This window comes from Triturus cristatus, chromosome 8, assembly GCF_964204655.1.
Source record: "Triturus cristatus chromosome 8, aTriCri1.1, whole genome shotgun sequence".
NCBI lineage: Eukaryota > Metazoa > Chordata > Amphibia > Caudata > Salamandridae > Triturus > Triturus cristatus.
This window is the reverse complement of record NC_140591.1, coordinates 858690168-858762256: the sequence shown is the minus strand read 5'-3', so window position 1 is coordinate 858762256 and position 72089 is coordinate 858690168.

Genomic DNA, 72089 nt, shown 5'->3' with positions numbered 1-72089 from the left:
AAATGCCTGCTAGAGCTGTTCATAATAATCTAGAGTTGGTTGCTATTCCACCAGAGCTGATAGATTTAAATACGTATGAGTCTATTCTCATACAATGTGTTCACCCGTTTCAGGCTATTGTTCGTATGGAGCCCAAAACAGGTAAATTACCTCCATTAGAGTTGCAAAGAGGATTGAAAGGAAGAGTTGTGTATTTACCGTTAGATTTAAGGAAAAATATTGAAACTATTGGTGTAGACCATGCAGAAATGAGCCACTAGTCATTCTAGTTAATGGTGTTCCTACTAAGAATAAGAAAATTTGGCAAGAGTTAGTGGATGTTAGAAAAGTACAAAAGGCATCATTGTATCTGTTAAAAAATAATGAGTAACATAGAAATGTGTTTGTAGGAGAAGAAGAAATAGATTTAGCAGAAGATACTGAAACATTAAGTGGACAAATGGAAAAAGTGGACATGTCCAGATGTGAAGAAATCTATGAACATTACAGTGTACATCCACTTCATTCCAAAGAGGTGATGGGGAATACAATTGAGTTGTTTCAAATGAAAAAAGCAACAGGAAGTCCCATGAGTGTATGGGAAGAGAGCTTGGAAGCTCGTTGTTTCCCACAGGAAAAGGTGGATGATATGATGAACGTCCTGTGCAGATTCCTGCATCTGAATATCGGACAACAAGATTATATGCAGAAGATCCAAGATTTCGACAGTGTATCCCTTATATGTTTCATCTTCTGTTTGAAAGTGACTTGTCTGGACTTTCATATGCAGTAAATCACCTTTTAAAAACTGGAATGCATCTTCAAAACGTAACTGCAAAGGATTTTATGGATAAAGTGCATCAGAGAGATGATCATTTAGAATCTCAGTTGATTAATCTGATGGCATGTCAGCGTGGGACTAATGAATATTGGTACCGTCGACATGGTGAACTGAAATGTATGCTACGGAACTTGGGAACTCCTACATGGTTTGTTACACTAAGCTGTGCTGAGTATGCTTGGGATGATTTACTTGAATTTCTTCAAGAGGCAAATTCCAATATAAAAAATATTGAATACAAGACATCTGGAGAATTGTGCTCTTTGGATCCTGTCAATGTATGCAGATATTTCAATCATAGATTTGAAGCTATGATGTCTTTCATCTGCAATAAAAAGAATCCTCCTCTTGGAGAAGTTGTGGATTTCTTTTGGAGAAAGGAGTATCAAGCAAGAGGTGCTCCTCACATACATATTTTGTTATGGATCAAGGATGCCCCCAAATTTGGAACAGATTAAGATGAAACTGTTTTTTCTTTCATTGAAGATGATGCTACATGTGCTCTTCCCAATAGCAGAGAAGATAAAAACTTAAAACAACAAGTCTTACGATTTCAAAGGCACAGGTGTGGAAGATACTGTCGACGAAAGTACAAGTCAAAGGATAAGTTCTATACCAAATGTCGTTTTGGATTTCCACGTCCTGTATTATCCAAAGGAAGAGTGAACAGTTTTATGTCAGCTATGCGACATACCATCACAAGAAAGTCTCCAAAAAACACCTACAACTTAAGAAGAAGCGAAGGATCGAAATACAGAAATTACTACAATCCAGTTATTTTATCCATGTGGATAACATGGATATTCAGTATGTTGTGGACAATTCCATTGCTGTTGCTCGATATGTAACGTCTTACATTACTAAATCAGAAAAGACTGAATTGAAAGAAATGTGGGAAGAGATTTCTCACGAGAAGACTCTAAGTAAGAAATTATACAGTTTCAGTTTGAAGATGTTATTGCATCGTGAAATTGGAGCATATGAATGTTCAGATCGGTTATCATCTGCAAGTCTATATTCCAAAAGTAGAAGAATCATTTGGGTGAGTCTAGGTCTTGCAGCAATGCGAAATCGGGTACTGAAATCTGTTCAAGAAATTGAATATTTAGCAGAAAATAAACCAGAAAGTACAGATATTTTGAAAACAAATATGTTGGACACATACTACCCAAATAGAAGTCATCATCTTGAGAACATGTGTCTCTATGAAGTGCTGCAAAACTACACTTTTAAACGGAATACTACAGAGAACATCAACGATGGAAAATATGCAGTTATTGGTTCCGAAGGATGTCTGGTGAAACAAAGGAAAGGAAATTTAATTAATCGGAGGAAACTTAGTTGCGACACTGCTGACAAAAGGGAATTTTACTATTTAGCCCTTTTGCAAATGTTCAAACCATGGCGTTCAGAATTGGAATTACTTGGAGATTTTCCCAGCTATGAAGATTCATTTAATGCTTCTAAAGATAGCATACAATGCAGTGCTTTCGCAAATTATGTCAAAATGTTGAATGATAAAATTGATCAAGAAGCTACAAATGCAGCTGAGATTGCTAGAGACAGTTCTCAACACAGTCAAAGTTCTGCTGCACTGAGTCAGGATCCACTAGGACAACCAATTGTTGAAAATGAAGCAGCGATTGCAATGAATGAGGTGGAAACAGCAATGTATCAAGCTCAAGAAGATGCAATACAGTTAGGAAACTTGGAAGAACAACTAAATGTTGAACAGAAACAAATATATCAGCAAGTGAAAGAGCAGATTGACCATGGATTACTTCATGAAAAGAAAGGGTGCTCATGTACATCATTTCAACCTATCCGAATGTATGGGAGTAGTCAAGCTGGAACAGGAAAAAGTTTCTTAATTAAAGTAATTACAAGTTATCTGCAAAAAACAACTGAGTCGCATTTGTCTTGTGTTGTCACTGCTCCAACTGGGTTGGCAGCACATAACATTAAAGGAATTACTTTACATCGTTTACTAATGCTGCCAGTAGAGCATGAGAACAAATTGGAATACCACAAGCTATCTGGAGAAGCTTGTTGTGAAGTTTCAAGAGTCCTGAAGAAAATGAAACTTCTCATTATTGATGAGGCGAGCATGGTCTCAAACTTGATGCTTGCCTTTGTGCATTTAAGAATGCAGTAAATTCTTAAAACAGAGTATGACGTGTTATTTGGAGGAAAACACGTCATCGTTTTTGGAGATCTACTGCAACTGACTCCGGTAAAAGGCCAACCGGTATTTAAAACACTAGCCCACGAAGATAGCAGAAAGTCTCTTGGCAGTGTTGGTAATGTGAACATTTGGACTCATTTTGAATACAAAGAACTGACAAGAAATATGCGACAGGCAAATGATGCTGAATATGGAAGTATTCTTCAAGATATAAGAATTGGAATTCTTTCAAAACAAGGCAAACAAGCTTTGGAGAGTAGATTACTTTGCAATGTCTTTCCAAATGAAAATGCAGTTCCTGCAAAAGTGTACGTGGAAATTGTTAAAAATAAATCAGTGATTTGCTTAATGCCAACACTGCGCGAGTGTTCCATATTCAACGAAGAACTATTGAAACTGGAAAATGAAGAAATTGTAAAAATGGAAGCCATCGATAAAATACAGCATGAAGGAATCACTATTATTTTGACGGGAAAGTTGAGATCAAAACTGGATTGTTTAGAAAAGACACTATATGCGTGTGTAAACTGTCGGGTAATTTTGAGGCGTAATTTGGATGTAGAGAAAGGTTTAGTTAATGGTGCAATGGGTAAAGTGGTGGATTTTGTGAATTATCAGAAAAAAGAAGGAATTGAATTTTTAAAAATTAAATTTGATCAGATTAATGAAGTTAAAGAAATTGGTCGTTGTTCAGTTAGTTTTTTGCTTGTTAAAGATTTATATCTCCGTAGGAAACAATTTCCATTTTCTCTGGCATACGCAGTGACTATTCATAAATCTCAAGGATTAAGTGTAGACAGTGCATTGGTGAACATTGGATCTACCGTATTAAAAGAGGGTATGGCATGTGTAGCTTTGTCACAAGTCAGAACATTATCTGGTTTGTTTTTGATTGATTTTGATGAGACAAAGGTTACTGCAGATGCAAACTGTGTAAAAGAGTGTAATAGGTTAAGAAGGGTGTATGCTCCCAATTTAGGTCAATATCCTGTATTTGAAAAGCGTGTGGTTGGTCGAAAAAGAAGGTTAGAGAATATCTGTTCTGAAGGTGTCAAGAAGGGAAAAGAACAAGATAATGTTGTGATTGCAGGTAAAAAGAAATTGGACACTGTTGAAGAGATTGTTGGTTATCAGTTTGAAAATAGTTCAGCTGTCAACTGCTATGCTAATGTAGTTGTCAATGTTGTTTTTTATCTGGAAGGTTTGCGAGAACAAATTATGCAGAATCGGCAAAAAAGATTTTGTTCTCTGTTGCATTCTGTTTATGAAAAATTGACAACAGATATAAGTAAAATACACAAATGGGAACATGATTGTGAAAATTGTATGTATACATGTAGCACCAATGTAGACACTGAGAGATTTCTGTATTTAACATTACCAGACTGTAAAGCAGTGTCTTTAAATAAATTAGTTAAAGGTGCAAATCAAAGGCAATGTAAATCAGAAATGTTATCCACATTATTCTTAACAAAATATGGAAAATACATAATTTTAATGATGCAACGTTGTACAGCTGACGGAAAAAAATTGGATACTTTAATAAAGCAATTTGTAGCAGCACAAATATCAATTTCAGGAAGGACTTTTGTAGCAATTGCTATAATTGTCCATGATTTTCCTTCCACCACATCTGGACATTACACTGCCTATCTAAAATGTGACAAAGGCTGGTCACTTTGTAATGATTCTCAGTTGGTTTTTAAACAACGTTTGCCTAGGGAATTACAAAATTCCTACCTAATATTTTTAAAGTCAAAGTTTTAGGAAGATAATTCATTCTCTGAGGAATTTATTATTATAATTTAATAGGACTACCATTGGACAATTTACATAAAGGAGTGCAAAAATAACATTTGGCCGCAAGGAAAGGTATATTTTTGAATTATGGACTTTTTGGTGGTCATTAATTCAGTGAATATTTTAAAGCGGCAATATTTACAGTTTTTATAAGTTAAAATTTTGTTAGCCGTAAGCATTTCATATATGTGTGATTTGTATTTTCTGGTACTTTACTGAGAATAGCACGTTGTTTTTTTTTTAACAATCTTTCTGATTGGTTTTTTTTGCCCGCTGTTAAGTGATGAGTACGATTGAAATCACTATTTCTAGTGAAATTCAATATATTCTGAGAACAGCAAAAAAGGCAAACAAATTACGGAAATTATGCTGTGTTGTAAACAATGTATTATTGCATGTTATAATTTTTTTTTCTTTTCTTTCACAGATCCAAATTTTAAAATAAGCAATTTATATCAATTTAGATTGCAATGAAAATCTGAAAAATATGTAGACCATTTTTTATTCCTATTACTGTGAAGGTAAGTTTAACTAAGTCTCAATATGCAGAATGAGGAGGTCTGCAAGAAGCTACAAAGTTGAAACACGTTTCTAAAAACAGTCTGTTTATACCTATGTAGTTTTGAAATCTGACCATAATCAGATATCATGTGACCTGCAAAAAAAGAGATTTGAGGGGTTAATAATATTTCCCATTGTACCTATTGAAGGACCGCAATCATTTCAATCATTCTTCTTTGAACATCTTTGCAGACAAAACTCTGTGCTTACCTTCTATCATTCGCAAGGAATTTTAAAACCGGAAATATGTCACTTTTTGTAACATAGTTATTGCGCAAGACACTCTTTCATATTTACAAAGAGAGGAAAAGGCACGGGGGTCAGACAGGGTTGTGTGCTCGCACCGACCCTGTTCTGCCTCTTCGTGGATGGGGTCATAGATTTTCTGACAGGGCTAAGTAGCACCGATGCTCCGAAGATGAATGGCAGCAGGGTGCCCGCAATTATGTTTGCGGATGACACCCTGCTGCTTTCTAAATCCCCTATGGGCCTTCAACGGGTGTTGGACGGGTTCACGAAATTTTGTGAGCAACGTGGACTGGAAATCAATGCGACTAAAACTAAGTTCATGGTTTTCAACCCACCTCTCTCATCCCGTTTAAACCCTACGATAGGGCCCGTCAGACTAGACCGGGTTTCTACTTTTGAATATCTGGGGGTGACCCTAAATCAATCTATGACCTGGGACTCGCACATAACCAAGGCGAACCTGAAACTTGCCCAGCTAACTGGCGGTATATGCCGGATGATTTCTGGGTCCTCTTATAAACCCTTTGGCCCACCACTTCACATCTATAAAACTCAGGCTAGAGGGGCAGTAACATATGGGGCGGAGATATGGGGACATGTAACGAGCCAGAAATTACAGATAACTGAGAATAACTTAATCAGACAATTGGCTGTATTACCATCTAGTACCCCTCTTCTCCCGCTAAGATTTGATCTTAGCCTAAGACCAATCACCGAGGAGTTGGGTCTCAAGCCTCTGACTTTTTGGTGCAGAATATGGAGCTCGCTGGAGTTATCTAGCTATAGAGCCGAACTGGCAGAACTCTTGCGTCTTCCCAAAGTGCTACAAATACCTTGGTTTAAATACATCAAGCACACTTTTGAAACGTTGGGGAGACCGGACCTGTGGTTTAACCCGGAAAATGCTTGCACTAGAATTTCTCGTAGATCCCTAGCAAAGGTATACTACAAGTACAAGCTACGGGTAACAACTGAGTCTCTACGCCAGGAATCCCTATCTAAACGCTTCCTTGATATCAAAGATCATTACCACTTGGAACTAGTCTTTGATGATGTAGGTCCACCATTAACAAGAAAGTTGTATATGCAGTGGCGTTATGGAACTCTTCCCTTGAGGGCATATACCAAACACTGGTCTAAAACACACTGTACAGTGAATTGTCAAGTATGCCCACTTGTGCGAGAAAACGAATTACATGTTATTTTCTTTTGCCCCGCATATAATACACCCCGGAAATTTTGGCTTGTCCCACTACTCAGAAATTTAGGTTTTAGGCGATTTCACCATGCATATAGAATTTTAAAGTCAGACTTATCTGCCCCTACTGTTTTTGCAGTCTCTAAGTTCTTAACAGCAATGTGGTATATTCGTAACAGACTTATTTTGTCCATCAACACCACGTGTTAAATGAAAAATGTCTTTTATATGACTGTTTTATGGCTTACTTGTCACTTTCTATTTTACTCTTTTATGTGGGAATTATAATTGTATTCATGTTGCATTCTTTTATGGTCCATAGTGACCGAAATAAAGATTTTGATGATGATTGTTTTTGTGCAGGAAGGTGTGTCTTCCTGCACAAAAACAAACACTACATGACACAGATATCCTTGCACTATGGTGCAAGGGTGCCTGTGTCACCACATGGCTGCAATTTAAGCAGCCGTGCAGAGAGAAGCATAGATGTGCAACATATTTATGTACATATGTCGCATCCCTGTGCTTCGAAAGTACTACAGCTCACTGTAGTTAAAGAGGTTACTGTGTGATGCTGCAGCACTTCCTCATAGTTCTGCACTCCTACATTCACCATACACTACTAATGCATTCGTTCAGTCAATTACGTACTACACAAACATTCATCTAAACTTTCACAGACAAACAAACAAATATAGCTCTTTTTTTAAACCAGGAAAGTTAATTCTTAGAAGAACTTTTTTTTTTCTTTTTTTTTTTTGAATTTTTTTGTACTTTTTGGAACAATTTTGTTATTTTTAGTTTTTTTCAAAAGGAAAAAAAGACAACAGGAGGAACAAAACAGTCAACTTCTGCAAAAAATAAAAATAAACACAAGTTTAGCACTTGTGGTTTTGCTGCGCTCGGCAGATTAGTTCAATTCACTGCTCGCCGTAACATAGCAGTTTGTTGCATTTAATGTAACTAATTTTTAGTTTTCTAAATTCTGGACGTATGTCCGGGTGAGTGCTCGATGGTGATGCTGCAGAAGTGCTTGCCACTGCTGGCTGAGGCTGCTGTCGGAGTCTTCTGCATTCCTGCTTGGCCAGGTTCACGGGATGCAGAGTCTTCAGGTGTTTTAACATACTCGCAGTCCCACAAGAGTATTTTTTTGATGGATCTCCTCTGGAAAGCACTCTTTGACATATTTTACATGTCACTTTTGTAGAATTCGTTTTATTTTGTCCTTCTGGGAAGGTAAAAAATTTCCACACCACAGAGGTGTATCTTTCTGTGTGTGGAGGTTCCACAACAAATTCCTCATCGGACGAATGGTCTGATTCTGATGGTGGCTGCTGTGCAGAAGCCATTGTCTTCAGAAAAATTGCAGCTGTGGAAATCTTCCCCAAAAAGTTTCTTATAGTTCTAAGGTGTGAGATGTTCCTCCAAAGAAGCTCAAAGAAGAATGATTGAAATGGGTGGGGTCTTTCAATAGTTAGAATAGGAAGTGTAATGAACCAATCAAATCTCTTTTTTTGCAGGTCACATGGGATCTGCGCACCGTGCGCTTACGCAGCACGCACCCAGCGCGCATCCGCGAAATTGAATTTAAAAGGAATATAGGATTAGATGTCAAAATATATTACTTTCATGAATAGTTTACAGTTTGTGTTCAATTAATATTCACATGAAATACATATATATATGTTTTTTTAAATGTTAAATATTTCACCGGATCCGCGCACCGATCGCGTCATACACGCATATGACGCATCGCGGAAGCACACACGCGTTGCGTTACGTACATCGTACGTGTCGCGTATAGGCTTGGAGTCGCGTACCGGTCGCATTGCAAACACGTACCCAACGCATACCGTGCGTGGATGCTTTCGTGTAGGGATCGAGAACGGTGCGCATAGGGTGCGCAAATCCCAAAAAATGGGGAAAAATATAAAACATAAAGTTTTGAAAATATAGTTTAAAAAATATAAAAGAATATAGATAATGCTGGAACTACTGAGAATTCTTCAACTAAGAAAAAAGTTCAAAATAAGAGGAAAAGTAAAAAAGCAAATGGTCAGTCAAAGGAGATAAAGTATTGTAAAAGAAGGCAAAATCAGTATAAGGAATTACGCAAAAAAATATTTTACAAGAGAGTAGTGCATAATTTGCTGAAAGATGTGAAGAAATATAAAAAGAGAGCTTTATCTTATAAAAAGAAGAAGCATATTGAAAACATTGTGGAAAAGGCTTTTGAAGTAAAAAGGAAACTGTTTATTTTAGTATTAAACAGAATTCGATCACTAGATAAACCAATCCATGTATTGAAGGCCAAAAGTAGGAGGAAAAGAGTTATTAATAAAAAAAAATGTTGTGATGTTTTTTTGGGAGAATGGAAACACAGTTCCAGTTCAGAGGCTTTTTTAACGAAGAGAGTTATTCACTGAGCGAAAAATTATTGTATGCAGTTGACACCAATGGTAGAGGTTATGAGGTTAGCGACGGTTGTCCAATTGAGAAAGAGAAAATGGTTGAAAGAAATGCAGAAGAAGTGATAGCTGATGAAGTTTTAGGGAGACGTGCTAAAAACCCTGTGTACACTTGGGATTGCAGTAGTGTTTGCAGTGTACGACAGGAATCTATTAAAAAATTATGTCGTTTTTTACGAGCCTATACTAAAAAAAGTGTAAAACAAAAGATTAAGCTGTTGCAAGGACTAGACCCTTGCAGAGTGAGAAAACATACTGGTTTGCAAGGTCATTCTCTGGCTTATCTTTCTAGGAAAGTTTGTCAAAGTGTTTTTTACCATTTCAGATTGCTGGCAGGACATCATACTCAAATGCGGAAGTTAGTGAGAAGGTTGTATTATGCAAAAAGTCCAGCACTAAAGTTAAGTGAGTTGAACAGTGCTCTTTTGCGTGGGTCAGTATCAGATGTGAAGCAGGTCTGTGATGATATTGAGTTTTGTTACTTTGGTCCTCAGCAAGAGAGTGAAGAAACTGACACATTAGTAGAACAAAATGTTGAAGACAATGTACAACCCGTAATTACAAAAAAATTTGCGGATGAAATCACAAAGTTTAAGGTCATTTCAGGTGAAAGACCAAATGTTTCTTGTATTTGTTGTCGGCAAAGTCACTATAAAAATCAGACTAGGGGTGTCAATCTGTATTTAAAACGCGAAATAGAAGATAATGATAAGTGGATTGAATTTGAAACTTATTTGTTGGCAGAGGATTGTTTTGATTTGTGATCTGAGCAGCGTATTTGCAAATATTGTTATAACAAATTAGATGAGAATAAAATGCCAGCTAGAGCTGTTCATAATAATCTAGAGTTGGTTGCTATTCCACCAGAGCTGATAGATTTAAATACGTATGAGTCTATTCTCATACAATGTGTTCACCCGCTTCAGGCTATTGTTCGTATGGAGCCCAAAACAGGTAAATTACCTCCATTAGAGTTGCAAAGAGGATTGAAAGGAAGAGTTGTGTATTTACCGTTAGATTTAAGGAAAAATATTGAAACTATTGGTGTAGACCATGCAGAAAATGAGCCACTAGTCATTCTAGTTAATGGTGTTCCTACTAAGAATAAGAAAATTTGGCAAGAGTTAGTGGATGTTAGAAAAGTACAAAAGGCATCATTGTATCTGTTAAAAAATAATGAGTACCATAGAAATGTGTTTGTAGGAGAAGAAGAAATAGATTTAGCAGAAGATACTGAAACATTAAGTGGACAAATGGAAAAAGTGGACATGTCCAGATGTGAAGAAATCTATGAACATTACAGTGTACATCCACTTCATTCCAAAGAGGTGATGGGGAATACAATTGAGTTGTTTCAAATGAAAAAAGCAACAGGAAGTCCCATGAGTGTATGGGAAGAGAGCTTGGAAGCTCGTTGTTTCCCACAGGAAAAGGTGGATGATATGATGAACGTCCTGTGCAGATTCCTGCATCTGAATATCGGACAACAAGATTATATGCAGAAGATCCAAGATTTCGACAGTGTATCCCGTATATGTTTCATCTTCTGTTTGAAAGTGACTTGTCTGGACTTTCATATGCAGTAAATCACCTTTTAAAAACTGGAATGCATCTTCAAAACTTAACTGCAAAGGATTTTATGGATAAAGTGCATCAGAGAGATGATCATTTAGAATCTCAGTTGATTAATCTGATGGCATGTCAGCGTGGGACTAATGAATATTGGTACCGTCAACATGGTGAACTGAAATGTATGCTACGGAACTTGGGAACTCCTACATGGTTTGTTACACTAAGCTGTGCTGAGTATGCTTGGGATGATTTACTTGAATTTCTTCGAGAGGCAAATTCCAATATAAAAAATTGAATACAAGACATCTGGAGAATTGTGCTCTTTGGATCCTGTCAATGTATGCAGATATTTCAATCATAGATTTGAAGCTATGATGTCTTTCATCTGCAATAAAAAGAATCCTCCTCTTGGAGAAGTTGTGGATTTCTTTTGGAGAAAGGAGTATCAAGCAAGAGGTGCTCCTCACATACATATTTTGTTATGAATCAAGGATGCCCCCAAATTTGGAACAGATTAAGATGAAACTGTTTTTTCTTTCATTGAAGATGATGCTACATGTGCTCTTCCCAATAGCAGAGAAGATAAAAACTTAAAACAACAAGTCTTACGATTTCAAAGGCACAGGTGTGGAAGATACTGTCGACGAAAGTACAAGTCAAAGGATAAGTTCTATACCAAATGTCGTTTTGGATTTCCACGTCCTGTATTATCCAAAGGAAGAGTGAACAGTTTTATGTCAGCTATGCGACATACCATGACAAGAAAGTCTCCAAAAAACACCTACAACTTAAGAAGAAGCGAAGGATCGAAATACAGAAATTACTACAATCCAGTTATTTTATCCATGTGGATAACATGGATATTCAGTATGTTGTGGACAATTCCATTGCTGTTGCTCGATATGTAACGTCTTACATTACTAAATCAGAAAAGACTGAATTGAAAGAAATGTGGGAAGAGATTTCTCACGAGAAGACTCTAAGTAAGAAATTATACAGTTTCAGTTTGAAGATGTTATTGCATCGTGAAATTGGAGCATATGAATGTTCAGATCGGTTATCATCTGCAAGTCTATATTCCAAAAGTAGAAGAATCATTTGGGTGAGTCTAGGTCTTGCAGCAATGCGAAATCGGGTACTGAAATCTGTTCAAGAAATTGAATATTTAGCAGAAAATAAACCAGAAAGTACAGATATTTTGAAAACAAATATGTTGGACACATACTACCCAAATAGAAGTCATCATCTTGAGAACATGTGTCTCTATGAAGTGCTGCAAAACTACACTTTTAAACGGAATACTACAGAGAACATCAACGATGGAAAATATGCAGTTATTGGTTCCGAAGGATGTCTGGTGAAACAAAGGAAAGGAAATTTAATTAATCGGAGGAAACTTAGTTGCGACACTGCTGACAAAAGGGAATTTTACTATTTAGCCCTTTTGCAAATGTTCAAACCATGGCGTTCAGAATTGGAATTACTTGGAGATTTTCTCAGCTATGAAGATTCATTTAATGCTTCTAAAGATAGCATACAATGCAGTGCTTTTGCAAATTATGTCAAAATGTTGAATGATAAAATTGATCAAGAAGCTACAATTGCAGCTGAGATTGCTAGAGACAGTTCTCAACACAGTCAAAGTTCTGCTGCACTGAGTCAGGATCCACTAGGACAACCAATTGTTGAAAATGAAGCAGCGATTGCAATGAATGAGGTGGAAACAGCAATGTATCAAGCTCAAGAAGATGCAATACAGTTAGGAAACTTGGAAGAACAACTAAATGTTGAACAGAAACAAATATATCAGCAAGTGAAAGAGCAGATTGACCATGGATTACTTCATGAAAAGAAAGGGTGCTCATGTACATCATTTCAACCTATCCGAATGTATGTGAGTAGTCAAGCTGGAACAGGAAAAAGTTTCTTAATTAAAGTAATTACAAGTTATCTGCAAAAAACAACTGAGTCGCATTTGTCTTGTATTGTCACTGCTCCAACTGGGTTGGCAGCACATAACATTAAAGGAATTACTTTACATCGTTTACTAATGCTGCCAGTAGAGCATGAGAACAAATTGGAATACCACAAGCTATCTGGAGAAGCTTGTTGTGAAGTTTCAAGAGTCCTGAAGAAAATGAAACTTCTCATTATTGATGAGGCGAGCATGGTCTCAAACTTGATGCTTGCCTTTGTGCATTTAAGAATGCAGTAAATTCTTAAAACAGAGTATGACGTGTTATTTGGAGGAAAACACGTCATCGTTTTTGGAGATCTACTGCAACTGACTCCGGTAAAAGGCCAACCGGTATTTAAAACACTAGCCCACGAAGATAGCAGAAAGTCTCTTGGCAGTGTTGGTAATGTGAACATTTGGACTCATTTTGAATACAAAGAACTGACAAGAAATATGCGACAGGCAAATGATGCTGAATATGGAAGTATTCTTCAAGATATAAGAATTGGAATTCTTTCAAAACAAGGCAAACAAGCTTTAGAGAGTAGATTACTTTGCAATGTCTTTCCAAATGAAAATGCAGTTCCTGCAAAAGTGTACGTGGAAATTGCTAAAAATAAATCAGTGATTTGCTTAATGCCAACACTGCGCGAGTGTTCCATATTCAACGAAGAACTATTGAAACTGGAAAATGAAGAAATTGTAAAAATGGAAGCCATCGATAAAATACAGCATGAAGGAATCACTATTATTTTGACGGGAAAGTTGAGATCAAAACTGGATTGTTTAGAAAAGACACTATATGCGTGTGTAAACTGTCGGGTAATTTTGAGGCGTAATTTGGATGTAGAGAAAGGTTTAGTTAATGGTGCAATGGGTAAAGTGGTGGATTTTGTGAATTATCAGAAAAAAGAAGGAATTGAATTTTTAAAAATTAAATTTGATCAGATTGATGAAGTTAAAGAAATTGGTCGTTGTTCAGTTAGTTTTTTGCTTGTTAAAGATTTATATCTCCGTAGGAAACAATTTCCATTTTCTCTGGCATACGCAGTGACTATTCATAAATCTCAAGGATTAAGTGTAGACAGTGCATTGGTGAACATTGGATCTACCGTATTAAAAGAGGGTATGGCATGTGTAGCTTTGTCACAAGTCAGAACATTATCTGGTTTGTTTTTGATTGATTTTGATGAGACAAAGGTTACTGCAGATGCAAACTGTGTAAAAGAGTGTAATAGGTTAAGAAGGGTGTATGCTCCCAATTTAGGTCAATATCCTGTATTTGAAAAGCGTGTGGTTGGTCGAAAAAGAAGGTTAGAGAATATCTGTTCTGAAGGTGTCAAGAAGGGAAAAGAACAAGATAATGTTGTGATTGCAGGTAAAAAGAAATTGGACACTGTTGAAGAGATTGTTGGTTATCAGTTTGAAAATAGTTCAGCTGTCAACTGCTATGCTAATGTAGTGGTCAATGTTGTTTTTTATCTGGAAGGTTTGCGAGAACAAATTATGCAGAATCGGCAAAAAAGATTTTGTTCTCTGTTGCATTCTGTTTATGAAAAATTGACAACAGATATAAGTAAAATACACAAATGGGAACATGATTGTGAAAATTGTATGTATACATGTAGCACCAATGTAGACACTGAGAGATTTCTGTATTTAACATTACCAGACTGTAAAGCAGTGTCTTTAAATAAATTAGTTAAAGGTGCAAATCAAAGGCAATGTAAATCAGAAATGTTATCCACATTATTCTTAACAAAATATGGAAAATACATAATTTTAATGATGCAACGTTGTACAGCTGACGGGAAAAAAGTGGATACTTTAATAAAGCAATTTGTAGCAGCACAACTATCAATTTCAGGAAGGACTTTTGTAGCAATTGCTATAATTGTCCATGATTTTCCTTCCACCACATCTGGACATTACACTGCCTATCTAAAATGTGACAAAGGCTGGTCACTTTGTAATGATTCTCAGTTGGTTTTTAAACAACGTTTGCCTAGGGAATTACAAAATTCCTACCTAATATTTTTAAAGTCAAAGTTTTAGGAAGATAATTCATTCTCTGAGGAATTTATTATTATAATTTAATAGGACTACCATTGGACAATTTACATAAAGGAGTGCAAAAATAACATTTGGCCGCAAGGAAAGGTATATTTTTGAATTATGGACTTTTTGGTGGTCATTAATTCAGTGAATATTTTAAAGCGGCAATATTTACAGTTTTTATAAGTTAAAGTTATAAAATTTTGTTAGCCGTAAGCATTTCATATATGTGTGATTTGTATTTTCTGGTACTTTACTGAGAATAGCACGTTGTTTTTTTTTTAACAATCTTTCTGATTGGTTTTTTTTGCCCGCTGTTAAGTGATGAGTACGATTGAAATCACTATTTCTAGTGAAATTCAATATATTCTGAGAACAGCAAAAAAGGCAAACAAATTACGGAAATTATGCTGTGTTGTAAACAATGTATTATTGCAGGTTATAATTTTTTTTTCTTTTCTTTCACAGATCCAAATTTTTAAATAAGCAATTTATATCAATTTAGATTGCAATGAAAATCTGAAAAATATGTAGACCATTTTTTATTCCTATTACTGTGAAGGTAAGTTTAACTAAGTCTCAATATGCAGAATGAGGAGGTCTGCAAGAAGCTACAAAGTTGAAACACGTTTCTAAAAACAGTCTGTTTATACCTATGTAGTTTTGAAATCTGACCATAATCAGATATCATGTGACCTGCAAAAAAAGAGATTTGAGGGGTTAATAATATTTCCCATTGTACCTATTGAAGGACCGCAATCATTTCAATCATTCTTCTTTGAACATCTTTGCAGACAAAACTCTGTGCTTACCTTCTATCATTCGCAAGGAATTTTAAAACCGGAAATATGTCACTTTTTGTAACATAGTTATTGCGCAAGACACTCTTTCATATTTACAAAGAGAGGAAAAGGCACGGGGGTCAGACAGGGTCGTGTGCTCGCACCGACCCTGTTCTGCCTCTTCGTGGATGGGGTCATAGATTTTCTGACAGGGCTAAGTAACACCGATGTCCGAAGATGAATGGCAGCAGGGTGCCCGCAATTATGTTTGCGGATGACACCCTGCTGCTTTCTAAATCCCCTATGGGCCTTCAACGGGTGTTGGACGGGTTCACGAAATTTTGTGAGCAACGTGGACTGGAAATCAATGCGACTAAAACTAAGTTCATGGTTTTCAACCCACCTCTCTCATCCCGTCCAAACCCTACGATCGGGCCCGTCAGACTAGACCGGGTTTCTACTTTTGAATATCTGGGGGTGACCCTAAATCAATCTATGACCTGGGACTCGCACATAACCAAGGCGAACCTGAAACTTGCCCAGCTAACTGGCGGTATATGCCGGATGATTTCTGGGTCCTCTTATAAACCCTTTGGCCCACCACTTCACATCTATAAAACTCAGGCTAGAGGGGCAGTAACATATGGGGCGGAGATATGGGGACATGTAACGAGCCAGAAATTACAGATAACTGAGAATAACTTCATCAGACAATTGGCTGTATTACCATCTAGTACCCCTCTTCTCCCGCTAAGATTTGATCTTAGCCTAAGACCAATCACCGAGGAGTTGGGTCTCAAGCCTCTGACTTTTTGGCGCAGAATATGGAGCTCGCTGGAGTTATCTAGCTATAGAGCCGAACTGGCAGAACTCTTGCGTCTTCCCAAAGTGCTACAAATACCTTGGTTTAAATACATCAAGCACACTTTTGAAACGTTGGGGAGACCGGACCTGTGGTTTAACCCGGAAAATGCTTGCACTAGAATTTCTCGTAGATCCCTAGCAAAGGTATACTACAAGTACAAGCTACGGGTAACAACTGAGTCTCTACGCCAGGAATCCCTATCTAAACGCTTCCTTGATATCAAAGATCATTACCACTTGGAACTAGTCTTTGATGATGTAGGTCCACCATTAACAAGAAAGTTGTATATGCAGTGGCGTTATGGAACTCTTCCCTTGAGGGCATATACCAAACACTGGTCTAAAACACACTGTACAGTGAATTGTCAAGTATGCCCACTTGTGCGAGAAAACGAATTACATGTTATTTTCTTTTGCCCCGCATATAATACACCCCGGAAATTTTGGCTTGTCCCACTACTCAGAAATTTAGGTTTTAGGCGATTTCACCATGCATATAGATTTTTAAAGTCAGACTTATCTGCCCCTACTTTTTTTGCAGTCTCTAAGTTCTTAACAGCAATGTGGTATATTCGTAACCGACTTATTTTGTCCATCAACACCACGTGTTAAATGAAAAATGTCTTTTATATGACTGTTTTATGGCTTACTTGTCACTTTCTATTTTACTCTTTTATGTGGGAATTATAATTGTATTCATGTCGCATTCTTTTATGGTCCATAGTGACCGAAATAAAGATTTTGATGATGATTGTTTTTGTGCAGGAAGGTGTGTCTTCCTGCACAAAAACAAACACTACATGACACAGATATCCTTGCACTATGGTGCAAGGGTGCCTGTGTCACCACATGGCTGCAATTTAAGCAGCCGTGCAGAGAGAAGCATAGATGTGCAACATATTTATGTACATATGTCGCATCCCTGTGCTTCGAAAGTACTACAGCTCACAGTAGTTAAAGAGGTTACTGTGTGATGCTGCAGCACTTCCTCATAGTTCTGCACTCCTACATTCACCATACACTACTAATGCATCCGTTCAGTCAATTACGTACTACACAAACATTCATCTAAACTTTCACAGACAAACAAACAAATATAGCTCTTTTTTTAAACCAGGAAAGTTAATTCTTAGAAGAACTTTTTTTTTCTTTTTTGTTTTTTAATTTTTTTGTACTTTTTGGAACAATTTTGTTATTTTTTGTTTTTTTCAAAAGGAAAAAAAGACAACAGGAGGAACAAAACAGTCAACTTCTGCAAAAAATAAAAATAAACACAAGTTTAGCACTTGTGGTTTTGCTGCGCTCGGCAGATTAGTTCAATTGACTGCTCGCCGTAACATAGCAGTTTGTTGCATTTAATGTAACTAATTTTTAGTTTTCTAAATTCTGGACGTATGTCCGGGTGAGTGCTCGATGGTGATGCTGCAGAAGTGCTTGCCACTGCTGGCTGAGGCTGCTGTCGGAGTCTTCTGCATTCCTGCTTGGCCAGGTTCACGGGATGCAGAGTCTTCAGGTGTTTTAACATACTCGCAGTCCCACAAGAGTATTTTTTTGATGGATCTCCTCTGGAAAGCACTCTTTGACATATTTTACATGTCACTTTTGTAGAATTAGTTTTATTTTGTCCTTCTGGGAAGGTAAAAAATTTCAACACCACAGAGGTGTATCTTTCTGTGTGTGGAGGTTCCACAACAAATTCCTCATCGGACGAACGGTCTGATTCTGATGGTGGCTGCTGTGCCGAAGCCATTGTCTTCAGAAAAATTGCAGCTGTGGAAATCTTCCCCAAAAAGTTTCTTCTAGTTCTAAGGTGTGAGATGTTCCTCCAAAGAAGCTCAAAGAAGAATGATTGAAATGGGTGGGGTCTTTCAATAGTTAGAATAGGAAGTGTAATGAACCAATCAAATCTCTTTTTTTGCAGGTCACATGGGATCCGCGCACCGTGCGCTTACGCAGCACGCACCCAGCGCGCATCCGCGAAATTGAATTTAAAAGGAATATAGGATTAGATGTCAAAATATATTACTTTCATGAATAGTTTACAGTTTGTGTTCAATTAATATTCACATGAAATACATATATATATGTTTTTTTAAATGTTAAATATTTCACCGGATCCGCGCACCCATCGCGTCATACACGCATATGACGCATCGCGGAAGCGCACACGTGTCGCGTTACGTACATCGTACGTGTCGCGTATAGGCTTGGAGTCGCGTACCGGTCGCATTGCAAACACGTACCCAACGCATACCGTGCGCGGATGCTTTCGTGTAGGGATCGAGAACGGTGCGCATAGGGTGCGCAAATCCCAAAAAATGGGGAAAAATATAAAACATAAAGTTTTGAAAATATAGTTTAAAAAATATAAAAAAATATTTTTAAAAAACCCAATAAAAACAAATATTTTTTAATTTTTAAAAGAATTAATTGAAAAAATAAGTTAAAAAAATTGTGATAAAATAGTATTTCAAAAAAACATAATTAATGAAATTGACACACTAAAATTGAAAAATATAGAAATCCAATGAAAATCATTAAACATGATATCTTTAGAGATAAGTTATAGATAGGAATTAGCATTTACAAAACCTTTTAAATTCACTGAAAAAACTATAGGTTTCATGCACGTTGTAGTTAGGAATTGACATTTAAAAGAACCTTTGAAATTCACTGAAAAAACCATAGGTTTCAGGGGCGTTATAGTTAGGTATTGGCATTTAAAAAACCTTAGAAATTCTTGGAAAAAACTATAGGTTTCAGGGGCGTTATAGTTAGCTGGACATTTCCCTCGTACAAAACCCTAGAAATTCCCCTGTTCTAGTTAGTTCAGCTAACTATAACTCGCACCCCCGCAATGCACTGCTGATGACGTCACATATTACATCACTCATGACATGGTCAGTGAAATCACTGATGACATCTCAAATGACATCACTGATGACATCACTGATGACGTCATCCAGTGAGTGTGTGTTTCTGTAAATTTTAAATATGTTTAATATATATATAGGGAAAAACCTATGGAAGAATGAGTGGGTGTATAAGTGTGTGAATGGATGATTTAGTAGGTGCGTGACTGACTCTATAAGTGAGTCATTAAATGTATCTTACTGCAGACTAGTGACTAAACTGTGTGAATGTCTGTATCTGTCTGTCTGTTGGTGTATAAGCGGCTGCATGGTTTTGTGAATAGCTATATGAGTGTATCTATGGGTTATTGATTGGTTGTCTGAGTATCTGTATGGGTGCCTGAGTGTTTGTGTGGGTGGGGTGTGTGTGACTCTGTGCATACATGTGTGAGTGGGTGATTCTTTGGGTGCATGGTTTTAAGAGTGCATCTGTGATGGACTGTATGGTTGGGTGAGTGTATGTATGGGTGTGTTAGTGATTGAATGTATATCTCAGTGGTACATGTGTGACTAACTACATATGTGAAAGGCAGTATATATGTGTGTAAGAGTATATAAGTGGGTATATGTGAGAGTGTGTGATTGTGAGAGTGGCTGTATGGATGAGTGTGTGCTTGTATCAGTGATTGTATAAGAGCGTAAGAATGTGGTACTATTTTTATGAGTAAGTGAACTTGTGTGTGTATAATTGCATAGGTGAGTAAATGGGAGTGTGATTAATTATTTGCATGACTGACTAGGTGTGAGAGTACCTCTATGGATGATTGGTGGTGTGTGAGTGTCTATGTAGGTGTATAAATGTATATGATAGTCCTGTACTGAGTGACTGTAAGTATGAGTGACTGTACAGGTGAGTGAGTGGATGTGTGTAGATCTAAGAGTCAATGAGTGGGTATGTAGTTATTGGTATTGGAGTATCTATGGTTTTGAGAATGGACGTCTGAAATTTTGATTGAGTATATCAAAGGGTGTGAGAAGATGCACTAATTTATCACACGGATGATGTCATCAGTGAGTCATCAGTGATGTCATTTCAGATGTCATCAATGATGTCATCAGTGATGTCACTGACCATGTCATGAGTGATGTAATATGTGACGTCATCAGCAGGGCATTGCGGGGGCGCGAGTTATAGTTAGCTGAACTAACTATAACGGGGGAATTTCTAGGGTTTTATACGAGGGAAATGTCCAGATAACTACAACACCCCTGAAACCTATGGTTTTTTCAGTGAATTTCTAAGGTTTTTTAAATGCCAATACCTAACTATAACGCCCCTGAAACCTATGGTTTTTTCAGTGAGATATATATATATATATATATAAATTCACTGAAAAAACCATAGGTTTCACACATGTTATAGTTAGTGGAAATTTTACTGATAAAAAACCAATGAAATTGCCCCGTTATAGTTAGCGCAGGCAACTATAACTCACGCGACCACAATCCTCTGCTGATGCTAATACTGTATTTAGACACTTATTTGCCCATGTCTTCTTCCATACATTTTTAGCTATACATATATTACAAATATTTTTTTTTCATAAAGACACATATGTCATCAGCAGAGGATTGCGGTCGCGTGAGTTATAGTTGCCTGCGCTAACTATAACGGGGCAATTTCATTGGTTTTTTATCAGTAAAATTTCCACTAACTATAACATGTGTGAAACCTATGGTTTTTTCAGTGAATTTGCAAGGTTTTTTAAATGCTAATTCCTAACTATAACGTGTGTGAAACCTATGGTTTTTTCAGTGAATTAGTACGGTTTTTTAAATGCTAAGTTTTTTTCCCTTATAATAAGCCCTGTACATTTGGTGGCCTACGGCCACCAAAAGCACAGGGGGTGGGGTAAGTGTGGATAGTGTTTTTTTCCATTGTAATAAGCCCAGCACATTTGGTGGCCTTCGGCCACCAAAAGCACAGGGGGTGGGGTAAGTGTGGATAGTGTTTTTTTTATTTTTATTTTTTTACCGTACGCTTACCGTAAGCGTACGGTAAGCGTACCCCGCGAAATTGCCGAAAAAAAAATAAAACCGTTTTTGCACTTGGGGGATGTTTGGGGACTCCCTCAACATGACTATGTGGGAGGGAGTTGTCAAAACAGCCCCTTTACATGTTTTTGGGCTTCCGATTTTAAAAATCTCTCTCAGTGCGAGAGACAAAATGGCGGCCGCCGCTTCCTGGTTTCGGCCGATTCGAATGTTTACTAAGATCTAAGAGCCAATCAGAATCGCGCTCGCGCACGCCACCGTACGCTTACCGTAAGCGTACGGTAAGCGTACCGTAAGCTGGCTCAGATATATATATTGATTTAAAGGCTATTTTCTCAGAATCTACTGAACAGATTTACACCAAACCTACAAAAGGCACTTCCTTGACCTAGGGACTACCTCTCTGCCAAATTTTGAGTAATTCTGTTCAGCCATTCGGGCTGTAGCTCGTTCTAAAGGTCCTATGGAAAAATGCATGGGAAAAACGCGTTTTGGGACCCCCCTTTTATCTCAGCCCCCGCTTGACGAATCCCCCCGAGACTTTCAGGGTAGGAGCGGAGCGTAGCGCCCCACCTATTTTGAGAAATTCGCGAGGATTCGTCGACCGGCGCCAAAGTTATTCAAAATAGAATGTTGAGGTTTTCCTATGGAAACGTGGTCCTAACTATAACTACCTACTGGCTATCGCCAGTAGGTAATATATATATATATATATATATATACATGCTATTCTTCGTAGATTTATCAATTGCTTCCTATTGTTAATGCTGTAGAGACAAAACCAAGCACGATACCTTCACCTTGATGGTATTTGGATCGGGAATCAGCAACCTGTAGTGTTCTGATAGGGGATTAGCAAGCTGGGAAAGAATAAATACAAGCATTAATTGAGAATGTACATATTAGTATAAGCCAAGAAAGAAATAGCCAAAGAGTGTGTAGTAGAGAGTCAGTAATAGAGTGAGTAGTACAGTAGTATAGAGTGTGTAGTAGAGAGTATTTAGTAGAGTTTTTGTAGAGAGTGTGTAGTAGAGAGTATGATTTAGAGAGTGTGCTGTAGAGAGTGTTTCACACAGAGTGTGTCATAGAGAGTGTGTAGCAGAGTGTATATTAGAGAGTAGTAGAGAGTTTTTCATAGTATAGTAAAGTGTTGTAGTGGTGTGGATGAAGACAAATAAAAATAAATAATGGAAATGGTTGACAGTGCCTCACGTAAGTAACACCATGGGAGTAAGCAGATTTGTTCGCAACTGCACACTCAGGTTATCATCATCAGCAACTGCCAACTTGTAACAGAAAAGTAGCAAAGTAAGGAAAAGAGAGTGAGGAGAGTAAATAGTAGAGTAAGTCAAGTACTAGAGATTGTGTAGTAGAGAGCAAGTAGTAGAGAGTGAGCAGTAGAGTGTATGTAGTAAGAGAGTGTGTAGTAAGGCAGTGAAAACTGTGAGTAAAGTGAGTTGTTATGAGTTTATAGTAGAGTGTGTAGTAGAGTGTAGTGAGTGTAATAGAAAGTGAGTAATAGCTAATATTATAGTACTCAGTGTGTAGTAGTAAGTGTGTCGTAGAGTAATAGAGAGTGCGTAGTAGAGAGTATGTTAGTAGAGTAGTAAGTCTGTAGTAGAGTGTAGTAGAGAATGTGTACTAGAGAGTTGTGATTGTTGTATAAAGTGATTAGTAGATAATAGCAAAGTAGTGAGTGTGTAGTAGAGAATGTGTAGTAGAGAATGTGTAGTAGAGAGTGTGGAATACAGAGTGTGGAATATGGAATAGAGAGTGTGGAATACAGAGTGTGGAATATGGAATAGAGAGTGTGGGCTAGAGAGTGTGGTAGATAGTGTGTAGTAGAGTGAGGAGAGTGAGTAGTAGAGTGTGTTTAGTAGAGTGTGTTTAGTAGAGTGTGTGTAGCAGAGAGTGTGTAGCAGGGAGTGTGTAGCGAATGTACAGTAGGGTAATAGAATGTAGTAGTGGTGTGATTCAAGACAAATAAGAAGAAAATAGTGGTGAAAAAAGGTGACCTGCATACTCAGGTTCTCATAACAGAAAAGTGTTGAAAATTAAGGAAAAGAAAGTGAGGCGAGTGAATAGTACAGTAAGTAGTAGAGAGTGTGTAGTAGAGAGTGTGTAGTAGAGAGTGTGTAGAAGAGTGTGTAAGAGAGTAGTGATTGTTGTATACAGTAGTGAGTAGTAGAGAATACTAAAGTAGAGAGTGTGTAGTATAGTGTGCAGTAGAGAGTGTACAGTAGAGTGTGTAGTAGAAAGTGAGGAGAGCGAATAGCAGAGAGCGTGTAGCAGAGAGTGTGTAGCAGAGACATGCGCAGTCTCGCTGGCGAGATTTAAAGTTTTAGGTTAGATTTCTCTAGTGGGCTTAAGCCCCGCCCCTCATTTCCATTGGCTGGCATCACCGTGTATGCTAAACGGTGGCCAGCCATTGGAAAAGAGCGTCTAGTGACGTACAGTTTTCTCTTTTAGAGCCGTCCCAGTTGGACTGGCTCGTTTGCTTTACGTTTGTGGTAAACGATTTGTTATCTATCTGGGCTTGTTTACCCTTTTTTATTGGTCCCAGGAATGTTTTGGGGGGGATGTTTTTATTCACTTTCTTTTGTTGTCTGTTTGCAGGCAGACGTATTCCTGTTTTCTACTGTGTGCTTTTCGGATATTGAAGGTAAGCGATGTTGTCTTAGTTTGTTTTTGCTAATGTTTTTGTCCTTTGTTCTTTCTTTTACAGGCGGACCGTCGGAAGGACCGAGCGGCGACGACCGACTGCTGTCGCCAGTATGTATGCAGCCCTGTCAGCATCTGTAAGGTAAGCAATGTTGTCTTAGTTTGTTTTTGCTAATGTTTTTGTCCTTTGTTCTTTCTTTTACAGGCGGACCGTCGGAAGGACCGAGCAGCGACGACCGACTGCTGTCGCCAGTATGTACGCCGCCCTGCCAGCATCTGTAAGGTCAGGAAAGTCAGTAATAGAGTGAGTAGTACAGTAGTATAGAGTGTATAGTAGAGAGTATGTCATAGAGAGTGTGTAGTCGAGAGTATGATGTAGAGAGTGTGTCTCCTACAGATTGTGTTATAGAGAGTATGTAGCAGAGTGTATATTAGAGAGTAGTAGAGAGTTTGTAGTAGAGTAGTAAAGTGTAGTAGTGGTGTGGATGAAGACAAATAAAAAGAAAAAAAAGATGGAAAAGGTTGACAGTGCCTCACGTAAGTAACACCATGGGAGTATGCTGATTTCTTCTCAACTGCACACTCAGGGTCTTATCATCAGCAACTGCCAACTTGTAACAGAAAGGTCGAAAAGTAAGGAACAGAGAATGAGGAGAGTGAATAGTTGAGTAAGTCGAGTACTAGAGAGTGTGTACTAGAGAGTGAATAGTAGAGAGTGAATAGTAGAGAATGAATAGTAGAGAGTGAGCAGTAGAGAGTGAGCAGTAGAGAGTGTGTAGTAAAAGCGCATGTAGTAAGACAGTGAAGAGAGTGAGTAAAGTAAGTTAAGAGTTTATAGTAGAGTGTATAGTAGAGAGTAGTGAGTGCAATAAAAAGTGAGTAATAGCTAACATTATAGTACTGAGTGTGTAGCAGTGAGTGGGTAGTAGAGTAATAGAGAGTGCGTAGTAGTGTGTAGTAGAGTAGTATGTGTGTCGAAAAGTTTGTAGGAGAGAGTGTGTAATAGAGAGTTGTGAGTGTTGTATAAAGTGAGTAGTAGACAATAGTAAACTAGTGCCTGTGTAGTAGAGAGTGAGTAGTAGAGAGTGAGTAATAGAGAGTTGAGTAGGAAAGAGTGCGTAGTAGAGAGTGTGGTGGAGAGTGTGTAGTACAAAGTGAGTAGTAGAGAGTGTAGCAGAGAGAGTGTAGCACAGAGTGTATAGCACAAAGTGTGGACCACAGAGTGTGCAGTAGAGTGTGTGTATTAGAGAGTGCAGTAGAGAGTGTGGAATAGAGCATGTGTAATAGAGAGTGTGTAGCAGAGTATGTAGCAGTGTGTAGTTAGAGTGTGTTGTAGAGAGTGTTCTAGAGAGTGCATCATAGAGAGTGTGCAGAAGAGTATATAGTAGAGAGTAGTAAAGAATGTGCAGTAAAGTAATAGAGTAATAGTAGTGTGGTTCAAGACAAATGAGAAGGAAAAAAGTGTTGAAAAAGGGTGACAGTGCCTCACGTAAGTAACACCATGGGAGTATGCAGATTGGTTCTCACTTGCACACTCAGGTTCTCATCATCAGTAACTGCCAACTTGCAACAGAAAAGTGTTGAAAAGTAAGGAAAAGAGAGTGAAGAGAGTGAATAGTAGAGTAAGAAATAGAGAGTGAGTAGTAGAGAGTTGAGTAGTAGAGAGTTGAGTAGTAGAGAGTGTAGGAAAGAGTGTGTAGTAGAGAGTGTGGTAGACAGTGTGTAGTAGAGTGTGTGTAGTAGTGTGTAGTAGAGTGCGAGGAGTAGAGTGCGAGGAGTGAAGTGTGTAGCAGAGATTGTGTAGCAGAGAGTGTGTAGCAGAGAGTGTGTAGCAGAGAGTGTATTGTAGACAGCGTTTATTAATGTGTAGTAGAGAGAGTGTAGTCTAGTGTGTAGTAGAGAGTATGTAGTAGACTGTACTAGAGAGTGTGTAGTAGAGAGTGTGTAGCAGAGTGTATGTAGTAGAGAGTGTGTATTAGAGAGTGTGTAGTAGAGAATACTAGAGTAGAGTGTGTAGAAGAGAGTGTGTAGTAGAGTGTGTGCAGTAGAGAGTGTGTGCAGTAGAGAGTGTGTGCAGTAGAGAGTGTGTAGTAGAGAGTGTGTGCAGTAGTGTGTGCGCAGTAGGTAGTATGTCATACAGAGTGTGTTTTGGAGAGTGTGTAGTACAGAGTGTGAGTTAGGGTAGATTTCACTAGCAGGGTTTAAGCCCCACTTCTCTTTTTCATTGGCTGATGTCACCATTTATGCTAAGCAGTGGGCAGCGTTTGGAAATGAGCTTACAGTGGCGTACACTTTTCTCTTTTATAGCCGTCCCAGTTCGCTTGCTTGCCTTATGTTTCTGGTAAAAGGATTCTTATCTCACTGGGTGAGTTTTTCTTTTTACTTTCGCTAGTGAATAGCTTTTTGGGAAGTTTCTGTTCCACTTTATTTTTTTTGCAGGCGTACTTTATTCGCTTTTCAACTGTGTGCTTTTCACAAATACAAGGTAGATGTTGGCTTTGTTCGTTTTCAAAAAAATGTCTTCCGGTTTACTTTCCTGGCATACATACCACAGCCTGTGACGGAAGTACCGAGCAGCAAGGACTGGGTGCTTCCATTGGTATGTATGCAGTCATGACAGCATTTGTAAGGTAAGCGATGTTGACTTAGTTTGTTTCTGCTAATGTTTTTGTCTTTCTTTCTTTTACAGGCGGACCGTCGGAAGGACCGAGCAGTGACAACTGACTGCTTTTGCCAGTATGTAAGCAGCCCGCCAGCATCTGTAAGGTAAGCAATGTTGGATGTGTTTGTTGAAAAAGGGTGACAGTGTCTCACGTAAGTAACACCATGGGAGTATGCAGATAGGTTCTGTGTAATAGAGTGTCTAGCAGAGTATGTGTAGCAGAGTGTGTGTGTAGCAGAGTGTGTGTGTAGCAGAGTGTGTGTGTAGCAGAGTGTGTGTGTAGCAGAGAGTATTAGAGTGTATACAGCAGTCGGTCGTCACCGCTTGGTGCTTCCGACGGTCCGCCTGTAAAAGAAAGCACAAAAGACAAAAACATTAGTACAAATAAACTAAGACAACATTGCTTACCTTACAGATGCTGGAAGAGCTGCATACATACCGGCGACAGCAGTCGGTCGTCGCCGCTCGGTGCTTCCGACGGTCCGCCTGTAAAAGAAAGCACAAAGGACAAAAACATTAGTACAAACAAAGACAACATCGCTTACCTTACAGAGGCTGGCAGAGCTGCATACATACCGGCGACAGCAGTCGGTCGTCGCCGCTCGGTGCTTCCGACAGTCCGCCTGTAAAAGAAAGCACAAAGGACAAAAACATTAGTACAAACAAAGACAACATCGCTTACCTTACAGATGCTGGCAAAGCTGCATACATACCGGCGACAGCAGTCGGTCGTCGCCGCTCGGTGCTTCCGACGGTATGCCTGTAAAAGAAAGCACAAAGGACAAAAACATCAGTACAAACAAACTAAGACAACATCGCTTACCTTACAGATGCTGGCAGAGCTGCATACATACCGGCGACAGCAGTCGGTCGTCGCCGCTCGGTGCTTCCGACGGTCCGCCTGTAAAAGAAAGCACAAAGGACAAAAACATTAGTACAAACAAACTAAAACTAACGGTTGTGTATGATCATTGGCTCCACAAGGTGATGTAGAGTCAAACAGATGTGGAGAAGAGTCTTCTCCTTTTCGGAAAAAGACCCTCACACACCCAGCCAGCTAGGTGTCTTGCTTCATCATCGGGTCTGCTCTTTTTCGGGTCGGCGCTGCAATACCCGATCGGCACCGAAGCGGGGCCTTCCTGGCGGAGATCTTTATTCCTTATGCCGGTGGGTGAAGTGCATGTGCGGGCCCTATGTCATGTAGGTGATAGTGGTGTGTAAGATGGTGGGTTAAAATAGAGGAGGCGGTCCACCCAAGATAATTTTTAATGAAACGTGGCCCCTACCCTAATTAAAAGTAAAACAGCGCGTGTTTTCACTCTAAGGATGTAAAATTAATGCGCCAGTCAAAAAAAGGTCAACATGTTTCTTGCCCCTTAATCTATTACATGGCAATTCGTCAGGACCGGTAGGGTCATCCTACACTTATTGGTAATGGTCAATCAGTGGTGTGAAGTGAGAAATTGACCACCATTACAGCACCCAAATAAGTGGTACCTGTTGATCTAAAAACACAACCTGTAATTAAAACAAAGGAACAACATTAATGATCCAAGTCACGATGTTCAGGTAACGAGGTAGAAGTATATACCACAAAGTGTTCATGGTGTAATAACGGCATGCTACACATAAGTGAATGGTGGCATGCGTGGAGTGGGCACTAGATAATGGAGTTATGCAAAGAACTCTGTGTAGCAAATGAGAGAGCTACAAGACATCACTCACCCCATTAGGGTAAAAAATGTGCGGCATCAGTACCGGCTCGTGTCTACACTCAAATGTAGTGTCCTAGATAATAAAACAAGAGAGGAGATAAAAACTAAAATAAAAAATATATATAAATTATGGATGGAGAGCATGAGACAAGTGACCCACGATGTCAGGGTCAGAAGGATCAGCGTACAATCTAAGTAGAAAGGCTGCTAATCATCATGACCTGTGCCTCGCACTCCAAAACAGTCAGGCTAGTACCCCGCTTGAAATCAAGACCATAATCTGGTATGAGAGTGAGGGTGGCCGTGCACCACGATGGACCCAAAGAGGGAAGCGGGGTCGCCAACCCGACACCCAAAATGATGAATGTAGGGTGGTGTCCCGCACCCCCGATGTGCCCCAAAGTCAGTAACACCAAGCGTCCCCACAATTCACAGGGACACAGACCCCGTAACAAGGGGGCATAACCACGGGTCAGACACTAGCGGTCACGGGTACCAAATCCACCATGTCGAGTGATCAAAGGTCCCGTGAAAAAAAAAACGCCACGCTTACCGGGCCATGCATCACCAAGCGAGAAGGAGGTGGAGATAAGCGCGGCCTACCCCGCGAGTCCGGGGGGTGGGGCGACGGCAATCAGGGTGCACAAATGAGGTTACTTACAGTTCCTCTGGAACGGGTTGGCAGTAGTCCTACCCTAGCACAGCCTGTCCGGGCAGTGGCGAACCTAGTGGAAAGGCCAGCTAAAAACCGGTGCGCGGTACTGCCTGGGCGGAGCCTCCATAGCGTCCTAGGGACGTTGCGTGTGGATAACTAGACTGTTAACCTGATTCAATGGGTGCCATGTTGGAAAGCTTAGGTACATCGTAACTCCCCGGCTCGGCTCAATACAGCTAGGGGACGTTCCAACGGTGGTGGGTTCGTTGGTCATGGATTTAAACATGGAAAGTCCATCTCGCTAAGTGTAATAATATAGACACTATGACACAAATGTCATAGTGAGAAGGTTGGCATATTAGCGGAATTACTGTCATGGTTGTCAAGCCTAGGTGATCTAAAGCTGTGACGCCGGGGGAACAAAACAGAATGTTTATTGTGAATGGGAGATCAAGCGTATTAACCTGCAAATATTCCCGTGGCTAATCATTTGGATGATGTGTAAACCAGTCGGCCACCATAAAAGATTTCCCTGATCGTAAAGATGAGGTGTAGAAGGGCTTAATCCCACGGAGGAGATCATGTTAGTAGGCTCCAAGGGATATTCTCATTGAGCCCTGAGCTATCAGTAGCCAGTCGGAGGACCCACCGTTGTTCAATGCGGAAGAGCGCATTCTTTGACATACCAGAGTGTGCCTCAAGAACGCTCCATTGAAATGAGTCACAGGGGTGTTGTGCTTCTTTAAAATGAGTAGTCATTTTGGTATTTGTCTGTTTACACCTGAAATTGCTTCTGTGTTCTGTTATCCGGATTTTAACTGGTCTAGAGGTCATAACGATGTATAGAAGGTTGCAACGGCACTTGTAAATGCAATTAGAAGTATTGCAATTAGTATGGGTTGTCATTTTCCAACTAACTCCATTAGGAAACTTTAGTTCTTTGGTGACTTGTGTGAGGGGCCAGGCGGAGCAAGAGCCGCATGGGTAATGCCCCACAACTGGGGGAAGGTCCCATAATGTTCTTTGTAAACGGTTCCGGGAAGAGACCAAGATGATACTAGAATACTGCATGCCCACCCTGGTGGATCCTGTTCCCCCTCCTGTGATGGCTCCTGCCCCCCCCCCCAGTGTAGGCTCCTGTCCCCCCATGTGGTGTCTCCTGTCCCCCCCTCCCCCGCCTGTGATGGCTCCTGTCCCCCCCCCTGTGGTGGATCCTGTCTCCGCCCTGGGTGGCTTCTGTCCCAGTCCTGGAATGGCTCCTGCAGCGAGGGTGAAGTTCTTGATGGGCCTCTTGTCAAAAAGGCTCAAAATTAATATGAAAAAGTGAGTAAGTGAAGGGATGGGTGGATGGCTGGATGAATTAATGAATGGGTGAATGGATGAATGAACAATTGAATAGATGGATGAGAGAGGATGGATGGATGGATGGATTGATGAGTGAGTGGAAGGATGGATGAGAGAAAAGGTAAATAGCTGGATGTATGGGTGGAAGGGTAGCTGGATGGGTAAAAGGGTGGATGGATGAGTGAAAGGATGGATGAGTGAAAAGGTGGATGATGACTGAGTGGGTGGACGGATGAGTGAAATGATAGATGGATTGATGAATTGATAAGTGCAAGGGTGAATGGTTGGACGGATGAGTGAAAGGGTGGATGTGTAAGGATGGATGAGTGAGTGAAAGGGAGGGTAGGTGGACAAAAGGATGAATAGATGAGTGAAGGAGTGAAAGGATGGATGAGTGATAGGGTCAATGGATGGACTCATGAGTGGATGAGTAGATGGATGGGTGGGTGGATGGGGGAAACGGCCACTACAACGCGGCCGTTTCCACTCATGACAATAACAACGCATGCGTGGTTACAACTAATAGCCTTTACCACGCATACCTTAACTACGTGATACGTAGTAAAGGCATGTGTGATAAAGGTAAAAAAAACAAAAGCGGGGGTTTCAGGGGGGTCTCCCCCCCCACCCCCCCCAAAATAAAAAAATAACGCGTGGGTTTAAAAAAAACGCACCGGTTTCTGTCGTTTTAAGTTAATGAAGAGAAACGATGTGGAGGCAATCGGCGTCGTTAGAGGAAACAGAATGACACTTCCGCTTCCTCTTAACGACGTAAAATGCAACTCAGAAGTGCTTGGAGTGGAGAGGTAAGGGGGAATGGGGTGGTGTCACGCAGGGGTACATTTTTTTTTTTTTTTTTAAAGAAACCTTTATTGGACTTCAAGGAGTTACAAACATGGGCCTACAATCCTTTGGGCCGGCCGCTAAGTACCATGAGACGTAGCATTCACCGTTATACAGATTGGTCAATCCGGGGAGCCCGTCAGTCCATCATCGCACCCAATGAAGGCAGAAGCAACAGTTGAGTGACAATATTAGATACGGTTTCAGTTTTCAATTTAGAATTAAGAAACATTACACACAAACAAGGCAATAGACATTGTAAATAACAGGGCGCGCTCCCCGGGGTAGGGAATCAATGATCAGCGGCAGAGAAGGGAGGGGGGCACGGAAGCAGAGGAAAAAGCAAACTGTAACACACTTGTAACTTAACAGACGAGGAATGCTCGGCTAGGGGGACGAAGAGGCATCCAATACAACAGCCAGTGGAGGGGCACAGATGTCTCCGCGATAAGCGTTCCACGGACCCCACACCCCACACCCCAGTCCATTTCCGCGGCTTGCCTCTCGCTACATACACCGTCTTTTCTCTAAACATGCACCAATCCATATTCTCCTTCCACACCGAGACCGTGGGCGGCCTCTGGGAACCCCATAACTGGGCAATGTTACATTTGGCCACCATATTTCCCAAAGTCGCCCACCGCGTCTGTGCCACATTATAATCGTTTGGCTCCCACACGTTCAGCAGGCATCTCCTAGCTTCTGGAAGCAGCGCAACGTGAGTGACTTCCTCCATTACCGGTGACTTCCTCCATCACCGCATGCACCCGACGCCAAAAGAGCGCCACCTCAGGGCATTCCCATATAACGTGAAGGAAAGTACCCAGCGAACCACAGCCACGCTTACACATCCCATCCACGGAGAAACCCATGCGCATCAGGCGGGGACCAGTGACGTACACTCTATGGAGTATCTTTAGTTGTACGAACCGAAGGCGGGCCGGAATTGCCACCTCCCGCGGGGAGGCTATTGCCGAGACCCAGTCCTCATCATCTAATTCCAAACCGTCAGCCACCCAGATCTCCCTCAAGTGGGTCAACAGATCCGCCCGATCGTTGATAAGCTTTTTATAGATCAAGGAGATTGTGCTGTCAGGCACGTAGCCATCGAGCACCCTATCCTCCAGCGGGGAATTTTCCGGGATAGCGGTGGCATCAGGGAAAACCGAGCACAACGCATGACGGACCTGGGCATATCGGAAATACTCCCTATCGTTTAGCTTATATTCCGCTTTCAGCATTTCAAACGTTTTAAACTCCCCTTTCACCCAGAGGTCACTCACCTTACATATGCCAATCATATCCCATTTCTCAAACCCTTTGGTTTTCCACAAACAGCCCAGCCTTTCCGAAGCATACAGTGGAGTCGCTCGAGTCAGGCGGTCCTTCCAGCCCATCGCAGCATTAGCAGCATGCCACACCCGGACCGCTATCTTTGTTGGGCCTGTCAACTGCACACCAGGAGACTTCGAATAGAGTGCTCTATTATAATCCCCCCCAGGCAATAGCATTTTATCCATCTCGAACGCCGGGTTCAGGGCCGGCCCGTACATCCCGTGGTTCACCGCCGCCAATTGGGACGCCCAATAATATCGCTTGATATCGGGGAGTGCAATACCTCCATCATACCAAGGGAGTGTCAATTTTGTGAGAGCGATTCGGGGTTGCCCGTCCCAGAACAACCGCCTCTGCAGGCTCTCCACCTCACGGAAATAGCGGGCCGGTATGACGTCGAGTGTATTTTGCAGTGCATACAGGAATCGTGGCAGCGACATCATTTTAAACAACGCCGCGCGCCCGAGCGGCGAAAGCGGAAGCCGTCGCCACCTCGAGACGTCGGCCCTCAGTCGTTGGAGTGGGGGGAGTAGGTTCCGCTCATAACGGGCCACAGGGTCCAAAGTTATGAACACTCCCAGGTATTTAAACCCTGACAGCGCAATCTGGATAGGGCAGCCACGCGGAAGGAGAGGAGCGTCCCCAGAGAGAACATAGACGCATGACTTGGCCCAGTTAATGACCAAGCCGGAGTTGCGACCAAATGAGTTCAGAACATCGACCAGTACTATCAAAGACTGCCGGGGAGATGTAAGGTACAGGAGAATGTCGTCCGCATAAAGAGAAATGCGGTCCTCAAATTCAGGCGTCCACCTAATGCCGCGCAATGAGGGCTCCCATCGTAACCAGGCAGCCAGAGGTTCCAAGGCAAGTGCAAAAAGGAGGGGTGACAGCGGGCAACCCTGCCGCGTGCCTCTTCCCAACCCGAAGGGCGCCGACACTCTGCCATTCACAACTACCTGAGCCAACGGTTCCTCGTACAGCAAACTCACCCAACCGATAAACCCGGGGCCAAAACCAAATTTCGCAAGCGCCGCCCAAAGATATGGCCATTCTAGGGTGTCGAACGCCATAGTGGCATCCAACGACGCCAAAACGGCTGGTTCACGTATGTACTCCGCTCTGGCGAGCACTCCATGAAGACGCCTCAGGTTCAGGGCCGTATTACGGTGAGGTATGAAACCGGACTGGTCCGGATGGATCAAGTCGCCGACGACCCCAACCAGACGGTTAGCTAAAACCTTAGCAAGAATTTTAGGCTCAGCATTTAATAAGGAGATGGGCCTGTAAGAAATACACCGATCCCGCGGCTTCCCCTCCTTCAGGGGTACATTTTAAAGGTACATTAGGGTTAATTTGTAGGGATAGGAGATATCCTTTAACATCAAAATGCCATTAACATGCATAGTTTAACGAAAAACGTTGTAAAAATATGCGTGTTAAAGGCATTTTCGTGATAAAAGATATGCGTGGTGATGGCATTCCCGTTGTCACGCATGCGTGGTAAAGGCATGCGTTGCAACGGAATACGTTGTAACATCATACAACCGGTGGATGGATGGAAGGAAGGATGGCTAAGTGAAAGGGTCGATGGAGTGAGAAAGGGAGGATGGATGGATGACTAAAAGGGTGGATGGGTGGAAGGATGAGTGACTGGGTGTATGGATGAGTAAGTGAAAGGATGGCTGGATGGGTGAAAGGGTAAATGGCAGGATGGATGAGTGAATGGATGGATGGGTAGAAGAGTGGATGGATAAGTGTACAGATGGATAAGATGAAAGGATGGATGGATGGATGGATGAGTGAAAGGATGGATGAAGGGATGGATGAGTGAAATGATAGATGGAAGGAGACATGATGGATAGGTATGCAAATGGTTGACTATGTTTGGATATGGCTGGGCTTACTTATATACTATTGCGTGACCTCCTCTGATGTGTCTGTAAAACTTACCTATTGTCCTGAAGTTTTGTTCTGAATTTTGACCTCCTGTCCTGAATTTGTGTCCTTATTTTGACCTTTTGTCCTGAATTTTTACACTCACTGTCCTGAATTTGCACCAATGCCAGTTGGTCACCCTAAGTGGGCCGGGTCTCTCTGGTACTGAGCACCTGCAGTTTTTTAAGAGACCTCGAAACTGGTCTCTTTCGAGCTCTGTTTCTGCCCTGGCACATGTGGCTCGTTTTTTCCGGACTAGTGACAGCAGGCACGTGTGTGCTCACACTGCTCCCTTTTCACTAGTGGAGAAGTTACAGCATGACGTCATGCCAGGTGAGCGTTGTAGGGGAAGGGAAATCATTTAGTCATTTTCTCTCTGGATTTCCCTTTTCTTTTTGAAACTCAGGAGCAGCAACATTGTCGTGGTGTCACCAGGGCTTTAAGTGGAAGCTTTTTCAATATTGTATACAAGCCAAAGTTGCTGCTTATTTATCTTATGCAACTAACGATCATTGACCGAGCCAATAGTCCTGACTTCTTGTAGGTATGATGATAATTGTTGTATCATATCTGGATGCAATGACAAACAGCTAAATACAAGTCGGATGGCACACTATGCTAAGCACAGATTTTTAGCTTGTGTGTTTTTAAGCAACACCCTTAATTACATTGGCCACGTCCCTTTGAGGGCCCCCCAGTTTTTTAATCCCACTTAAATCCCTTGCTAGAAGATCATGAAACGTTGAGGGACGCTCCACCCTTCGAGCCTCCTGCCTCAGAGGTGTGGGTCTGTTCCAACTTGTGGCTCTGAGCTTCCCTTCAGAGTCCAACAGCTTCATGGGGACCTCCCTCTGAGTATTCAGAATCAGCTGGCTGCGAGGTCTACTCCCAGAGTACATATAAACTCACCCTCCCCCCGCGACTTGCAGCTATAAGATTCTCATTGGAGTATCCCTTGACAGGAGAATTGGGGAAGGGGTGAAGACCCTGGGGGAACTGCTCAATAATACATTGGACTGGCTTTTTCGGCACAGGGGTTTTCAATGTTGTTGTGTGGAGGACGTTCTATTAACTTGCAGGGTGGATTGGATTGGGACCCGTTCTATTGAAGTTCAGGGTGACCTATTTTAGGTCTCCGCAACTGGTTCAAAGACTAATCGGGAATCTGAGCAAAGGTGTCAGAGTTCCATTGCTTTTGTACTACTTGGCTTTTTGGAGAAAAAAAAATTAAACCTGACCTTTTCTCCACCATCTGGGAGCCAGCAGACACATCCTCTTTGGAAAGAGGATCCATCTGTTCGATTTAGACAATCACCATCGCGAGCCCCAAGGGCTCATAATTGTCTGCAGACTATACGAAGGCCCTTACCCCTATTCCCAAAAACCCTAGGAAAGTTAGGGAAGATAGGAAATCCTATAAAGACACTCTTAAGGAGTAGGAAGAAATTTTCAACAGGGGTTGAGAACATCTTGAGTGGGCAGCAATAGTAAATGGTAGCAAAATGTTCTGGGATATAGTAAATATCTGTTTGAGGGATGCTCTGCCAAACCCTCCTTTGGCCTGTAACATAACCGGCTTGGAGAAAACCCATTGACTCTAATATATAGTGGAAGAGAATTCCCGGAAATATTTACTTCGGCCACTTTGTGTGACCCACCTCCCCTGTATCTCTTTATCAGAGGTGGAGGAAGCGATGAGACTGAGCCCAACCGGTAAAGCCCCAATGCCAGATGGGGTACTCTTGGACCTCTTCAAATGTAACATTGAGCTTTGGGGGTTCCTTTGTTACTAATTTAACAATTCCCAAGTAGCCTGAGCCCTAACTCTTGTATGCTTTTGATCAGTGTCCATTTTCAAAAAGGGCGATCCGAATTAACCAAAATGTTCATGCCTGATGTTCCTTATTGATGTTGCAGTAAAGATCATGGATAGGGTGACCCCTCTCCCCATTGCACGAGATCCTGGACACATTTAAATATTTTGTAGCCTCATCAATATGGATTTTGTCCTGAGCTAGGTACAGTGCCTTAACTTGCACTTTTTTGTGTAAATACATGATCACCAGGCACAGCCCACTGTACCTAGCCTTTATGGCTTGATCTACTGCCTTCGAGCATGTAAACAGAACCAAGCTTTGGTTGATACAGCTGGATTAGGGTGTTGAAATCACCTTGGTGAATTTCTTGTAGAACCTGCATGAGAATTTAGAAGTCAAGGTGTTACAGCCCAGCTGGAGACATTTCTGATACCTTTCTTAGTCAGTGGAGTTCGCCAGAGGTACATTTTGGCTCCTGTTGTGTTATCAATGAATGTATATTAATAATTTGAGTTCTCACCTAGCAGTAGCCTCTGGCAACTTTCCAAAAACTGCTAACTCTCTGGTCTCGGCGCTACCTTATGCAGAGAACACGGTATAATGACCAGGTTCCCAAGAGCCTTGCACTTAGTGGAGTCTTTTGTATATTTTATGGGTAGCTTGGATCTAGCAAACAACTTTGGGAAATACCATATCGTGGTCTGCGGCCCTGGTAAGGGGCGGCATATTGTGACCTTGTCAGTAATTGTCTACTCCCTGAGCTGCATGAGCATTTCCACTGTCTTGGAGTCCCTTTTGACTCTGCTCAAGGCAGCCTCACGCCAATATCTCCTGTATGCACCCAAATAGGGTGGCTGGAACTATCAATTATTCCCCCCTCCCACCTCACGCAGAGTAGTTCACCTCCGCTTTTGCAAAAATATGCAACCTGCAGTCTATCAGCGGCTTTGTATGGAGTAGGGATTTTTGATATTACAATACCTCACCCCTACAAGTAGGGGATGGAAAAACACATTTGCGGGCATCAAATCTTTCCTTACTAGCCCTCATTTTATCTTGCATACAAAGCCAAACCCCATATTTATGATAAAGCAAGCCTGGCTCTGCTGCTACTCTGGGTTAGTGTGGTCCTATAGGAAGGCAAGCTGTAATATGGAGCTTGTTTTACCCTGCCATAGTTTAGATGGAGGCCTCTCTATCCTTTAGTTGAAATGGTGTTTGGTCCTTTCATGAACTTGGCGCATGTGAGTAGTTTTTAGACCGCACAGGTCACTTTCACCAACTCCGATAAGAAATTGATGAAATCTCGTTTCTTGATCACTATCTTACCCAAAGATTGAACTTGGTATACTGTAAAGGTTCCTTTGGGGAGATTGTTTCCCTGAAGTTACTGAGGTGGGAGAGATCGCTTCTCCGACTTCCACTTTAGGGTCGGCACTCTGTGGAGGCTTGTGTTTTTTTAGATGCTTTGCTTGCCTGCCTTTGTAATGGGACGTCCGTGCAAACTCTGTAGTATTTCATCATTTTTTTTCAAGCAGCCCTAAGGTATTCTATAGTATTTGCAAGTTTAAAAAAAAAAAATCGGTGGCCAGTAGGAAAACAATAGGATGACGCACTGGAAGAGTTGATTTAATATATACTATATAAAAGAGGGTTTTATGAGTCCAAGACTTCAATCCATTCTGGTTTCATCGCTCTTCTACCTAATTTTATACTTGATGGATGCATTACATAACGTGTATTAATGTTTTGAACAATATACTAATATATGATGCCTTGGTCGAAGTTTTATCGTGTATATCTGCTGTGTAATCGTTCTATTTGTATGGTTTTACCAAACCAAATGGACTGGTTTGACGGAGAAGAAATAGTTTTGAACGTTTAGCTATCCTCCTGTAGGGAGGAAGTGGTTTAAATGTCCAGACTGGACGACCATATTGGCACACAATTGAGAGTGTGGTGTATAGTGTCATCATCCCACCATGAGGGATTGGTTGCCTAGAAGACTTGGTTTGAGATGCTTGGCTCCTTTGCATGGGTAAATGGTCAGGGTGGGGGGTGAGGGCTAGGTGAGTGGAGATGGGCAAATGTAGTCCCAGCTGGAGGGACTAGTGTTCTGCCTGATGGGTTTTTGGATGGCTGATTAGTGGAGTTTCTATGAGGGAAACTTGGTTAGTCTAGTTTTCCTTTTTAGGGCTGTACATTACTATTGGAGACCCTTTTGTATAAAAATACTTATTTTTCCCTTGCAGTCAAATGGTAAGTGGAGGGTGCAGGAAAAGTTGTGGCTCATGGGTCTCTAGGCCGAAGGTGGTGAGGTAGAAGATGCAGGAATAGTTGCAATGTGCGCCTATGGTTTAGCTCTGGTTCGATGCTTAAAGTGTGATGTCCTAAGAAGACTGAAGCTCCTGGGCGGAACAGGAGTTATTTGAACTGTTTACCTGTGCCTGGATGTTTCTCACTCTTTGGACTGCCAGCAGTGTCCCACCATGAATTGCTTTCATGCAATTCAGGTGATAAACCCACTGCTGTTGAGGTTCATCCAGAGCTCCTGTGGCTTCCTAGTGTTGGCATGGAATGATGGTATTCAAGCCAGGTATTCTACTGGATTGAGTGGCGGCTGGTTCCCTGCTTGCTGCGCCTGCTTTCCCTAGAGTTGAATTGAGTCTACACTGCAGACCTTACCAGAGTGTGATAGGAATTACTTTATTGGCTATGAGCCTCTTCTAAGAGCGGATTCTGTGTTGGGACTGCTGCCAATGAGGCTAGAGACTCAGCCATTGTTCTGGACTAGACTTTGGCTTCAAGAGTCGTCGACAGTGCAGTGCTGAGCTTTCTGGGCTGCTTTAGTGGCTACCAGAGCAGCACTGCACTATCCTGTTTGTGTGGGGCTACTTTAAGAGTCTGTTAGTGCCCTAGGTTACCGTCAACAGCACTGTTCATGCTGTGTCGGTGCCCAATGACTGGCGCACTCTGAGCGTACTAACTTGCACAGCGAAGTCTCCATGGGACAGGCTGGATCTTTGGTGTACATTGTCCGTTTTGAGTGATACTTCAAGCTTGGTGACTAACACTTCCCAACCATCAGGTGAGGTGCATCTATGCACTTATTTTGATGATAAGCACACCAGAGAATCCACTGTTTATGGCTGCAGGAGCAACACTCTACTGATGCCTTACAGGGACATTGCGGAAGTCATCAATCTCATCCGTGAGATGGGAGTCTCATATAAATACAGTCTAATTTTCTAATCATTTAAGTGTGTCCACATGTTGGAAATGCACACCTTAAAACTGTCAAGCATAATTAGCAGTATAGGCAATACAGGATATCCAGAATCTACAGGACGATGGAAAGGGGCCCTGCACAATTTAAGGTGTACTGGAGAACCCAGCTTGGAACCGTATCAATGGATTGAAGGTTTTGAGGCACATGTATTAACAGTAGGAGGGGGCTATTATAGAGCTAAAAGGTTACCATTGTTTGAGAGAAGTGGGATTGTGAAACTTCTACTGCCATTGCTATCATGGTAAAATGTATGTCCAATCTGGTTCATATGAAATTGCTTTAAAACAATTGGAATTTAATTTTGTTAAAACTTATTGAGATGGTTGCTAGACATGGATTTCGCTGTTTTGGAATTGTGAAAAGAAACAAATGGGCCCTTCATATAGGAGTTGGCTACATCTAGCTGTTAAAACTCAGTCATTTCAGGACCAAATTATACTCTCTAAATTGGTACATGGAAACCATCGCAAGCCTAGAGTTCCTTATGGTTGTTGACTGTATATCAATTAAAGCTATACCCAAAGCGCCTCAATGTGAGGAAACGTCATTGACATGAGAACTGTAGCTTTCGCCACCTTGTGTATGCCGCAGTTTACTGCTCTTAGTATGGGATTGTGTAAGGGTGGGGGGTATTGTACACTGTTCTTTGGGACTATCTTCACCATGATTGGGATGGCGAAGTGGGAGGGGGGAGGTATGGGGGAAAGTTTGGTATAATGGTCAGTTCAGAGATGCCCACTGCTGCTCACACCACAACTCACACATACAAACTACGCTGTCATGTAAATGCTCTCACACTCATCGACTGCCTGAGGGCGCTAGAGACTCGAGGAAACTGGTGCTCATAACCTGGAACAATCGAGGGCTAAAGAACCCCCAGAAGATTAGGAAAGTCTTTGCGTATTTGGACCGTCATAATGTAGATGTGACCTGCCTTCAAGAAACTACCGATACAGAATGTAGAATTGGAGGTAGATGGGCCACATATAAATTAGTGTCCTCCTACTCTACGTATGCCGGGGGGGGGGGGGGCGGGGGAGTAATGCTTCTAGTCAAGCGCGGTATACCGTTCACACTGCACCACTCGCTTTCAGACAATCAGAGAAGGTATGTTATTGTACAGGGTGATTTCAGAGGTACAATAATGGCTATAATTATAGCCTATGGACCGAACATCGATGACCCCTTCTTTTTTGCAGATCTATGGAACAATGGAACAAGCTGCGAACGCTCCCGCCCTCTGCAACAATTTGGGGAGGAGCTTTTAATACGTGCCTAGATCCGGAGGTGGATAGGTCCACAGGGAACGACAGATATGGGAGGAACTCTGCTCTACTCTCCACAGGGAAGGGATGGAGGACTATGCCATGCTGGACATATGGAGATTACGGTACCCACACCGTAGGGAGGGTACTTGCATAACTTCCACTCACAACACGTGGTCGTAGCCGAGGATCAATTTTTGGATAGCCACTGCAGCTGTGGGCGCCTGAACCACTGATATAACACACATGCCCAAAACCCTCTCTGACCACGCACCAGTCCGACTGGAATTAGTCATCCCCACACACACACCACGGCAGTACACATGGCGCCTACAGCCCAATGCATTACAGGATCAAGTATTTAACTCCGACCTTAGACACGCTATTACTGAATACTTCGAGCATAATGTGGGCTCCGTGGAAAGTGCCAAAGTGCTATGGGAGGCCTTCAAGGTAACGATACGTGGATTTTTTATCGGTAAACATGCGTGCATCCTCAAGGACATTCGCAGACAGTTATCCATGGTTGAAGCTGACCTCACACGTCTAGAGACCGCATACACCAGCACCCTTGATCCTAAGATTCTGGCAGAAATTAGAGGGAAGATAGATACCCATCATGAATTTGCAGACAGCGAACTTAAATATATCTGAAATAAATAAATGGCAAGGGTTTACGGAGAGGGAGGCAGGCCCGGGCGGATGCTTTCCAGTACGATACGCCCCATGCCCACAGCGTCATATATAGCGTGGATTGTGGACTCACAGGCCATACCCCGTTATGACACCCCCTCGATGTTTCCTAGACTATTATGCCCATCTGTATACGGCGGGGACCACACCCGATCGCACTGAACTGAATCAGTATTTTGATGACATAGGTCTGGCGTGGGTGTCTGATGCACACCGTGAATACTTTGGCCATCACATAACTGAAGATGAGCTTCAGGAAGCCATCAACTCACTTCCCAATAATAAGGCAATGGGCATAGATGGGCTGCCTGGTGAGTTTTACAAGGAATACAAAGATCTGCTGGTACCACATCTGGCAGCCATGTACAAGGAGGCATATGAGGATGGCATGCTGCCTCCATCAATATGCGAGGCATTATTGATAACTCTCCTTAAACCTGACAAGGACCCAGCCCATTGTGAGTCATATCGCCTGTTATCATTAATCACTATGTTCGCCATGTTCCACCATATAAACCCAGAACTTCCGGCTGCTGCGGCCCTGCTGGACGCGGCAAAGGCGTTTGATTCTGTGGAATGTCCTACGAAGAATGGGATTTCTAGAGCCATTTTTAAAGTGGATAACATTACTATACACTGCACCTTGTGCATAGCTCAGAATCAATGGTGTCATATCTGATCCATTTAACATTTATAGGGAGACGAAACAGAGCTGCCCTCTATCGCCTTTGCTTTTCACGCTGGCACTGGAACCACTGGCATGCAGGATACACCAGAGACACGCTGCAACGGTGCTGCAGTTTCAACTGCGCCCGGTCAGCATTTCGTTTTATGCGGATGATATGGTTTTATACACTAGGCATCCGGAGACCAACCTAAATACGCTTATTTAAAAATATATCAGGTTCGCATATCTCTTGGGCCTTTGCATTAATTGGGACAAATCGGTGGTCATCCCGCACACTCCAGTGACGACTAAACTGTCCCTCGAATACCCATTGCACTGGCAGACCGATCCAGTAAAATACCTGGGTATCTGGCTACCCCGTGACTCAGAAATGGTGGTACGTAAAAACTATGGCAAAGCAATAGCTAAATTGGAAGACCAAGTGATTAGATGGATCCGGCTGCCCCTATCGCTAGCTGCTAGAATCGCGTTGCAGAAAATGGTAGTGCTGCCCAGGTTTCTGTATTTATTTATGAATATACCGATCTGGCTCCCACAGGCTCTGTTCACCCGACTGCGCACAGCACAGCTTCACCTGATGTGGGCAGGGAAACACGCAAGAGTAGGCTGTATGCTGGAAGGAACTGACAAGACCCTACACTCAAGGTGGCTTCAGTGCCCCCTATCTCCAACTTTACTATTACAGCGGGAAGGCGCAACATGCACACTATTGTCTACATCCTCACGGACATGTGCCGCATATTGCAGTGGAACACGAAAGCATGCACCCCACTCCCCTACTCTCACTTATCTCCTCTCCCAGACAATCTGCCTCCAATTTGGAGATACACCCAGCGATCTGCACCTCGAGAGCCTGGCACACACTAACGAAGCGGGCGCGCAAACTTCCGACATATGCGCCGGCATTACCGCTACGACATCATCCACAACTCACGGTGACGCAGGAACACATAATGGTACAGGTACAACATGAGATGGGACTCTGGGGGATGTTTTTCTGAATAAGGAGTATATATCACCGGATGACGCTACCTTAAGCACACATTGCACTCCCTTGAAAGTCTTTGCATACCTGCGACTGCGCATGGTGGTGAAGGCTATATATACATCCTTCCCGGGTTGAACCACCGACCCATAATGCACTGCAGACCCTACTTACATCCACTTCATGGCAACGCCTAGTCACTAAACTGTATACTACGTCGCAATGCGAACAGTTCCGCGCACTGGATAGATCCCTAGTCAGATGAGAGGCGACATTAGGCATAACCATTCCCAAAGACGACTGGGACTTCGGATGTATGCAATTACAGCTGCTCACTTCTAACTGCAACCTGAAAATTATACATTTTAAGTTCATACACCAGGTATACTATACACCCGCGCAACTGTACAAATACGGGCTGAGGGCCGATGCCATAGATGCAATGCCCCTAATGGAGATTTTCTACACATGGCATGGGTGTGCGCAAAGCTTCAATCTTACTGGCTGGATGTGACTAAAATCCTCACGCACATGCTAGGGGAGCAGATACCCAACGCGCCCCTGATGTGCCTTTTGGGTATTTATAAGATCAAGCTGGCGCATAGACGCAAGTTCTTGGCGGTGGCGTTGCTGCTGGCCAAGAGAAGAATGGCAATGAAATGGTGCAGTAAACAGGTACCGAAACACACAGACTGGATAAATGACATGACATATTGTAAAACACAATTAGACACGTATGCAGAGGACATACCTCAGTCTTCTCGACCACGAGATTTCTGGGACCCACTGGTGCACTATCTCCTCTCCATGCAAACAGAAGATTGATTATAAGTATTAGCAAACGCAGAGCCAAAGTACGATGCGGGTGGTGAATGTCCTGTTAAGTCCTAATGGTTGAGGATGAAATGGAATATATGCGCAGAGTGCCAGGCCAGTGCTTTCTCAGTACTTGTTTCAGGTTGATGTGAGATGCATTGCTTTTCTTTACTATTCAAATGTTAATACCTGTGAACTTCGTGACACTTAGGTTGACAGAATGGTACATGTTAGCATAAAGACCATATTGTATACAGTGATTTTGCAATTATATGTATCTATAATGTGTACAATGTGTGCTATTTGACTGACCAAGTAAAATAAAATAATTGTTAAAAAAACATCTAGACCAGATTTTCCTGTGCTTCCGAGGGCAACCCCGCACATTGAAGACCGCTATCTTCGCACCCATGCATTTGTATAGTTCCTTTTGCCATTTGCCTATTGTCGGGGGGGAAGTTCCCTTCCATAACTGAGCAATATCGAGGGCAAGGAAGAGCAAGTGTTGTTTGTATCGATTCCCCCCTATGTCGACAGGGCTATGGAGCAAGAACAGTCTTGGGTCGTGTGGGAGATCCCAGGACAGCACCTCTTTTAGACAGGTCGAGACTCTGTGTCAGAAGGGCTGTATTTTGGTGCAGCTCCATACTGTGTGGAAAAATGTCCCCTCCTCCCTTTCACAGTGTAGGCACTGAGAGGATGCAATAACCCCCATCTTCCAGAGACGCGTGTAATACACGCGATGGACATATTTAAATTGAATAAGATGGTATCTAGAGGACACCGCAGCACCCCGGGGTTAGCTATTGCCTCCGCCCAATCATCATCATCAGTCAGGTCTGGGATATCATCTTGCCACGCCTTCCTGGTCTTATGGAGATTCGTGGTGGAATGTGTTGTCAATGTTTGATATATCTGCTGAATTTTGTGGGCACCCAAATCGCTCATAAGTAGGCGACCCTCTAGGGGGTGGAACTCTGGGAGGCTGTCCAAATTTGAAAACAATGGGGTAAGACCACGGCGCAGTAGGAGGTAATTATAGAACTGTTTTTTTTTGGAGATGGAACTCCTCCTGTAACTGCTGGAAGGACTTTAGGGTAGTGCCCCGCATGATGTCCCCAAGTGTGGATATGCCGATCTAGTCCCACTGGCAGAACCCACGTAATGTTGCCACCTGGGGAAAGTATGGACCATGCCACAGGATGTTGTCTGAGTCAAACACCCATGAAACCCCCTCCGCTGGACAGTGTACCGCCTAAGTCGAATCGTTGTTCTGCTGGCATGGGGTGGAGAATCAAGGCTCTGTGCACTGTATAATAACCGGAGGAGGGGAGTCCCCTCCATTGCTGTGTGTTCTAGATCGAACGCTGGATCTGTAGGTGTGTTGGACCACCATTCATTAATGACCAAAAGGTGAAAAGGCACATAGTACGAGTACACATCTTCCGCAGCAATACCGCCGCAGTAGTTAGATTGCACACAGGTCTGTAGCGCCACTCTAACTCCTCCCCCACCCCAGAAGAATTTATTATGTATGGCGTTTATTTGCGTGAACCATGAGTGCGGTATATGATATGGAAAATTTTGAAGCTGATAAAGTTCTCTGGGGAGAGAGACCATTTTAAAAATCGCTGATCGCCCATACAGTGAGAGAGGTAAGGATGACCATATGGAAGTCTCATCTCGGAGGCCGGCAAGTTAATATTGCGCGCCCATGCGATCTTTGGACAGGGAGACATATATATACCCCGATATTGAAATCCCTCTGTTACATGTTTTTAGCTGAGCTGCCCACGTACTTCTACCTTGATGACCGCATACTGGAAACAGCACAGCCTTGCAAGGGTTGGTATGGAGCCCGGTGGTCTGGCCGAAGACTCTGAGGATCAGTAGGATACGCGAGCCTGAGATCTATGCATCAGTCATGAAGAATAAGACGTCATCTGCATATAATGCAATGCGGTCAGGTTGTGACCTCGGCCATTCGGAGCCTCAAAGTTCTGGATCTCGGCGAATCCATACCGCCAGGGCAAATAGGAGTGGAGACAAGGGACAGCCCTGCCGTGTGCCGCGGCTAATGGAAAAGAAGGGGGAACGATGACCAGCATCACGCACTGAGGTCATAGGTTCCGTGTATAGTAGGCAAACATATGCTAGAAAGCGCGTATGCTAGAAAGCGCGGACCAAAATTTATTGCCTCCAAAAGCTGGAGGAGGTACTCCCAGCTTAGGGAGTCAAAGGCCTTGTCAATATCGGCATGGATGCAGGGCGGCCCTGCTCTGGAGCCAAAGCCATAGCATTATGGACCCGGCGAATGTTATGGCGGATGGCACAGTGTGGCATAAAGCCGGATTGGCCCAGATGGATCAGATCCTGAATACAGGTCCGCAGGCGATCAGCAAGTACTTTTCCCAGTAGTTTGGATTCAAAGTTGATTAGGGAAATAGGGCAGTATGAGGATGGGTCCTCCGGTGGTCAGACAAGCTTTAAAAAAAGGACAATCTCGGCCTACCGCCAGTCTCGGTTAATAATTGCCTTTCAAGGGCATCATGTATTGTGTCCAATAGGTGTGGGCCCAATGTGGACAGATGTGAGCTAAGGAACTCCATGGGAAACCCAGTGGGGCCAGGGGCCTGCCTCGGTCGCATTGCGGCCAATGCTGCCGTTAAGTCGTCGACTGTGATAGGCGTGTCTATTTGGTCTCTCATCTGGTCTGTTAATCTCTGGGGGGAAATATCCCAAAGGAACTCTGCTATAAGGTCCTCTGAAAGCTGTTCCCTCCGAGTATATAGTGTGGAGAAATAGTGTGCAAATTCTGTAACTACTTCTGCAGGACATGTACGTAAGACACCATCGCTACCCCTGATGATCAGAACTGTGGCTGGGGACCGCTCAGTTTGGCGTAGTCTGTGCAACATTTTCCTTGATTTATTCCCCCACTTGTATATTCGGTGTTGTGACGCTAACCAAATTTCCTCCACCTCATCCAGAAGGTGGTGTTGTAACTGTTGCTGTGTGAGGGACAGATTTTGCTGAAGGGGAGACTAGGATTATGTGTATATCATGTCTCTAAGGATGTATACTGGGCTTCCAGCTCTGTCCACTGGGCGGAGTGCTTACGTTTATCATTTGCCTGGTAACTGATGTTGACCCTCTGGATTGTGGGTTTTAAGGCTTCCCAAAGGGTTTCTTTAGATGAGACCGAGCCGACATTCAGGGCTAAATACTCTTGTATTGCCGTGCTCAGACACTCTTAATCGGGGTCTCGGAGATGCCATGGGGACATTTGCCCCCTAAAGGGAGACTTTTAAAATTGCAGAAGAAGTGTCACCGTAACCGGGGAATGATCAGACAACCCTCTGGGAAGATGGGAGACCTGGGAGAACCTATGGATATAGCTCAGTGGTGTAAACCTATATTCCAGACGGGACATAGATCCATGGTCCGCGGACATGTATGTGTAGCCTATCTCAGCGGGGTGATATTCATGCCTTATGTCAGACCACCCCAGTGTACCAGCAAGTAGGGATAACTTAGAGGCAGCGGTGGGAGGGCCTAGCCCGGATCAACGCCTTCTATCAAGCGATGACACCGTGTGATTCCAAGCGCCTCCCAGGAAAGACAATCCCTCTGGGAGTTGACTCCACAAACAAGTGATGTTGTCTACAAAAGTGGTCCCCAAAGGCGGGGGTGCATAAATGCTGCCTAGGTTAATTGGTTCACCATAGAGTGTGCCTGACAGAAGAACATATCTACGCCTGGGATCTACCCAGTGGTTGGTATGAATGAAGGGAACACGTCGATGGATGAGTATAGCTGTTCCACAGGAACCCCTTGCAAAACCCGCATGATATACTAGCTGATAATCAAACCTGGCCAGGCAGGGAGCCTTATTGCCCAATAAATGGGTCTCCTCTAGGAGAAGAATGTCTGCTCCAAACCGCTTAGCGTGTCTAAGGATAGCACCCCGTTTGACTTTGTTAAGCAGCCCTCGGGCATTCCACGTTACCACTGTCAGGTCACCCAAAGGGGATACAGCCACCTGAGTAGCCATATGTCGATTGTAGGTATGACAGTGATAACAGGCGTAATGAAAAATGGGAAGAGTGTCTGCGCATGTAAAAGAACTGAACTCAGCATAACTCTGAACTCCTAAAACACCCTCCCCTCCGATACTGCCAAGAACTAGGAGCATTTGTCGCGGTGAGTTGCACCCCGAGACCCCAACCTCAGGGCCCCCCAATAGATCCCAACATTCCCATAGAACATTAACATTGGGGTACAAGTGTCCGGGTCTGGTCAGCCACAGTGCGCAATGTCCACCTCCTACTTGGTGCAGGGTAGCCGGAGCAGTTCCAATCTATGGCCATTCCATAATGATCAAATGAATACAGCTAAGACCGTGGAGTGATCAGGATGCTTACTCAGGACTGGAGGAGCGCCGGTTGGATCCAGAGTGATGTCGCCGTTTTGATTTTGTCCTGTGTGGCCTGTTGTGTTGCGAGCCCCTGGAGGAGTCGGACTCCATTGGCGGCGGGGAGTGAGGTTTCATGTGAGCCCTCTCATCAGCCCAGGCGAAAACAGCTTCGGGCGAGTCGAAGAAATAGGTCTTCGAGTTATATACAGCACGTATCCTGGCAGAGTAAAGCAGCATCTATTAAATATTAAGGACTCGTATTCTCCGTTTTACTGCTGTGAAGGACTGTCTTTGCTGTTGTACTAGTCGGGTGTAGTCTGGAAAGATCATTATCGGCCTGGACTCGAAGACTAGTTTGTCTTTATGCGTTCTAGCGAACTGTAACACTGCGTCTCTGTCTGCATAATTAAGCAGCTTGGCGATGACCGACTGTGCGTTTTTTCCCAGGTGGAGGCTTTCTCGTCAGTGCCCGGTGGGCCATCTCAACTACAAAGCATGTGGCTATCATATCAGCCGGTAGTAAATCTTTGAGCCATAGGTTGAGCAAACAATTCATGGAGTTACCCTCGCAACCCTCCGGGAAACCCACAAAGCAAAGGTTGTTACACCTAGCGTGGCCTTCAGCGTCTTCAACCCAGGATGCTAGCTCCTGCGAGATTACAGTTAATTTGTTGACACGCTGCTGTAGGGTTGTCACATTTTCCTCCACGGAGGAAAACCGCGTTTCTGCTTCGGTGATACGGTCTACAGCTTTTCTCAGGTCCTGTCGCAGGAATGAGACTTCGGAACCCACAACGCCAATCTTGGCATCCAGCGTGTCCCTTTCTTCTGTAATGGCTGCCAAGAGAGCTGCACTGTCTGGTAAGGGACCAGGCGAGGAGCCCCTATCCGCTGCCGTAGCATATTGGTCCAAAATGCTTTGTTTCGAACCCACAGCGCCAGGCTTATCTTTCCCCATAGTAGCGCTGCCAATTGACCTCTCCAATTATAGGGTTGCGATGACGCCAAGTCGCCACTCTGGGCGGTCACTAGGGGGAGCGCCGCAAGCCAGCCCTCACGGAAACCTCCAACTACCAGGCCACAAGCAGCACTGGGCCTAGCCCAGCCACCTCCGTAGCCCGCAGCAGCTAGCCAAGTAGGCCCCTCTATCGGGACCTTACTTACCGGACCACCAGCACGCCACACACCCCTGACCACCCCCTCACCTCAAGTCTATTACTTGAGTTGGCAGGGATCAGTTACGATGCATGGCCCATGGGTTTTCATGGCACGGCAAGAGGCCACAACACGCTTCTTACATGAGCGGCACCAGGATCATCCACGACTCTCCGGCGCTCAGCAGCGTCACCTGGTCCTATCAGATATGTGTACCAGGGTTGGTTCAGCCCCAACCAGCTCACTGGAACCCTCGGGGGGAAAACAAGGGTGCTCCAACGCCGAGGCCAGCCGCTCAAATGGCGTCCCCAGGTCTGCCTAGTCCGATCAGGCAAGGAGGTAATGTGTAGCGCCTTGGCATCCTGGGCATGAGTGGTGTAGCACCACCGCAGGCCGGGTCAGCCGTGTCTCTGCACCCACGGTCCGGCATGTTGCACCCAAGAGAGTGCTCCCCTATGGAGGGGTGCAGAAAAGCCCCGTGAGCCCAGCGCCCCCCGAGGCCCGAGGTGGCCACCCCCCACAGGCCAGAACCCAGGCAAGCCCCATGACCCCAGAGGTAAAACCAACATGGGCCGACAGGCCCCCCAGGACCGCGGCTGGAGGCCGAGACAACCACCCCACAGCAGGCCCCCGTGGAGGCACAAGGAGCAAGCACCACAAGCTGCACCCACTTTAGCCCCCCGTGCCACTGCACTCTTCACCCCAGGGTCTGGATCAGGCCCCCACACAGGTCCCGGCTACAACCCGTCCGGGATCAAGCGTCAGGGCAGCAGCATCGGGCCCAGTCCACGCCACGCCTCAGATTGGCTGACCAACCCACGTGCCCCCCTCCACATTCTAAGTTTAACCCACCTTTAAAAAAGCTGCATTTGAAGGTAAAAAATGTGAAACACTCAACTTCTTTAGAATAATTTGGTGTTATAATTAAGACATGACTTCTCATCTCTTATTCAATCAATCAATCAGGGGAATTGTAAGCGCGCTACTCTCCCATGAGGGTCTCAAGGTGCGGGTGGTAAAGCAGCTCCGTCGAAGAGCCAGGTCTTGAGTGTCTTCCTGAAGATATTCAGGGAGGGGGCGCATCTGAGGTCAATCGGGAGCTCGCTCCAGGTCTTGGCCGTGATGTAGGAGAAGGCTCTTCCACCTGTTCTTGCTCTGCAGATGCGCGGGGTTTTGGTGAGGACGAGGTCGTAGGATCAGAGGTTTCTCTTGGGTACATGGAAGGAGATTCTCTCATTGAGGTATTGGGGTCCGGTGTTGTGGAGGCATTTGTAGGAGTTTTATTCAGGGAAAAAAAGAAATCACAACCATTCTTTTTAAGTGTTTTTATTTTTCTTGTCTCTTTTGAGCCAAGAGACCGCATGGTGTAGGCTGCTCTTTTAGGTTACAGTACCTTGATATAAACACAGCTTGGAAAACAGTGAAAATGTTTGATATGCCAACTACTGAAGAAAGCCTTTAATGTCTGAAGATGTCAGCAACTTCTTCCCTATTCCTGCTCTTCCATTTTGCAGAATAGGTATTGAATCAAAACAGCTGCAACAATTCTTGGAGTCAAATTATATTCTGAACCTATACCAGGATGTCTTTGTAATAAAACATTGCACTGTTGGTATTGCTGGCCCATAAAGGCTAGCTTTATCCTACTGCTGATGCCAGTTTTATCAGTAGTATATCTCACCTGCAACCATTTCACACTGTTGCTTCACCTAGCTGACCTATTGTTGTGTGGTCTTCGAAAGTGGTGGTACCTGCCACTGATTGCACAAGGGGACAAATGGAGGAAGCACGACTATCACTCAGGGCTGGTGGAAAGAAAATGGCTGTAGTTGCTCTGCCTATAAACATTTTTAAAAATCATTCTTAATTATATTTTCCAAAATACATCTAAATAGCCCTAAGTGAAAGGGGCAGTTTAGAAAAGCAATTTCACATGACCATTACCAGCATCTATCTAAATTTCACTTTATTTTAGTTTACTTCTCTGATCCTTCCTAGTAGATTCTCAAACACGTTCTGACTAATAAGCCAGGAATTGCCATTGTTATCCTATGATTAGAATCCTATAGGGATGGGATCATTGTGTGATACATTCTTAATTATGATCCAAGAACCACCACCATTATTCAAGGGCAAATATCATACCAAACTTTGGCTCTCTTATGCCTTAATTGACTTAAAATATGCCAAGATATAAAAGTTTATTCCAGGGCCAGGCTTATGAAGAGTGGGCTCTATCCTGCCATAGATCGCTATGGTATGCCAAGAATTGCCACCAGTATGCCAAGGCTAGAATTTTACGAGAGGTGAACATCTTCATGCCGGGTCTAATACATATGTGCTCTCTTTCTCACTCTCCCACATACACACACCCTCTACACTCCCCATTCCCTGTATGGCGTAAGTCCAGCATTGATTGTCTGTACAAAGGCCCTGTACTGTCTATTATTGTGATGCAGACTTCCCAATGGGTTTGAGGTGGTGATACCCAGCTGTAGAGGCCTGGGCTGTGATTTTAGACATACAGTCGTACTACAGTGCTAAAAAGAGCATAAACGCTTTACTTTTGAGAGGAGGAAGGTGACTACCAGTTCTTTAGACTGTCACTATTTGTCTCTTCCCCCCACCCCTTCCTTCCTCCTGTCTCTCCTTTGGTCTGGAGCTGTCATTCAGAGCCAATTTTGCATATCTCCACAATCTCTTAAAGTGATGGAAGTGTTTTATTTATGTATTTATTAAGTTTTCACTATTATACAGTGAGAACATGACCCAGTTGGTGTCAGTGATTTAGATGAGGATCATTTCATATTGCAATAAGCTGTTAACATTACAGCAGTTCCAAGGAAGATCACAAAAATACAAATGTAAACCACAAAGTAACAGCTAACATGACCGCTAGATTCAGTTAAATCAAAAATATTTGAGAATATTGAGACATTTGCTGCATATCATAGTGCAATTTCATTTATTTATTACATGAGGGACCTTTCCTCTCCAAAGGTGGTTAGAAAAGCTCTTGCAAAGTATTGTACCCTCAGCTGTGCTTATAAGCATTTTAAACTTTTAGTCAGAGGGACAAGCTACATGGCCACCACCATGTGGTAATATTTACAGGCCCATCTGATTCTGTTATACAGCTTTGGTAGAGGGGGGACACTCCTCTGCTCTCACTTTATGATGGTAGTCCTGGGAAATCTATCCTCATGGGAATGGTCCTGCATCACATTGTCTGTGGCTTTATTCAACAATGCCAAGGCTGTTGGAGGGAAACACTGGTGTCAGAGCCCCTTACCATGGCTGTCTGAGGCCCACATGCCGGAAGCCATATCTCTTCTGCAGCTTTGTAGAAAAATGTAAATCAGCATCCAGAAATGTAAATGTAAAGAGGAAGAATTACAAATGGGATTGGATGTAGAAGTCCCCTATTTGAGCATACCCCAAGATGACAGTTTAAGAGCTATAGAGGGCCTTTTCAGATAACAGCCATGGGAATGGGCAGTGCCCATTGACTTTATAATTTTTGGCCAAACTAGCCTTGAAAAGGAATTATTTTGAGTGTGAAGGCATGCTGTACGAGCAACAACGCAGGACTTCTATGGGAAGAACTTTTGCCCCTGGTATTGCAAGCCTCTATGTCCATCTTTTTGAGACAAGTCACATCTGGGTAAATAGCCAATTTCATGTGGAAATTAGATTATAGCAACAATATATAGATGATATTCTCCTAATATGTAGAACGTCAGGAAGACCTAGAAAGTTTCTCGAAAGGTTGAATTCCAAAAATAAATTCCTCAACTTCACCATAACATATGGCAACTACAAATTGCCTTTCCTTCGTCTCTTCATACGAGCATAAGAGGGGACGCGAGTCACCAAGATGTACACAAAACTCACGAACAAACAGTATTTTAAGATTAGACAGTGCACACCATAGAGCACTAAGTGAGAATCTACCGGTCAGACATTTCCTATGTATCAGGAGGAACTGTTCCAGTCTCTGGGATTTTAAATCTGAGTTAAAAATGCTGCCAGAAAAACTAAAAGAAAGACACTATCCTGCGCATATAATACAGAAGGTGGAAAACTGGCCTTATCTAGTGTTAGGGATTGCCTATTGATAGAGAGAAACATGATAATGAACAAGTGGTATATGTGACAACTTATACAAATGTTTCAAATAAACTGAAAATGGTCATTAACAAACACTTGGGGATATTGGATAGCAATTACCTCTGCTTACACCATTTTTCCATTCAAACGTTACACAGGCATAAGAAACGTGCCAGTCCGCTCAAGACCAAAAACTAACATTGGGCGTGAGAACAAAATGCACTGTGGAACCTTCCACCTGTTAAAGGACATTTCCCTTGTGACCAATGCATGTTGTGTGCATATAACACACACAGATACATTCAATCTTGCACCGGTTTCCTGTGTGGGGGGGGAAATAAACCATACTAATTGTAATTCAAGCCTCGTAATTTATACGATCACATGCCCATGTGACCTTAGATATATAGGAATGACCACCAGAAAGGTTTGCTTGAATATGACTAACCATTTTATATCCAAAGGTCACAGCGAAGAAGATATAACATCAACACTATTGGAAAAAGTGAGAATGACCCAGAATACCCCTAGGATCCTAACGATGTAGGACCAGAGATGGGTGTTCAGATGTAACATACAAACAGGGCCTCAAACATGATATTCCCTGGAACATCATTAATACACTACACAATCAATGAGGAATAGAGTATAAGATTGTAATATACACTCCCTCTTAACTAACATATACTACATACCTGAGAAACAACATCAAGGCTTGATCAAGCCACACCACACCACACCACACTATGTGTATGAGGCCATTTATACAGTATTGCTAGGACACCCCTCACACTATTCTTGGACAACCACCACCTTCCCTCATTCATGAGGACAATGACCTTCCAATTTGGTTAACATACAAGGTGGTAGAGGACCATAATATTAGTTCCTAATATAACTACATACAAAGGTATAAGAACATGCTTATCCAACACCCTTAGATTCTGTATAGATATCCTGTTATGTGGAAATTAAACATAGGTAGGGTATATATTAGCCATTTTCTAATATATCCAATAACCACTCTTACATATGCCATACACAGTGACAGAGGATTATGAGACTGGCTCCTAAAAGAACTACTAGGGTAGCTATGCAAGCTTCCTTAATACATAATATCGAGAATTTTTTATATCTTGCTTTGTTTGCCAAAACGAAGACTTGTTTATGTTTTCCTGAACAATATATATATATTTGACTCTGCCCACTCACTGTGACCAGACTTTAATGTCACAAGGCTTTGATGGCCGCAATCTTGACAATAAAATATCACCTTTTTGCCAATAATACATACATAGACTGATTGATGTGTCTGCATGCCACATGGCTCCGCCCACATACAGTAACTGCACATTACTGTCCGTAAAGATTGAAAGGTTGTAGTCTTGACAGAATGACCGCAAGTCCCAAACAGCACCCCAGACGGCATTGCGCTGTGTTTTACATCTTAGGCGTATTGCATCTATGTTGCCCCGCCCACTGACCATTGGGGTGGAGAAACGTCATAAATACAACAGGGAAACAAGGAGAAAACACTGGCTTGGGTGCCTGGTGGTACTGTAGGCTAACAGTGACATGCAATGTTGGAGTAGTAAGATGGTTACTCCTGAGCCACCATTAATCTTGGACAGTAGGTGAGTTACAGAGGCACTAACAGCTTTCATCTAAATTCCGCAAGAGTGTGACTACAGGGAGGTGTCCCGCCAGCCCGTATACAGTGTAAGTACACACCTAGGAGGCTAAGAGCTCATCACTGATTATGACCTAACAAAAAGCTATGCACATCATGCCCGTAGCATTACCCAGGATATACCACATCATGTTCATGTTTAGGACATGAGCCAGGACCCCAACTTCAGGCCATTGGTACAACTCGGGTGGGGAGGGGGGAGGATAGGTTCTAACATGATTTTTTGCAAGGTATGGATGCCTAGAGATGGGAAATATATGATAGCAAGTCATCACTCTTTGCCTTTTGTCTGATATTATTGGATTGGCACCCATAGCCGGAAAAAAATAACGTTTTTCATGTTGCTGATAAATAGCATACAAATTCATCATAATATGTGGAAAAATAAATCTAATTCCACTAGATTGGGTAAACTCAATATTTGAAAATAATTTTGATTATTAATTGTAATAATAATATGGTCCATAAAATAATAGCAATAAAACTTCATTGTATTCCTCATATATTGATATAGATCATATGCATTATTTTTGCTTACAATTTCAAATAAAAGTTGTTACATCTTCCATAGACTATGTTTTGTCATGAGTGAACATAAACACAATTTTTCATTCACATTTGTTGTCATCATCTTCTGAATAGATGTCATCTTTCTCTGTGTCTGTTTGATTTTCACAGACCGGAAGTCTGCACATGTCAGTGCACTTGTTCCTTTAGACAGCAGACACATATTGGCAGTTTGCAGTTCCTAATGCAGTTGCAAGTTAGTAGATCTAACACAGCCTGAGGTTCTGGCTGGGGAAACAGCCTTTACCACGAAGCATTTTCTACGCAATACGTTTACAACGATACACTTACCTCGTAAACGTCTTCACAACGCGTAATGCTTCAACGACCATCTTCACCATGCAAGCAACGTCATCACGGAACAACGTCATCCTAATCGGAAAAAAAGCATCAGTCCGTTTTCAGTGTCGGCGGAGACCTGCGGAAAAAGGAAAAAAAAAAGAAGAAAGGGGGCTTGGGGGGGGGGGTCTCCCCCCCAAAAAAGAAAAAGCGGAGTAAAGGTAAAATCGGGGTAACGGGAAAGCGTGGAAAACATATTCCGTTGTAACGCATGCGTGGTAAAGGCATGCGTTGCAACGGAATGCGTAGTAACGACATATATTCGTAATGGCTGCCCCTCCATTCAGTCCACTACCAGTTGCTCTGCTCCCTTATTTTGTCCAACTCCCACCCTCTCCCAATTGGACTAGGTGTCTGTGGATCATTCAGAAGACATCTCTTGCTTATAGCTGCTTGATAATTCGCATGTTCTGCATCTTTCTTCAGACAGTCCCTGCAAGGTGAAAGTAAATGACTGTCGATCTCACCCTTATTTGTGCAAAATAGGTGTTATCTCAAGTCATTCATGTGATGAACTAGAAGATTTTGGTGCATACGGCAAAAACGAGAATTGCTCCAATGAGTCCATTAGTTCTTCAGAGAGATCCCATTTGCCTCCAAGCTGCAAAATGTTTCCTGTGTGTGTCTGCTGGCAGACAGGATTTTGAATGCACTTACTTTTTGTTTTCCTGCAAATGCGCTTACTGTGTCACATCCAGTAAACGTATGGAGTCCTAACATAGCTCGACAAACATTTTAACCAAGGTTAAAACAATTTTCCCAATGTCAAGGATCTCATGTGTATTTTAGTACCACATTTCTGAAAGAATATAGCCATGATTCTGTCATGGAATCCCAAACACATATTAAACACATCGATGTCATCTGAGCTTATCATTACTGCCTCATAACCCTCTTTAGCAGCGGATGCAGCATACTGCAACAAACCACCATCTGCTTCTTCGTGTGTACTGTTGAGATCAGGCACTTTGTGCCTCCTTTTAGATGTGATTTTGTAGCATTTAACTTCACAGTTCGCGAATGAATGAATGAATGAATGAATGAATGAATGAATGAATGAGGTAGCATTTGTAAAGCGCATGGCTACCCGGAGGCATCCCAGCGCTAGGGTGGAACCGCAGTAGACTAACTCAATCAGTATGGAAAAAGCCAATGAACAGTGTTTTATTCTCGAGTTTTTCAAAATACTCTGCTTTCCTCCATTTGTTAATAAGACATGCAATGAGAGTTGTTTTATTTCTTACGCGGCTGAGGAATTTCCTCCACTGTATGACGATCTGGGATGGTGAGATGCTCTGTAACTGGTTGTCATGGTCTTAGGCAGTAACTTTATGGTTTCTGCCTCTGTGATCTAATCATGTCCCTGCAGACTGTGAGACAAGCCATGTCCCCGTACATTGTAGGGGAAAATACATGGACCATTCGCCATCCCCAAGTATTGATGGCATTGTCTATCCAGTGTCCTTCCTATTGATACTCACAGACACTTCTGTATCATTGGTAATGTGACATAAGGTATGCTTTTACTTTAATTTCTGTATTTTCTTTCATGGCATGCCATAGGTTGTTTTCTGTATGTCATGCTTGATGCAGAGGCTCAGCGTGTTTTCTGCCGCTCACTGTTCCTTCTTGTTGCAGGGACATAGGACGCGCACATGGCACGGAGGACTTCAAGTTAAAGGCTCTCAAGCCGACGGCAATGTTGGGAGGGGCTCGAGTATAAAACTAGCCCTGCTCTTGACAGCGAGCTCACTATTCTCCCGTCTGGCAGCAGTGCGGTCTCAGCGGAGTTCCAGCTTCTGCATGCACCTGGGAATGTCATTTTGTTCAAGCCATCTCAAGCATCGGAGAACGCTCAGCACAGGTTGGTAGAGACGCCGATGGCCGGGAATGAGTGCTTTTAGGCGGACGATAGTGGAACAATCTGTTGATGAACCCAGAGACGTTTTAATGCATGGGCAAAGTGGGCTCTGGCCCAGGGCCCCAGCCTTTCAGGGGGCCCCCTGACAAAGCCAGCTCTGTTCTCCAGAGTTTTTCCCTAATGACCTTGAATATTGCTTAAACAGATTGTTTTAAATACTGTTTTCCTTTAATTTATTTTTTATGTACTTGATGTGTGAAAGTCTAGTACAGCCATTTTGCCGAGAAATGTTGTTCTTGTTTCATGCAATATACATAAAAAAAGTTTCTTTTAGATCAAAACAAGGCCTAACATATAAGAAATGGGAGGGCATCACAGAAATTATTAGCAGCAATATTGGTGAGCTGCTGCTGTGTTACAATATTGAAAACACACATAACTATCCCTGAACATTAGATGTAAACACATTTAGGGCCTTATTTATGAGAAGCGATGCATCGCATGATGGATGCGTCATATTTACTGTATGATGCATCATGTTGCAAGGAGTTACAGATACGTCAGTATTTCTGACATAGTTGTAGGTGCAAAAGTGATGCATAGCTGGTGTGTGTCTGAAAATAGACACAACTCCAGCAATGTGTCATTTCACATGGGGCTTGTCTGCATCAGTCTTACACCTGCTGTGAGGCAGGTGTAAGATATTGACACAATGGCGTCCTAGAAGTGGCGCACTGAGTTCTCATAGATTTCAATGCGTCACTTCTACAAAGCTTTTTGCGGGGCAACACCCACCCTGTATACATTATACCTGGCGCAGGTATAATGTGGTGCAGGGGTTTACAAAGTGATGCATCTGCCTAGATGCGTCACTTTGTAAATAGGGGGCAACATGGCACATTTTTTACGCTGCCGGTACGTCGCAAAAAGTGACACACCCGCAGCATAAAAGTGAAGCAAGGCCTCATAAATAAGGCCCTTAGAATTTGAACAAGTGTTCCTTTGCACTGTCAGGGCCCTAATGAAATGAAATAGTGTATTTAATAAATCATGCAGCTACTCAGACTAGAGTGTCCTGGTGCTTGACAGCGGGAGGAAAATGTGCGTAAAAGATCCATCAGTTATTAAAAAGCCAGGTTTTTCCTGAAAGAGTAGGTCTGTGGTTAGTCTCAGAGACTCAGGGAGGCTATTCTACAATTTTGCGCCTAGAAAGCTGAGGGATCTGCCTCCAGTGCGGGCACGGCATATTTTAGGTACGATGGCCCGGTTGGCATTGGAAGATCTTAGGGGTCTAGATGTTGTGTAGCGATTAACGCGCTTATTTAGGTAGCTGGCTCCTGAGCCAGGGAAAACTTTAAAGAAGATGGTCATCGCTTTGAAGTCGATCCGTTCTTTTATGTGGAGCCAGTGTAGAGACTTAAGAATAGGGGTCATACTAGATCTGGGTTTAGGTCTCAGGAAGGCTCTGGCCACCGCGTTTTGTACCACTTGTAGGCGCGGGATAAGGAATTTGGGAAGACTGAGGTACAAGCTGTTGACATAGTCAAGCTTTGATGTCACCAGAGCCTGCAGCACAATCTTTCTGCTCTCAAGCGGTAACAGTGGCAGGAATTTTTTTAGCATCCAGAGTATGCCAAAGCAAACACCAGTTAGATTTTAGATTTGAAAGCACATGGAGAGTGTCTTGTCTATGACATTTCCTAAGTTTTTTAATTTTTCCTTTTCCGGGGGCAGGGACGGCAGATCTTATGGCCACCAAGAGCTCCAGTCAGGTGTTTCTGGATTACCAAAGAAAATAACTTCAGTTTTGTAAGGATTGCACTTCCGCTGATTGATCATAAGCCAGTTAAAAACCTTTGTGAGGCAAGACCTAATCATTGCCCCGTCAAAGTCGGTTTCTTTTTCACATGTAAAAATCAGCTGAGTGTCATTAGCATAGGAAACAATTTTGGCGCCCTCTTCCTCTATCAGAAATGCAAGGGGGGATGGATATATATTAAAAAGGGTAGGACTGAGAATGGAGCCCTGAGGGACACATACATTCATGGCCGGAACCGGGGATGAGAAAGGGGGGAGCCAGATGTCCTGAGATCTATTTGCCAAGAAAGATGACATCCATGTTAAGGCGGTCCCCCCAGGCCGATGTTAGGAAGTCTCTCCAGGAGCCTTTCATCTGGGACCGTATCGAAGGCCGCCGACAGATCGAGCAGTATCAGAACAGCCTTGCCTTCCTGGTCCAGCTTACCCTTGGGAAATTCAGTCACTTCCAGCAGAGCGGTCTCCGTACTGTAGTTAGCTCTAAAACCGGATTGGGACTCATGAAGGAGTTTCCCATCTTCAATGTATTTTTGGAGAGACTGGTTTACATGCTTCTCTAATACTTTGGAGAGGGCCGGAAGAAGGGAGATTGCCCTGTAGTTGGTAGGGTCCGTCGGTTTGGACTTTTTTTTATCAGTCGAAGAATCTTAGCATTCTTCCATAATTTCGGAATGTTGCCTGAGGCGAGGGAAGCATTAAAGAGCTGGTTTACCGTGGGGTTTATGGTGGGAGCTAATAGGTTCAGGATATTCGCTGGACATGGGTCAGTAGGAGAGCCAGACTTAATGCTTTGGAGAAGGGTCAGTGACTCTTCAAGCTGAAACTCAGAGAAAGCTAGTGAAGATGGAGGATCCAAGAGGTGAAATATGCTATTAGAACCAAGATAGAAGGCCAGTTCTTCCTCTGAGCTGTTAGTGAAGGCATGTTGGATAACGGAGATCTTTTTGTGGACGAATTGAGCTATCTGCTGAGACCATTCTTCCGTGCATGGCCCTTCCTTTGTGCCGGCTTTAGGGGCGGTAAAGGATTGAACTATACTAAAGAGTTCCTTACTCTTATTTTGGGCAATTTCTATCTTGGTTTGAAAGATGTTTTTCTTGACTGCCTTCACGAGAATGTAATGAGCTTTTAAGTTGTCTTTATACACCTTCCTGTCCTCAGGTGGATAGGATTTACTCCATTTCCATTCCATTTTTCTACAATTCTTTTGCTAGATCTGAGGGAATCATTAAACCATGGAGCTGGTGGGGCCGAACTCTTTGAGGAGCGGGAAACAACTGGTACCACTGCATCAATGTTGGTTCGGAGCCATGAATCTATTGAGAGGGTGTCCGAGTCGGGGCAGCCAGACAGCTCCGGTGAGGAATGACCGAGGTCATCTGCTAAAATCGGGATGGATATTTTATGGAACGTCCTGTAATTAGGGTCCCTCTGCCCTGCGTTAGCCCGAGGGCTGTGGCAGAGTTGGGAATGACGAATTTTAGTAGGAGGTGGTCAGACCAGATAATGGGAAGAAGTAAGCTTACTGATATGTCAAAGTTGTGAAAGATTTGGTCTAGAGTATGGCCCTTCTCATGGGTGGCCGAAGAAATAGATGGAAACGTATTGCAGGCCTGCAGCCTGTCCAACAGGGAAATTGTTTGAAGGTCTTTTCCATTGTCCATATGTTATATTGAAATCTCCTAGAATAAGTCAGTTGTTCAATTTTAAGGCCAGGGAGGTGGTGGCTGTATTAAGCATAGTAATACAATTTCCAAGTCGCCTTTAAGTCCTCTATTTTCTTATTGTTTTTACACTTATTGTTGCGTGGGAGGATCTTGGGTGCAAGATTCCTGGGCTGGAGGAGAGACCAGTTGCACTTATTGCATCGAAAGTCTACCTCCAAGCTCGGATCAGCCGCTGTACACTGACATAATGGTAGCCGCCTAAGGCTACGCAGTTTTTTTCTATTGTAATATAGTGGAAAAAACTCACCGGAGGGGAAATGGCCAGCATGGCCAGCGCCAGACGCCTCCGGGACGCCTCACGGCACAGACAGGCTTGCCTTTGGAGCGCTCGCTGCGTTTGTTTGTTTGGATCGGGAATATATTGGCTAATGCATATGATGCAAACTGGGTCGCTAACGCAGCTGAGGAAGTGGAAACTGCATTGCCAGAAGTGAGGAGCCCGATAGTAGCCCCAGCCCTCCGCACAATCGGAGTATCAGCCGCGGCGGACCAGGACTGGAGGAAAAGCAAGATGCGAATCAAAGCAGCTAAGGATTAGTAGGCAAGCAGAATCAAGAAAAGTGCAAGTGTGCGTAGGTAGGAGAAATTGTTAAAAAGCACAGAGTAATTCAGCCACACATATACAATTTAAAAAGTATTAATATAGCAGGGCAGGAAATACTAAATCCTACCGCTGTCAGCTGCGCGCGTCTGTTTACATCGGGAATATATGGGCTAATGCCTATGATGCAAACTGGATTGCTAACGCAGCTGAGAAAGCAGAAACTGCGTGGGAAACAGGGGCTCAAATTGGATCATAAATTCAAAGCTGTTCTGAACAGGGGCCCCCAAAATATGTTTGGCCCAGGGCCCCCAAAATCCTTAAGATGTCCCTGGATGAACCAATTCAGTTGTTGAGATTGGACCAATCTCGGGGGTTAAGAGCGCATTGTGCTATTCGTTCATATCCATTCTTCCAGGCGTAATTTGGGGAAATTCAGTGTACTTATGTTGCGTGACAGGTCCCGCATATTTGTCATGATATAACATTGTGAATTATCAGAGACATAGTAGGTGTTAAAGAATAACAGGCTTTTGCATTGTAAAACAGTAGTTTGCTGCTTATTGTATATGTGTATTTCCTCATTTACTGTATTGTTATGTTGTAGGGAAACATCAGGCATTGAATCCCCAAGGCAATACTCCCTGTGCCGAGATAAAAAGGAACATTCTCAAATGTTTGGGGGTCGACGATGAGACATATCGAATAAAATTGTGGCATATAAAAGGTGGAGTGAAAACTACCCCTGAACCTTATACTATATGGTAAAAGAATTAGCTGACCGGTGGCTAAAACTGCTCACCACTACCAAAGAGGAAATAATGGAGAAGATCTATTTGGAACAATACCTCAATTCCCTCCATCCTCCCATACATAAATGGGTTAGAGAACATACACAACTAATGCTTGAACGAGCTGAGGAAATAGCCAGCGTCTATAGTCGGGCACAAGAAGCACAGAGGTGGAAAGGAGACGTCAATTGGAGAAGGCCTGGTGTAGCCCCAGTACAGCAGCCCTCTCCACTTAAAAAACCTGAACTGGTGACTCTGATACCTGGTCCTGCAATAAGGGCCCCTACACCAGGGTCAAAGTATTTCCAATGTGGAGGATATGGCCATATTGCACGGTTATGTCTACTGGAGATAGGCATTCCTTGAGTCCTATACAGTAGTACATTGGAGAAACGCCGACCCTATCACTGTGAGATATCAGGGAATGATGTGCCTATCACTGCTTTGGTAGATACGGGGTGTCTCCACAGTGTGATACAACCTCAGGTCTTATCCCAGCCTGTTACTCCAACTCATGAAACGGTAAACATTCAATGTGTACATGGAGACAGTGAACAATACCCTGTGGTGGAATTACGCTTGCAACATGGAGGCCTACCGGTAGTCCCCATTAAAGTGGGACTTATCCCCAAACTACCTGAACCTATGATTTTGGGCAACGATTACCCGCACTTAGAGTCATTGGTACAAGAAACATGAAAGGAGGGAGATGAGTGGTGGGACAACGCCTCCTTTATCTCAGGTGGGCAACCATGACTGGTCTCCTGCCAAACCCCCAAGAAGTAAAAGACAAAGGCGGGACGAGAGGACTTATACCAGTAAACATTTTATCTAATCAGGCAAAAGACTTTGTGTAGGAGAATGACCGCGACTTCAGGGCAGCCCAAAAAGAAGACCCCTCCTTTTCCGAGGCTAGGCGAATGGCAATCAATCAGTAAGACCCGACTAAAGTAGGTCCCCAGTGTTTTGTAAAAAATGGGTATTATATAGAAAGAGAGGCATTAAGGATCCCACACAACTCTTAATCCTTACACCTGTTCGGGATAAGGTCCTGTTCTTGGCCCATAGTCATCTTTTGGGGGGCACTTTGAGAAAGAGAAAACTGAGCGTGCTATATTAGATTCATTTAACTGGCCAGGTGTTTTCCAACACTTATGGAAATACTGCCACAAATGCCCTATTTGTCAGACGTTTTGTGGCTACAGACTGCCCAAAGTGCCTTTGGTGCCTTTACCCACTATAGAAGTGCCATTTTCCTGAGTAGGGATGGACATATTCAGCCCTCTTTTACCCTTTAGAACTGGGTATAGGTATGTGTATATGCATCCCCACCACAATGAATGTGGCTAAAGCTATCATAGACATATTTGCCTCAGTGGGTTTCACAAAAGATATATTAACGGACCAAGGAACCCCATTTGTTTTGAAATTGATGAGAAAAGTCTGTCATATGTTGGGTGTTACCCATATCTGTACTGCAGCCTATCACCCACAACTAATGACCTGGTGGAACAGTACAATGCCACATTGAAAAATACTTTAAAAAAATGGTTGGACTTGGAAACGAAACATTGAGAAGACATGCTCCCCTTGTCCTTATTTGCCAGAAGAAGCAAAGTACAAAAAAGCACCAGGTACACCCAGTTTGAGCTTTTATATGGGTGCTTTCCAAGGTCTTTATTGGATATGGTGGGAGACAAATAGGAAGATGAAGGCGACAATGCAAAACCTTTGCCTGAATGTGTAGAGAGACTCCAGACCCATCTGGGTCATATTCGGAGCATTGTGAAAGAGAACCTAGAGCAGGCCCAAACTCAGCAAGAGGGACAATATTATAAAAAAACACTAAAGAGAGAACCTTTGCTGTGGGTGACCATGTCCTAATTATGATGCTATTATCCGACCATAAATTCCTATGACAATGACAGGGTCCTTTCAAGGTGTTAAGGATTGCTACAGTCACCTATCGAATTGAAATAGATTCCTGTAGGAAAACCTCTCAAATTTATTTTGTAATTCTTTAAAAAAAATGAGAAGCCACTTACCAGTGCTGACAGGGATAAAAGGGGAAGATGGACCCCTCTTCCGCAGTAGCATAGAACCCGACTTAAAAACACCTCTGAGACAGGAATTGATAAACCACCTCCATTCATGGGCCAGGGTCTTTTCTATCATCCCCGGTAAAACCACTGCCATTGAGCATGCTATCAACACAGCTCCCAGGAAAACAGTCAGGTTAAAGCCTTACCGAATACCAGAAGCACGGAGAGAAGTAATAAAAAAACAGAAGTACAAAATATGCTATAAATAGGGGTTATCGAACCCTTCGCTAGCGAGTGGAATTCCCCCATAGTGTTGGTACCAAAACCAGATGGATCGGTCAGATTTTGCATTGACTTCAGAAAAGTAAACAAGATTTCTCAGTTTGACACTATCCCCTTCCAGGTGGTGGAATGCTTGGTGGAAGCCCAGTACGTCAGCACTCTCGATTTATGTTAAGGGTATTGGCAGGTGCCCCTCTGACCACAAGAATAAGAAAAAACTGCTTTCTCTACTTCAGAGTGTTTGTTTCACTTTAAAGTGTTACCTTTTGGTTTACTTGGCACTCCTGCCACATTCCAAAGCCTTATGAACAAAGTTCTCCAACCCCATGCTCAATATGCTGTGGCATACATCCATGATATTATCATCTACAGCCGCACCTGGGAACAAAACGGGAAACATTTACAGGTGGTATTGAACACCATGAATGCTTATAGGTTAAAAGTGAATCCAAAGAAAAGTCTCCTAACAGCTAAATCTGTTAAGTACTTGGGTTATTTTCAGGAGGGAGGACATATAATGCCACAAATCTAAATGGTTACTGCAATCGCCAAAATCCCTATGCCTAAAACAAGGAGAGCTCTACAATGCCTTTATGAAAGCATTGTTGTCTGAACCCGTTCATATCATTCCCAACTATGATAAACCATTCATCGTACAAACTGAGGCTTCTGATACCGGACTAGGAGCCGTGCTATCTTTAAAGGATGAACAAGCAGAAGAATGTCCTATCACCTACATCAGCAGAAAGCTATTCCCCAGGGAAAACCAATATGTGGCTATTTAGAAAGTAGCCATAGCCATTAAATGGGCCATCAAAACACTACAATACTATTTAGAGGGACAGGAGTTTACCCTTTATGTGGACCATGCCCCACTGAAATGGGTGGCACAAAATAAAAGTAACAATGATCGTGTCCTTGGATGGTTTTTGGCCCCCTAACCATTTTAGTTTCAGACCCTATATCGTAAAGGGCAGTTAACAGATCAATGGTGACTATCTATCCTGTTCTCCACATAACAGTTTTCTTGATACTAAGAAAGTAAGGGTAGGGAGATGTGAGAGTTTATTTAATTGGAGTGGTGTTCCTGGTGGCGCTCTTTCTGCCCAAAAGGCCTACGGAGTCCCTCGACGACATCCTGCCTGGAATAAAACGAATGAAAGGACTTAGCTGTTTGAAACCACAACAAGGGTTTGTCCCTTAAACAGACACAACCACACAACTAATGGGAGTTCACAGGAGAGGAGGAATAGGAGGCCCTGACCCTCGAAGATTAGCAAAGCTTTAACCCGACCAGAGGATTCCAAGGATAAGTGGGAGAGCCGCAGACCGAAGAGTAGAGAGGACTGTGGCTGTCATCCGAGGAGGAGAGGAGGGGTCTGCCTGATGAAGAAGCTGCAACAGGAGCCGATGTCAGAACCCAGCAGGAGATTCCCTGTTGGGAGACAGAACACACAGAATCAGGACCAGAGGAATGGTGGATGGCCCTCGGGGATTCCAACCAGCCGCATCAACTCAGGAGAGTTGCGGCTGAATGTGTAAGTACCCAGGGTAGAGGGCACTAACAGGGAGAGGGTTGCGGGGAGGAGGGCTTGTTAAGGGTCACGGGGCACATTGGTGAGGTGGAGGGGCACTTAAATTGTGCCTACCTTATGTGCAAGCTGAAACAGGCACTTCATGTCCCAGAATGCAATGCTGAAGATGATTATTAAAGGAAATCGATATGAAAGGAAGGCCCTTATATAAGGACATAAAGATATATTCTCTATACATTCTTTCATATTATTATTTGAGTGGGAGAATTTAGAAAAATTGTAAAGAGAAGCATTCAGAAGACTTAAGAAAATGGTCACTCTAGCTCTCTGTGAGTTTTTTCCTTTCTTTTCCCATCCTTTTCACAGAGTAGAAACAGGTTCCTATGTTTTTCTCTCCCACAAACCAGTTTTGGTGACAAATAATCATAGCCTGGGTCTTCCAACCATATTTACCACTCATTTTCTCTTTTCAGTCGAGAATACCCCGGGGGTGATCCAGCCACACCTGAAGTCCTATAAAAGAGGAAAAAGAGAAAGAAGACCTTTATTATTTATGAAAAGCTTATGTGAATTACCGATCCTGTCTATTATACTAGCAATCCTATATAAATAAAAGACACCATTGCAAAACCAGAAAAGCCTCCTCGCCTATACCTCCGGCCCAGTCTCCTAAAAGTACCACACCTGTAAAATTGGAAGGCCTTTGTAAACAAATTTGAGAAAGTGTTTGATAGGTGGGCAGCCACTCACTCAGCAGATAGAGAATTGCTAGAGTTGAAGCAGGGCAATCACGATTTGATTACTTATCTAACACACTTTGATTATCAGGCCGTGGGAGAAAAGGGTGGCAGTGTATTATCAAGGTCTCAAAGATGAGATGAAAGATATCCTCTAACAAATAGACCCACAACCCCAATATTGTACTGAGTTAATTAATCTGACTTTACGATTAGATCAACGGCTGGCAGAACAAAAGGGAGATCGTCGACGCTCTGATCGTATGGGGTTCTGGTTTGACTGTACAAGAGTTGTGACTAATACCAACATACAAAGCCCTTCGTGGCAAGGCGGCAGGCTATCTCCAAAGGCAAGGCAGCCGCTACGTACCAGCTAGATCCCTAAGATCCTCCTCCTCTGATCTCGCCTGCATCCCCAAAGTACGCCTGGGTCGCATGGGTGGCAGATCATTTGGGTTCTTGGGCGCTAAAGCATGGAACCAACTACCTATCATTCTGAAAGCCACAACTGATTTAACAGCCTTCAAGAAACTCCTTAAAACCTGGCTCTTTCCGAACTAGACGCGCCAATGGGACCTTTAGCACCGGGACACTTTTGTTGAGTAGCCGCGCACTTTACATGTACATTTCATTCATTCATACATGAGAATCATGGAGAACCTATGGAAATAGGATGTGTTCAGCTGGCTTTGTCAAAGGAAGCAAACAAGTCTCATCGAAAATATGGTCAATGCCTATATTGTGGCAAAAGAGTAATTTTGTTAAAGACTGTCTAACCAAACCCAAGTTAAAAGGTTTAACTCAACCTATAAAAACAGGCTCAAAAGATGCTAAGGGGGATCTTTTGACTGTCTGGGAAATCCCCTCAATTCTAAAGATGGGAGACCATGTAGCCCATTTGACTCTGGTGGTGTTGCCACAGTTGTCTCATGCTATTACAATTCTAATAGACTCAGGAGCCACTGGTTATTTCGTGGACACAGACCTAGCATAAACTCTGATGTTATCTTATGTTCAAAAGGGAAAACCAGAGTTAGTTCAGACAGTGGATGGGAGAGTCTTAACATCAGGTCCCATTACTAGACAAACCAAGGATATGTTTTCAGAATATTACCTACGAAATACAAAACATGTGGCTCTTATTTATTTCAACCTTATTAGTGCTCCACAGTATGGTTTCATCCTAGGCATGCCTTGGTTCAGATTACACAACTTTTGGATAGATTGTGTGTCAAAATCCATTATAGAATATCCCCCTCTTGCAAAGAACATTGTCTTCAATCACAACATGGAGAGTGCAGTCATTCTGTAGTCACAACAGCCGCAAAGGAAGTTGAGTTACCAACACAAAATGCACAGTTCCAATAGGTTTTTAAAGGAAAACAAGGGAAACATTGCCATCACATCACCCATATGACTGGCAAATCGATCTAGTACCAAGGGCAGTGATCCCCAACTGTCGTATATATGTCTTGTCTGAGAAGGAGAATGAACATCTGTAGGCCTTTCTCGACAAATACCTAGGACAAGATTACAATAAAGTATTCACTACCATTAATTCCGGTACTGTTGGATCAGGCCAAATCTGCTGTGATTTACACAAAATTGGATCTAAAAGGGACGTACCATCTACTTAGAAGACACAAGGGTGACAAATGGAAGAGTGCTTTCCTAAAACCCGGTACGGCTTTTTTAAGTCCATGTTTATGCCATTCGGGCTCTGTAATGCCCCTGCAGCCTTCTAATTTTTCATGAATTACTTTCTTGGGAATACCTGGATAAGTTCATTGTCATCTACATCGACCACATCCTGATTTATTCTGACTCTGAGCAAATCCATGTTGAGCATGTAACCACAATTGTAGGCACTCTGCAACTCCACAGGCTTTACTGTAAGTTAAGTAGATGTGATTTTCATGTCACTGAGGTGGAGTTCCTTGGAGTAATCTTATCACATGGAGGTTTAAGGATGGCTTACCAAAAAATCCAAGCAGTTCCTCAGTGGTCAACCCCCCCAAAACAATCGGAGACATGCAATGCTTTCTTGGGTTCACCAATTTCTATTAGCGCTTTATCGATCATTTTTCCCAGAACGTTGCCCCCACAACTTGACTCCTAAGGAAAAATTGAAAAATTAGGCATTTGATTGGGACACAGAGGCACAAAGAACATTTGGCCAACTAAAAACAGCCTTCACCACAGCTCTTATTCTTGTTCACCCAAATCCTCAACTACCTTACATTGTGAAATCTGATGCTTCGGAAGTGGCAGTGATAGCCATACTCTCTCAAAGACAATCTGATACAGGTCAACTCCATCCAATTGTCTACATGTTCAAAAGACTCTCTCCAACAGAAAATAACTATACATTTGCAGAAAAAGAACTATTAGCAATTTGGAACACCTTCAAAGAGTGGAGGCACTATTTTCTAGTGGTCATGCACTTTAACGTACACACAGATTCCCGCAACCTGCAATTTATGAAAACAGCAAGACTACTCACTTCTCAACAGCTGCAATGGATGACTTGTTTTACCGAAATTGACTTCATGGTTACCTTTCATTCAGGATCCAATAATCGGAAGGCTGATGCCTTGAAAAGACTCTACATTGATATCTCAAACCGAGACACCACATTGAATTATAGATCCAATGTAAGTCTTGAGTGTAGTTTCCACAGAAGATTTTCTTGACGCAGTGTGAAACAAGTTCTAGATACAAGATTGCTCAACGTGGTTTTAACAAGCATATGGTAGACAGATTATACAAGGTTTACCCCTTCATGATTCTAAACTGTACATCCCCACAGAACAGTTACACAAGGTGGTGTTTGAGTGGCATCATAGCCATCCATGTGCAGGACATCCAGGACTTCAACAGATGTTGCTTACCATTCAAAGGAATTTCTGGTGGCCCACAAAGGCTCAAGATGTCTGTGACTGGACCACAAAATGTGAGGTTTATGCCAGAACAAAGTGCGGCTATGGAAAAACAAAGGGTCTTCTATTACCATTGCCAACACCACAAAAACCATGGAAGCATTGTTAATTGGACTTTATTACTGAGTTACCACCCAACCAGGGATATACATGCATTTTGGTGGTCATAGACAGTTTTTCTAAACATGGCCATTTCATAGCCTGCAAAAAACTACCCACAGCAAGTGAATTAGCACAACTGTTTTTGCACAATATTGTCTACATGGAATCCCCAGCAAAATAATTTCAAATCGTAGAACTCAGTTCACGGCTAAAATCTGGATCAGTTGGTGTAATGCTCTACAGATTACTCAAGACTTGTCTTCCAGTTATCACCCACAAACAGATGGCAAATGGAAAAACTTTCAAGCAATACCTTAGGTGTTATGTTACCTATGCCACCATATCTTGGTAGACATGCTTTGGTTAGCGGCAATTGCCCCCAATTCTGCCTATCATTTATCCATTCGAACCTCACCCTTCCAAAGCACATACAGGTTTCAAACTGGTTACTTACAAATACCAAGTCAATTGAACAACACTATACCAACTATGGCATCCAGAATCCAGGACATCGTAAGAACCCATGCTCAAGACTTGGAAAAGGCCAAAGAAATGTATAAAAATACAGCGGATAAACGGTGTAGCCCTAGTAATCTACAACACAGGTGATCAAGTATGGCTATCCACAAAACTTTTTTTAAATTCCATGATAAGAAGGCCTTTCAGCCGAGGTTTATTGGTCCCTACAGAGTAGTGAGACAAGTTAATCCTGTAACATACTGATTAGATTTTCCCATACAACTTAAAATCCATCCGGTATTCCCTATTGAAAGCTGTGGTACAAAAATGTAAACCCAGGTCACCACCGCTGATGGTGCAAGATCATAAGGAATATGAAGTGCGACAAAGTTTGAATTCCCGCAGGTGATGCACCTTGTATCCTGGAAGGACTATGGACCTCAAAGTGACTCGTGGGAACCGTGCAGTAATATACGTGCTCCAACTTTGGTGCCACAATTCCATGCTTTGCACCCTGAGAAGCCAGCCCTAAGAGCCCGCCCTGGAGAGGGCAGTACTGGTCTCGGCCTTGCGGCTCTAGGGTTTCTGACTCTGTGCCCTCATCATGTCTCCGTAGACTGTGTGATAAGCCATATCTCCATACATTGTGTGGGAAAATACATAGACCATTCGCCCTGGCTAAATATTGGTGGCATTGCTCTTGAACACCTACCCACTGACCTTCCTATTGATGCTCGCAGACGTTCTGTAGTATTGGTATTGTGATATACGGTATTTTATTACTTTCATTTCCGTATTTTCTTTCATGTCATGCCATAAGTTAATGTTTTTTTTATGTCATACTCGATGCAGC